Source organism: Arachis hypogaea, chromosome 11 (assembly GCF_003086295.3).
Source record: "Arachis hypogaea cultivar Tifrunner chromosome 11, arahy.Tifrunner.gnm2.J5K5, whole genome shotgun sequence".
In the NCBI taxonomy this organism is placed as follows: domain Eukaryota; kingdom Viridiplantae; phylum Streptophyta; class Magnoliopsida; order Fabales; family Fabaceae; genus Arachis; species Arachis hypogaea.
Genome location: NC_092046.1, coordinates 1243031 through 1304961, shown reverse-complemented (window position 1 = coordinate 1304961; position 61931 = coordinate 1243031). Strand labels below are relative to the sequence as shown.

The 61931-nt window shown below is 31.9% G+C and overlaps 7 protein-coding genes across 9 annotated transcripts; 3 read left to right on the top strand and 4 right to left on the bottom strand.

The window, feature by feature from the left end:
• The first annotated feature begins 6519 nt into the window (after positions 1-6519).
• Positions 6520-6954, top strand: LOC140176442 (uncharacterized). The gene has a single exon (XM_072207811.1). It carries the CDS (start codon positions 6520-6522, stop codon positions 6952-6954), a length of 435 nt encoding a protein of 144 aa, XP_072063912.1.
• A 4610-nt stretch (positions 6955-11564) lies between these two features.
• Positions 11565-19271, top strand: LOC112719740 (DNA-directed RNA polymerase 1B, mitochondrial). Its single transcript, XM_025770412.2, has 20 exons — positions 11565-12376; positions 12839-13135; positions 13381-13635; positions 13717-13850; positions 13954-14014; positions 14163-14221; positions 14573-14690; positions 14808-14921; positions 15216-15347; positions 15450-15866; positions 16104-16154; positions 16508-16578; positions 16813-16897; positions 17107-17259; positions 17345-17419; positions 17543-17632; positions 17728-17775; positions 18045-18159; positions 18233-18336; positions 18416-19271. Exons 1-20 carry the CDS (start codon positions 11852-11854, stop codon positions 18524-18526), a joined length of 3015 nt encoding a protein of 1004 aa, XP_025626197.1. The 5' UTR covers positions 11565-11851; the 3' UTR covers positions 18527-19271.
• A 421-nt stretch (positions 19272-19692) lies between these two features.
• Positions 19693-22998, bottom strand: LOC112719741 (amino acid transporter AVT6A). Its single transcript, XM_025770414.3, has 5 exons — positions 22417-22998; positions 21696-21848; positions 21399-21602; positions 20592-21057; positions 19693-20214 (listed from the first exon to the last, which is right to left on the bottom strand). The coding sequence occupies exons 1-5, from the start codon at positions 22844-22846 to the stop codon at positions 20076-20078; spliced, it is 1392 nt and encodes a 463-aa protein (XP_025626199.1). The 5' UTR covers positions 22847-22998; the 3' UTR covers positions 19693-20075.
• A 2558-nt stretch (positions 22999-25556) lies between these two features.
• On the bottom strand, positions 25557-29252 carry LOC140176475 (uncharacterized). Its single transcript, XM_072208026.1, has 3 exons — positions 28865-29252; positions 26926-28645; positions 25557-26011 (listed from the first exon to the last, which is right to left on the bottom strand). The coding sequence occupies exons 2-3, from the start codon at positions 28165-28167 to the stop codon at positions 25694-25696; spliced, it is 1560 nt and encodes a 519-aa protein (XP_072064127.1). The 5' UTR covers positions 28168-28645; positions 28865-29252; the 3' UTR covers positions 25557-25693.
• Positions 29253-30666: 1414 nt separating this feature from the next.
• Positions 30667-33673, top strand: LOC112719739 (uncharacterized). 2 transcript variants are annotated; one of them, XM_072206271.1, is made up of 5 exons: positions 30667-31391; positions 31500-32074; positions 32618-32726; positions 32801-33121; positions 33217-33673. In XM_072206271.1, the coding sequence occupies exons 1-5, from the start codon at positions 31239-31241 to the stop codon at positions 33232-33234; spliced, it is 1176 nt and encodes a 391-aa protein (XP_072062372.1). In that variant the 5' UTR covers positions 30667-31238; the 3' UTR covers positions 33235-33673. The 2 variants fall into 2 exon arrangements, with proteins under 2 accessions (XP_072062372.1, XP_072062371.1); XM_072206270.1 differs by lacking the exon at positions 33217-33673 and having other exon boundaries at positions 31135-31391; positions 32801-33169.
• On the bottom strand, positions 33075-36903 carry LOC112719737 (putative pentatricopeptide repeat-containing protein At1g68930). The gene is made up of 2 exons (XM_025770409.3): positions 34158-36903; positions 33075-33207 (listed from the first exon to the last, which is right to left on the bottom strand). Exon 1 carries the CDS (start codon positions 36859-36861, stop codon positions 34627-34629), a length of 2235 nt encoding a protein of 744 aa, XP_025626194.1. The 5' UTR covers positions 36862-36903; the 3' UTR covers positions 33075-33207; positions 34158-34626.
• Positions 36904-38101: 1198 nt separating this feature from the next.
• On the bottom strand, positions 38102-42405 carry LOC112719736 (transcription factor bHLH49). Of its 2 annotated transcripts, none has more exons than XM_025770407.3 (10): positions 41928-42405; positions 41779-41818; positions 40256-41111; positions 39949-40179; positions 39778-39843; positions 39610-39678; positions 39317-39388; positions 39012-39212; positions 38788-38875; positions 38102-38681 (listed from the first exon to the last, which is right to left on the bottom strand). In XM_025770407.3, the coding sequence occupies exons 3-10, from the start codon at positions 41051-41053 to the stop codon at positions 38644-38646; spliced, it is 1563 nt and encodes a 520-aa protein (XP_025626192.1). In that variant the 5' UTR covers positions 41054-41111; positions 41779-41818; positions 41928-42405; the 3' UTR covers positions 38102-38643. The 2 variants fall into 2 exon arrangements, with proteins under 2 accessions (XP_025626192.1, XP_025626193.1); XM_025770408.3 differs by having other exon boundaries at positions 40256-41108.
• Positions 42406-61931: the final 19526 nt, after the last annotated feature.

Sequence of the window (61931 nt, the reverse complement as noted above, 5' to 3'; positions counted from 1 at the left end):
AGCAATTGAACAAAACCTACAAGAACGGTAAGAGGGTCATGATTTTTGCATCGAATCAATAAAAATTAAAATTTGCTGAGACTTGAAAACCACTATGCATGGCAAATTCGGTTAATTAGCACTTGGAATGAACTTCAAATAACACTTAAAATCTAATCAATTTGAGTTGGTCGAATGCAGGGACGGATTCACTTATGTGAGTGTGGGAGCAAACACTCCTACTACAATTTGGAATTATATTAAATAGTATATAATAATAATATTTATTTGTCTCCACTAAATTATTAAATTTGACTCCACAATAATTTTTTATTTAACTTTCGACACTTGATAGCCAATTTGAAAACTTCATATTAGATGTCCATTATAAATTTATAATGATTAATTTTTAAATTTAAATAAGAATAATGTTCTTTCTTAGAGATCGACTCGAAAGAATATTATATATCCATTTGTGTTTCTTCTTTTAAAATTAGCTTTAGTTTTTTTCATAATAACTACACTAATTGAATGAACTTTTTCAACTATGAATATCATCAATAGCTAATTTGTATGAAAGTTGAATTTTAAATGATTGTTTAACGACATATACAAAAAAAGACATTTTAATTATATTGTCAAGGTTTCAAAATATGAAATATAAAAAATTAAATTTTAAATTATATGTTATTATTTAAATTACTATTTTAGTATTTTAATTTGTAATTAGATATTTTGAAAGCTAATCATATTTTACAATAACAAAATATAATTATAACAACAATTATGCAATGTATAGATAAAATAATAATCACTTATACAAAATAAATCTTAAAATATAAATTTTGAAATACAAAATATATATTAAAAATAAGTTAAATGATATATGTATTTATACACAAATTTATAATAGATAATTTGATAGCTAATTTTTTATATAAACATAATATTTTTATTATAAAAATTATATATATATTTTGCCCCACTATCAAAATTTTTTGGATTCATCACTGGTCGAATGGTTAGTTTATTTGTTCGTTTAAACAAGTGTTAAAAATTTTTAAATTTTATTTTGTGCATGTAACAACTAATTGGCCAACAATAAACCTTCAAATATACGATAAATTAATTTTTAATCTGTCAAATTAAAAAATATTATGAACAACAAAAAAATAAAAATAACACTTGAAACCAGTGGGTTTTGTCCTTGATGACTGTGAAACTCTACATCTATTTTTCATTAAATATATAAAATTTACATTTATATATATGTACATGCAAAGGGCCCATTATATGTATATAGGTGGGAAATTGTGCAATATTGGACACCAATGTGCCATATAATTCCAAAATCACATGGCCACACAAATCGGGTCACAAGTTTTAAAAAACAAGAAGTTTGGGTAGATATCACAAAAATTGAAGATCATGTTGGTGAAATAAATTAATAAACAAATAAATAAGTTAATTATCAATTTAGTATCCAAACAATTTAGCGACAGACAAAAAAAATTTTAAATGATGCTATCGTTAAAATAATTCTTGAATAATTTAAAAATCCGATAAAAATAACTAATAAATAGTATATTTTTTTAGGTAACAAAAAAATTTTTATATTTAACAAATGACTTATCCTTTTGATTCGAATTTTTGTAACAATATTTAAATAAATATCTAGAAGATGTACAAAAAGAATTTAGAATAAAATTTTATCTATAATTTTTCTTTTTATTTTTTTTAAAATATGATCATTCATAATAAAAAAATTATAAAATGGCCAAATTTTAAAATAAAAAGATCTTTTTTTTTCTAATAATAATTTCAAAACTTTGTATTAAAATTTGATTTCTAACGTTTTTTTTAAATATATATTTATTATTTAATTTTGTTTCGTATTTTTAAATTTTCAGAGACTTATTTATTGTTAATATATTTTAAAAAAAAAAATTATTAGCAATATAAATTTTTAGATACTATTTAGATGGTTTAAATTAAATAAGTATATGGGAGACAATATTGTATTAAAATTGAACAAAGACTTAAACCTAGCTAAGGAATTGGTCTGAATGTCTGATCTACTTATTTTACATTGATTGAATTTCATAAATTTGCTTAGAAATACAAATTAAGAGATGTGATAATAATGATCTCTATGAGGTCAGACACAGATATACACATGACACGATATAATACAAGATACACCTAACACATTGATTTTAAATTTTTGTTAGGCACAAAAATACAACACACATATATAAAATATAAAAGTACAAATCATTTTTTTGTTAATTTAGAATCAATTTTAATCCTATATATAAAGTATTTTAGATAGTTTTTTATATTAATAACTAATAATAAATATTATTTTTAAATTTATTTTAAGAATATAAGCTAACAAAAAGAATTAAACATGCCAGCAACTCGTAATCATATTCAAATTTTTTTATATTTTATTAAGATATAATTAAACATGAATATTAAACTAGTATCGTGTTTAAAATACATGTAACACATATCTAAATATAATAATTTAACAAAATATTCATACTTTTTAAATTTTAATAGTTAGATGAAGATTTCACTTAGTTTATTTATTGAAAGTTTTGTATTAAGTTTTGGAATAATCAGAAGAAGATCACGGATTAAACTTGATTATGCAGAATTAAAATAGAGAGGAATTGAAACCTAGACTTATAAAAGAAGATTGATATTATTATTGATTATTAGTGTGTCATATCCTTTTACAATGAGCAACCTCTAAATATATATATAACACACAGAAAAGAAGAAAAATAGAAAATATCTCTAACCGAAGAGTGCCAATTAGATAACTAATTAACCAACAACTAACTATTCTGAACACCCTTCTCAAACTTAGGTAGAATTTTAAAATCACCCTAAGTTTGTCTTTGAACTTGCTAAATATATAAGTGTAAGGACAGCGATTTGGTTAAAACATTAGCTAATTGGTCTAATGCGAGTATGCGAACAACATAAGTTCTTTGTTGTTGACTATATCTTTGATGCAATGCAAATCGATTTCTAAATGCTTGCATTTATTGTGTAAAACAGAATTGGTAGTAAGGATCAGCAAGCACTCTGAATGTTGCAAAAGATAGTAGGAGCTATGGATTGAGCAATATGTAATTCCTTCGATAATTGTTGGGTTGACACATGCTCATTTTGAGCAGTAGCCATCAAGCGGTATTCTGTTTCTACTAATTTTGGATTGCTTGTTGCTCTTCCAAGAAACAAGATTGTCTCCAAGATAGATGCAGTAACCTGTGATGGATCGCCTATCATCAATATCATTTGCCCAATCTGTATCATAAAAGGCGAATAAACGAACATAAGAGCTCTCACAAAAAATAATTCCATGATCTAAGGTTTTCTTTAAGTATCTGAGGATCCTTTTGACTGCCTTCCAGTGATGCAGTCTCAGATTATGCATGAATTGGGACGCCTTATTCACAGAATACACTAGATCTCAGGTCTAATTATTATAAAATATTGAAGTACACCTACAATAGATCTATATAGTTTTGAATTTTCAAAATGTTCAGAATCATGAACATCCAATTTTAGATTAGCTACCATTGGTGTAGGCATAGTATGACCATCAGACATGTTAGCATGACTTAGAACTTCAGCAGCATATTTATGTTGATTTAGAAATATAATAAGTTTTAAGTCCCAGAAAATAATGAAAACTACCTAAGTCTTTGAGAGAAAAAATATTGTTAAGATTTGTGATTAAATTGTCAATTTCAATACTATTATTACTTGTTATAACAATGTCATCAATATAAACAAAAAAAATAACAAAATTATTATTTTGTTTAACAAATAGTGAGTAATCAGATGTTGTATGCTTGAACCCAAATTGTATTAAGACTTAAGAGGTATGATTTAGAATATTAAACCAGGTTTATAGGACTGTTTGAGGTCATAAATGGCCTTTTTCAGTTTGCACACAAGATTAGAATTTTCATTTGAATATCTTAGAGACTGAGACATATAAACTTGTTCTTCAAATTTTTCATTAAAAAAAGTATTGTCAAAATTAAACTACTTCAGAGACCAACCAAAAAACAAAGCAATACTAATAATAATTCTGATTGTACTAGGACGAATTACAAGATTGAAAATTAATAGTGGTTTCAAACTTATTAGGGTCATCAATAAACATAAGTCAACAACTAATACAATGGTTGACTTATTAGTGCTAAACAAACAGTATTTCAAATAGAAAAGTCTATCAGTCAGTAATTTTATTAAATTTTGACTAGCATGTAACTAGCAAAAGAAGAGTGAGTAATTTCATACCATTGGATGAAATCTCACACTATTAAAAACATTATTAATGGCTACTTGATAGGTACAAATCACAAAAATTGCTGGTCCCCTAACACTCCTCATTTCAAATAGCAACAACTAACTCAATCTGAAAACCGTATTATATCATATTTTTTACTTTTTTGTTGTCCATGGTATTTTCTAGTTCGACAGGTCAAGCATTAATTTATCGCAGATTTAAGTTTTATTTAAGGATTTGTCACTGGCCAATAGGTTGCTGCATGCACAAGACAAGATTCGAATCCCCGATACTTATTTAAAAAAATGAATGAGTTGACTACTCGACCAACCCAAATTGATTTTGAGATATCATATCTTCTGCTCTTGAAGCTAGGAGCAACAACTTAACAGCATCAGCAATAAAATAATGATAATAACCTTAACTATTTGTTCAATAATTTTCCAATTAGTCCAATAACTCCCTCAAATGAAAGGCCTATGCAATGATAGTAGCAGTTCTTCTTCTCCAAATTCACCATGGCTTCTTTCATGCTCAAGCAATAATAGCATACCATCTCCTTCCATTGAGGTTCCACTTCTCACATATACTAATATAGTAATATGGACAATATAATTCAAATGTAGCTATAGCTAGAACACCATTTATTCAAAGAATTTTTTAATGTGTAAAATTACACTTATATTATATATAGCATTTCATTGAGTAGGTGGAATGCTACTATATATTTTTTTTGCATGTCATGAAGAAAGTTAACTACGTGCACCCAATTTAGTTTCTGATTGAAATTTCAGAGACTAAATTGATGTACATCGTGAATTTTAGTTATCATTTTGGAAATTCAGTCATCTGGAACAGACTATTCTAGAGTGTATATTATTGTATTCTAGAGCTTAGTTTAATGTTGCTTTTGAGAAGAAAATATGGAAAGGGATATTGGTAATTCCAGAATCCAGAGCATAAAAAAGTTGACCTTTTTCCCCCCAATTTTTTCGTGTGAGTGTTTTGGTCTGTGAATGAATCAAATTTTTAATCTTTTTCATTTCAATTCATGTGAAAGGGTGAAAGATTGAATTTTGGATTGGTAATGATAACTTGTAATAGTTTAAGAGTTTCAGTTGCTATACGAAGTTGAGTTTTGTGATTTAAATATACCCAAGCTCTACAAATATAGGTACAACTAATTTCAGCTTGAAATCTAGCTCTGCTGTTATTTAGTAATGGCTGCATTCTTTTGATCTTTTCAAATCAGTTAAACCGCTGAAATTCTACTCTCTTTTTTACCACTCCGCTTCTGCTATCAGGGTGAACAGAAGAAGATAAAAAGGACTAAAACTCAGAAATATTGGGATTGGGGGAGTGAGTGTGAACTATACCTACTTTTTAAGGTCTTAAGATTCTTACTTTGTGCATCTTACTTTCATCAGCTATGGTTACCTTCTAATTTGTCCTTTCTATTCCAGAAAATGCGGAATCCAAAAGAAGTTCAAAAGGATGAGTACTAACAACGGTCAACATAAGTTATATATAAAAATGTCAATTAGAAGGTTTGGTTATTTATGTATATAGCAATCTGTGATATATATTTTTGGTAGGAATAAATTAGGATAACAAATCAAGCTGCTATATTAGAAAAGATTTGCTGTGATTTGTTGATTAGAGTGTATATATATGAAAGTTTGTATCAAAGGCAAAAGGGGCCTATTACCATTTCTTATTATGGTATCAGAGCCTAACTTGAGAAACACATAAAATAGAGGACGATCTGAGAAACCATGGCGGCAGAACCAGAGAAGACCATCGAAGACAAACCACACTCCTCAGGAGGAGACGAGAAGAAGACTCACTCGCCGTACGACCTCAACGCGAGTGATAACCCAGGAAACATAATCATGCAGGTGCAATTGCGTGGAAAAAATTATGACGAATGGGCGAGGGCTGTGAAGATTTCTCTTCGAGCTCGGAGAAAGTGGGAATTCATTGACGGGACTCACACAGAACCAGGAAAGGATGCATCTGAACTTGAAGATTGGTGGATAGTCTAATCCATAATTGTTTCATGGATTTTGAATACGATCGAGCCAAGCTTGCGGACCACCGTGGTGTATGCAGAGAATGCGAAGATGTTGTAGGAGGAGATCAAAGAACGCTTTTCTGTTGTGAATGGACCTCGAATACAGCAGTTGAAAGCAGATTTGACAAGGTGTAAGTAAGAAGGTGCGTCCATGGCTGCATACTATGGGAAGTTGAAAATACTTTGGGATGAACTTGCAAACTGTGACCAGATTCCCAAATGCACCTGTGGTGGGTGCAAGTGTTCAATTGGCTCTCAACTTGAGAAGCGAAGGGAAGAAGAAAAGGTTCATCAACTCCTCATGGGTCTTGATGATGTCAGTTATGCCACTGTGAGGTCAAGTATCCTTGCAACCGATCCCTTACCTTCGCTTAATCGTGTGTACCTGATGTTAATTCAAGAGGAAAGGGTGAAGACAATCACCAAGTCGGCGGATGAAAGGGGATTGGTTGTGGGACTTACGGCGCATGTCAGCAACAAGGCTAGAGGGGGAGGTGAACATGGAGAAAAGGCCGTGACGTGTTCCAAGTGTGGCAAAAATGGGCATGATGTGAAAGAGTGTTTTCAAATAGTGGGTTACCCATAATGATGGGGTGACCGGCCAAGGCACGAACGAAAAGGCACTGCCAGAGGATCAGGAAGACAAGGGATACGCAACCGAGGGGCTCAAACACGTGCTAATGTGGCGTGTACTGGAGGAAGTGGAAGTCGTGTGAGCAACCTAGAAGAAAAGAATCTTGACATGATAGGTTTAACTAGTGAGCAATGGAAGGTATTGGTTGATATGATCAGCAAACAAAAACCAGCTAAATCTGAGAAAATGACTGGTAAGAAAATTTGGGATTTGTGGATCATCGATAGTGGTGCTTCTAACCACATGACAGGTACCTTGAAAATTTTGTGTGAAAAAAGGACCATTCCAGGATGCCCAGTGGGGCTGCCTGACGGTGAGCAGATGCTTGCTTGCAAACAAGGAACTGTGGTTCTTGACGGAGGACTTCAGTTGAAAAATGTTCTTTATGTACCAAAATTAAAATGCAACTTACTTTCTGTTCCACAATTAACTGATGAAGAAAACTGTGTTGTACAATTCACTGACAAGCTGTGTATTATGCAGGACCGCACTTCGAAGAAGATGATTGGAGCGGGTGAACGGAAGGATGGGCTCTATTGGTATCGTGGTATGCACAAGGCTCAAGCAAGTCATGTCAAAGCTGAAAATAAATTGACTCTATGGCATAAGAGATTGGGACATCCATCATTTAAAATTGTGCAAATGATCCCCAATGTGAGTGACAAATGTACTAGCGAAGAGGTGAATAAAATTTGTGAAATTTGTGAAAAATCCAAACAAACAAGAGATAAGTTTCCATTAAGTGATAGTCATGCTTCGAGTATTTTTTATTTGATTCATTGTGACTTGTGGGGACCTTATAAAACTCCGTCGTCATGTGGAGCCTCATATTTCTTAACCATTGTGGATGATTGCTCACGGGCTGTTTGGATATATTTGTTAAAAGAAAAGATGGAAGTGTCTGTTACATTGAAAATTTTCTTTGTTTTGGTTGAAAAATAATACAATAAATGTGTCAAAATGGTGCGATCCGATAATGGAATAGAGTTCATGTGTTTAAAGCAGTACTTTATGCAACAAGGAGTGGTTCATCAAACTTCGTGTGTCGGAACTCCACAACAAAATGGAAGAGTAGAGCGCAAGCACAGGCATATACTAAATGTTGCCCGGTCCTTGCGATTCTAAGGTAATCTCCCTATTGAGTTTTGGGGAGAATGCGTTTTAATTACCAGGCACCTAATCAATCTCACACCGTCCTTAGTGTTGAAAGGAAAATCCCCATATGAAATTATTCATGGAAGAGTTCCCAGTTATGAACACCTGCGAGTTTTTGGTTCTTTGTGTTATGCTCATAACCAAAGTAGGAAAAATGACAAATTTGACAGTCGAAGTAGGAAATGTGTGTTTGTCGGGTATCCATTTGGGCAAAAAAGATGGAAGCTGTTTGATTTGGAAAAGAAAGTTTTTCTTGTATCTCGTGATGTCCATTTCATTGAAGGTGTGTTTCCCTTTAGTGAAGCCCAAAGAGCAAACTCACGAGTTGACCAAATTGGGCCCCCAATGCTGGAGCATATTTTTGAAGAGGACACTCCAATTAGGTCAATTTTCACTTCCCCCACAGCTAAGCCCATTCCTCCAAATCAAAATGAGACTCTAGAACATTCACCCACTGCACCTGACATCCAAGACAGGGGGGATATGAGCTCCGAGACGACCCTGACGAGGACGTCGTCATCCCCTCCAAAATCAGCGACGAGGAAATGGTGCCGATCTCCGATTTGCCACCAGCCGCAACCGAAGCCCCCCTTGGTCGTGGACACCGTGTGAAAATGCCCTCCATCAAGCTGCGCGACTTTGTCACCACCGCCACTATCCAAAAGAGCCCCTCCATCCAGAATCCGATTTCGTCAACTTCCTCAGGTGTGTCCTATCCTATACAAAACTTTGTGAATTGTAATAATTTCTCTGACCAACACCGCATTTTTCTTGCTTCATTACAAGCCGAGCAAGAACCTCGGTCCTTCTCCCAAGCTGTCACAGATTCGCGATGGCGAGATGCCATGTCCAAAGCAATTCAAGCACTGGAAGTTAACAACACATGGAAGCTCACACCTATTCCTCCAGAAAAGAAAGCTTATGGTTGTAAGTGGGTTTATCGAATTAAATATAATTCTGATGGGTCAGTCGAGTGATTCAAAGCACGGTTGGTCATCTTAGGAAATCAACAAGTGGAAGGACTAGATTACAATAAAACGTTCTCTCTGGTGGCAAAGATGGTGACCATTCGAACAACTCTTGCCGTTGCAGCAGCCCGGGATTAGGAACTTCACCAAATGGATGTCCATAACGCCTTTCTGCATGGCGACCTTGATGAAGATGTATACATGAAGCTCCCACCCGGGTTCCAAGTGGCTCAACCAAGCTTAGTGTGTAAACTTCAAAAATCCATCTATGGCTTGCGACAAGCTCCGCGTTGTTGGTTTGCAAAATTATCCTCTGCCCTTACTCGATTTGGTTTCCAACAGTCACAAAAAGACCATTCCTTGTTTAGTCTCTGTAAAAATGATGTCCACCTGGTTGTTTTAGTGTATGTTGATGACCTTGTGATTGCAGGAAATAATGGTGATGCAATTAACAAATCCAAACAGTACTTGCACAAGTGCTTTCACATGAAACACTTAGGGCGCCTGAAATATTTTTTGGGGGTTGAAGTTGCCCGATCTTCCAAGAAATTTTTTCTGCGCCAGCGAAAATACGTCTTGGACATCATCACTAAAGCAGGTTTGCTGGCTGCTAAGCCCGCAGCTACTCCGTGTGAGAAAAATCACCGGTTGGCATCCGCTGCTGGCCCTGTTCTCTCTGATCCTAGCATGTATCACCGCCTCGTTGGAAGACTCATATATTTGTGCTTCACCAAACCTGACCTCGCCTATAGTGTTCATGTTTTGTCCCAGTTTATGCAGAACCCACGTACTGAACATTGGCACGCCGCTTTACGGGTTGTTTGGTATCTGAAGGGACATCCGGGGCAGGGCATACTTCTACCTAAAGAAAATGATTTGCAACTCTATGGCTGGTGTGATTCTGATTGGGCTGGCTGTTCGCTAACACACCGGTCTCTTACAGGGTGATTCATTCAATTCGGTACCGCCCCTATCTCGTGGAAAATACAGAAACAACAAACGGTCTCTGCCTCTTCTGCTGGAGCTGAGTACCGCTCAATGGCCAAGACAACCAGGGAATTAATATGGATAAAGGATATACTATCCTCGCTGCACGTATCGTATCCTGCTCCCATTCGCTTGCACTGCGATAGTCAAGCGACGCTTCACATTGCTAAAAATCCAGTCTTCCACGAACGTACCAAGCACATCGAAGTCGACTGTCATTTTGTCCGGGATGAAATCATACACAATCGACTATTACCTTCTTATGTTCCTACTCATCTCCAACTAGCTGATATTTTCACCAAGGCTCTCGGGACGAAACAGTTTGGGAAGCTCTTAGTCAAGTTGGGCATTCAAAATTTACACGCGCCAACTTGAGGGGGTAACAACGGTCAACATAAGTTATATATAAAAATATCAATTAGAAGGCTTGGTTATTTATGTATATAGCAATCTATCATATACATTTTTGGTAGGAATAAATTAGGATAACAAATCAAGCTGCTATATTAAAAAAGATTTGCTGTGATTTGTTGATTAGAATGTATATACATGAAAGTTTGTATCAAAGACAAAAAGGGCCTATTACCATTTCTTATTAAGTACAATGAGTTTTACAACTAGACTTTTAATGAGTTCTTGGAACACTTGCATATACTCACTTCACTACTGAGGTATTTTGATCATTTTATGAAAGAATGTTATCAATTTGTGACAGATTAATGAAAGCACAAGCACTTGGAGATAGTTCTAGTTTAGAATTTATGAGGGGTAGGAGAATTTTGGAGGTTAATCCAGATCATCCTATCATTAAAGACTTAAATGTAAGACCCTAGTTCAATGCTATTGATCAATAATAGTCTTTAGTTTATCAAATTCGGGATTTTTGAATGGGAGAAGTTATTTGACATGTGTTATTTTTTTTTCTTTACACTTTTTGACAATTTTAAAGTGTAAAATTGCATATCTTGAAAATTTAGAATGTAAAGTGCAATAGCATTAACACAAGATTCGAGGAAGGGACACACCGAATTAATTTGATAATTACATTAGATGTTGATTTTACGGCTAAAAAATTACACAAAAACAAATATAGATGTAAGTTTTGTAGTTGTAATTTTGATCGGAGTTTTAAACTTCTTCGCTTTTTTTTTTGTTACAAGCAGCATGTAAATATTTACTGTAAATACAAAACACGCCGAATAAATCAAAATTTTTTAAAATGAAAAAGTTAGTAAAGCGAAAAATTAAATATTTTTAAATTAAGATAATAAAACAGATATTTTATGAGAATTATAAATTCAATATAATTAATCTCTCACTTTACTACTTTAGTAAGTACCTAAATTTCATGTTTGTTGAGGGAAAAGTGTGATTCATGAAAAGGGAAGAGAAGATAGGTAGATCAGCGTTTTTCGTTAGTCTTTCTAAGACAAATAATATACCATTTTATGAGCACTAAAATTTTTCAAAAATACCGATTTAATATTTATCTCTATTAATTATTTATTGAAAAAGGGTTTTACAAGGAAACAACAGCGGAAGAAAGATGAGATAGGTTTTATGAAGGGTTTAGAGAGTTCCTCTTGAAGGCTTTAGAGGCGGCTGCTACTTCTTGCGCCTCTCACTCACCACATTCTAACTTATTTTCTCGGGAAAATCCCCCCGTCACTTTCTCATGACCCAAACACCATCAACCTGCAACTAAGCTCTCTCGATCTCACGCTTCCATCATCGCAAAAATGTGGACCTACTTAGCTAAGCGAGCTTCCTCAACGAAGTTCAAGCTACCCTCCGAATCCTTCTACTTACCTTCATCTTCCAATTCCCGAAGTTTTTCTCGGCATTTGAATTTTCCCGAGAAAATTAAAGCCGCTAGGACCCAGATACTACCAGGGTTCCAGTTTTTGGGTTTCGTTAAAGTTGGAGTCTTTGCACCGAGAAACGAACTTTGTGGATCCAATTTTTCGTTTTCTGAGGAACACTTTGGTTTTTCTAAGTACTTGAAGTTAGCTAGATATTATGGTAGCGCTGCTGAGGCTATTGAATCCACTACTGATACGGAAGATGATTGTCCCACTTCCAATGAGGTTCAGAAATTGTTGGAGCATATGTTGAAGGAAGAAGAGAAGGGAAAAGCAAAAGCCCAAGTGGAAACGAAGAACGGTGGTGTTGAAGGCATGGCTAACTACAAGTTCAAGATGCTTCGGAAGAGGCAGATAAAGGTGGAGACTGAGGCATGGGAAGAGGCAGCTAAAGAGTATCAGGTATAGAAGATGGTGGAGAATTGAAAACTTCAAATTTATATGTATATATGTCAGATACTTTATAGTAGCACTAAATTCAATCAATCCAATTTGATTGAAAGTCTCCACTTAATAGACCAAGTGTACCCAATTGCATATATATCTAGTTATATCCCAATTTTAAAAGGATTTGATACTTAATCTTCTCATTTTGATCATGAGGGTATTGCAGGATTCAACAGTTAGATTGATGAAATTTAGTGCCTCTAAGCATATATAAAGGAAGTTAGCAAGTTAGAAAAGCATAATGTGTTCTTTAATGACAATTTTTTGTTTTCTGAAATTCTGCATGTTTTGATCGCCAGGATAATATTACGGTATTCAACAGTTAGTAACTTAACTAACTAGGGGGTAAGAGAGAGAGGGAGAGGTGTGGTGTGTAACCTAAGTAACTTAACTAACTAAAGTCATATTCGATATCAGGAGCTATTGGATGACATGCGTGAGCAGAAGCTTGCACCCAATCTGCCTTACATGAAATCGTTATTCCTTGGTTGGTTTGAGCCTTTGAGGAATGCAATTGCAGCTGACCAAGAGTATTCCAAACGCAATGTGCATAGGTTGAGCCATGCTCCTTATTTCAATGAGTTGCCCGCGGAGATGATGGCTGTGATCACAATGCACAAGTTGATGGGGTTGTTGATGACCAACAGTAATGGAGTAGGCAGTGCCAGAGTGATCCAAGCTGCTTGTCAAATAGGTGAAGCCGTTGAACATGAGGTATGAAATATTGATCTGATAAGGGAAACAATCTAATATTTGAGCTATAATTTGTATGGTAATTCCAGTAATCTAGTTTGGTTATGTGGTTAATATAGTGCTAATGTCGCTTGGATTTTGTGTTCAGAAATAATGTGGTCAATTCCTGTTTTTTGGTTCAAATTAGATTGTTTCTTCTATGAATTCAAAATAATCAAGTTTTCAATTTTTCATTAACTGAAACTGTAACCTTGTATGTGGATCAGGCAAAGATATACAGATTTATGGAGAAGACAAAAAACACGAAGAGTGCAAATGCTGACAAGCCTGATGGAGGATGTGCTCCTGAATCCATAGAAACGGGCAAACTGAAGGAAGAGAAAGAGAAAATGGCTAAGGACCAGAAGAGACTCAGGAAAAAGGTTTCCATGTTGATGAAAAAACAGAAGCAGAAGCAAGTGTTGGGAATAGTTCGGGGTCTAGATGCTTCAAAGCCTTGGGGACAGGAAGGTCAAGTAAAGGTTTGTGATGTTCTTGTTGTACCGACGAACATCGCATGTTTTCTTATTTTTATTTTATGACATAGTTATTTTGAATTCCAGGTTGGTTCTCGTTTGATGCAATTGTTAATAGAATCAGCTTACATTCAACCGCCTGCTAATGAAATTGGAGATGCTCCACCAGATATATACCCTGCATTTAAGCATACTCTTAGAACTGTGACAAGTGATTCTCAGTGAGATTTGTAGCTTCTCTCTTTAATTTTTTTTGTCACAATCAGTGTCTTTAATGTTCTACTTCTCTTTTGTTTCTCACCTGAATACTTTTTGCTTGATTAGGAGTAGGAGATATGGTGTTATTGAATGTGACCCACTGGTGCTCAAGGGCCTTGAGAAGACTGTAAGTGACATTTTAAGGTCTCATATCCACATTTCTGAGTAGGTTATTTAGACAGATTTTGTGTCTCTGTATGTCCAACATCACATTTTCTTTCATGCATTGAAATTCATGAAGTGATGCTAACTTCAAACTGTATTTACATCAACAGGCTAGGCATATGGTCATGCCCTACATGCCAATGCTGGTTCCACCTATTAACTGGACAGGGTACTTCATATACTTTTTCTTAAATAATTTTATTTGTAATATTCTGCAAAGCTCATTGAACCTTTGGCCTATGTTAGCCTAGTTTATTTTATTTGCATAAAGCCAAGTTGCTCAAAGTTTTTGCAACTAGCAACATTTGAATCATAAGTTCCTTTTTGTTTTCTATTTGGGATAGCAGAAATTCAAAGATATTTGCTGTTCCAATGTCATAGCTTTTTTTTTTTTTTTCTTAATTCAGATCATAATGGCACAAAGCTTGAACTTGTTCAGCCAATTACGTTGAACTGTTTTGATTGCTAATTTATTTATTTATTTATTTACTTTTGGCGGAAATGTTGCAATATTTTGTAGGTATGACAAAGGAGCATACTTGTTTTTGCCATCATATGTTATGAGAATACATGGAGCAAAACAGCAACGCGAAGCAGTTAAACGGGCTCCAAGGTGTCAACTTGAGCCTGTTTTTGAGGTTGGATCCCCCCCACCCCCCTCCAAACCACACACACACCCCACTCATGTGCTTGCATCTGTACACGCTCAACAGTCAATAGATGTTGAAATTAATTCTATTATCATTTATGGTCAGGCCCTTAATACTCTTGGCAGCACCAAATGGAGGATAAACAAAAGGGTGCTCAATGTTATAGATCAAATATGGGCTAACGGGGGATGTCTTGCTGACTTGGTGGATCGGGAAGATGTGAGTACCCGACGAACTTTGTTGCTATGTTATTTGTCTTACCCTTATATACCCTCAAACCTTAGCCCATTCAACTTCATGAAAATGATCATGATTTATAATTGCTTCACAGCAAAGATTTGTATATATACAAATAAAATATTTCCATGTCACCAAATAATTAGATATGGCAATTTTGATACTCCTTTTACCCTTGCAGAAAGAAACTAAAGCTGCTTAAAAGAGAGTAGAAATTAAACTGACTTGGGTGGATGAGTCAATATGTTTTGACACTATTTCATCTTAATCTTAAAGGTTCCCCTTCCAGAAGAACCAGATACAGAGGATGAATCAGAAATCCGAAAATGGAAGTGGAAGGTCAAAGCTGCCAAGAAGGAGAATAATGAGAGACATTCACAACGATGTGACATTGAGCTTAAACTTGCCGTAAGAAGTCTCCTAATATTCTTCAAATAGACTAGTAATATGAAATTATTTCCATGAGAGAGAACATGTCAACACCAACACATTGGCTAATTTTGGCTGTAGGTTGCACGAAAGATGAAGGATGAAGATGGCTTCTATTATCCTCACAATCTTGATTTCCGTGGGCGTGCATATCCCATGCACCCACATTTGAACCATCTCGGTTCTGATCTATGTCGAGGTGTACTCGAGTTTGCAGAGGGGCGACCTCTGGGAAAGTCGGGATTGCACTGGTTGAAAATACATCTGGCAAATTTGTATGCCGGTGGTGTGGACAAGTTATCTTATGAGGGCCGGATAGCATTTACCGAGAACCACGTGAATGATATATTTGATTCTGCAGACAGACCACTAGAAGGAAATCGTTGGTGGTTGCAAGCAGAGGATCCTCTTCAGTGTTTGGCAGCATGTATCAATCTCTCTGAAGCATTGAGAAGCCCCAATCCTGAGGCTACAATTTCTCATATGCCTGTGCACCAGGTATCTTGTGCCGAGATTTCAGAATTTTTATTTGGGAACATATGTAATTGTGTGATTTGGCCTTGTAATTGTAGGAAAGTTCAGTTTAAACCATGTACCAATACAATATTGTTCTGTTGTTTTCTATTCATTTGCCATAAGCATGCAAGTTGTGAAGTTGAGAATTGAGAGGGCAGATAATCATAGTTATGATTCTTAGCATTAAAATTTCTTTTTATATTTCCCCACATTTTGTAGGATGGTTCTTGCAATGGCTTACAACACTATGCAGCACTTGGCAGGGACAAGGTAATACATAACTGAACATTTTGTAGATGTTACATTGTTTCCATTGTACTGAATAATATGGTCTTGGTACTGCTTAACTTTTGCGTATCATGGAAAGATGGGATTGTTAAAACTTAAGATTTGATGCTCTAATTTCGTCAAAATGTTAACCACCGCATTTTATATTTGTCAAGAAGCAGCTGCCCCAGCATTATACCTAACAATATTTGATACATTCTTTTTTAATTTGCCTTTGAAACAAAACCTTTTCTGCTGTATGGTCGATTGAAATTTTTGCAGTTTTATCCTTCTCTTTTTCTTCTTTTTAATTGTGGATCATCTTAGATTTTCTGCATTCCTTTTTCTTTTTGAAGTTGGGAGCTGCTGCGGTTAATCTTGTTTGTGGAGACCAGCCTGCAGATGTGTATTCGGGCATTGCTGCCAGGTAATAAGCACTGTGAATTATACATTATAGACTGCGGAATAAATTATTCTAAACGACGAAGCAATTATCAACTTTTTTTCCTTGATGCCACTCTATCAACTCAAGGAGTTGGTTCCATTTGCCCTTGCATTTGTAGTAACCCATATTCCTTTCTTGAATTCTAATATTATCATTTATTTCTCGTTTTCAATAATCTACCTGTTTGATGTTTTCATATTTGGTATTATGATGCAGAGTTCTAGAAATAATGAAGAGGGATGCAGAGAAAGATCCTAAAACTAATCCCAATGCATTGCATGCTAAGTGTCTGATCAGCCAGGTCTCGGTTAATTTTCAATTTCTAAAAGATAATTTATTTATTAAAAAATGTTTCTGTTTTAATATTCTAAAATGAAAGACATGCATGTTAGACTAAAGATTTTGCCATAAATGGTGGTTTTTGTTTTCCTCCTTCGGAATGTGAAATGACACCTCTATGTCATCCAGTGTTACATTAACTAAACACTTTATCATTATTGACGCCGTTAGGTGGACCGAAAACTGGTGAAACAGACAGTGATGACTTCAGTCTATGGAGTAACTTATATTGGGGCCCGAGACCAGATCAAACGTAGGCTAAAGGAGCGTTGTGCCATTGAGGAGGATTCAGAGCTGTTTGCTGCTGCTTGCTATGCTGCAAAAGTAAGAGAGAATTTCATTCTTTGGTGATGTATATACACATTTCCGAAGCGAGCATTGTTATTTACTTATGATTCTCTTTTCATAGACAACTCTCACTGCCTTAGAGGAGATGTTTGAGGCCGCAAGAAGTATCATGGGCTGGCTAGGTGATTGTGCTAAGGTATGACTAATTTTGCTTTGAATGGCATCACTTAAAAGAGTGAGCGAGTGGTTCGACTATTTATGCTTTTAAAATATATATAGCTAATGCTTCTAAAATTCATATATTTGAACATGGAATTAGGTGATAGCTACCACAAACCAAGCGGTTCGGTGGACTACTCCCCTCGGGCTTCCTGTAGTACAACCGTACCGACAATTAGGAAGACATCTTGTAATATTCTCAACTGTCAGCCTCATCTTTCATTGTATAGTCTCTGAAAATCAATGAAATTAAATCATTAACATGCACAATTGAATTCAATGCAGATCAAGACTTCCCTTCAGATATTGACATTACAACGTGAGACTGACAAGGTAACTATTAACTTGATCATAACTGTCAAAACAGACCACATACTACAGAATTGTGTAGTTACTTTAAAAACTAATTATAGTTCTATTCGAGTCACTGAGTGTCGTGAAATCCTGTATTTGTGAATCAGACTCCTTATTTTGGATGATTAATAATCATGGTTCATCTTGGCATCGTATAATTTAAGACTAATTCATGTTTTTTGTGACTCAATTTCACTATCTGGTCTCTTCAATGAGATAAATATTTAAATATCGCATTTATTTTACAGGTCATGGGTAAAAGGCAGAGAACAGCTTTTCCACCGAATTTCGTTCACTCTCTTGATGGTTCTCACATGATGATGACTGCAGTTGCTTGTAAAAAAGCAGGGTTGAACTTTGCAGGTACTTACTAATTACTTGTATATATCTATATGTACATTAGCGTATTCTTTTTAATCGAATTTCTTAATCGCAGGGGTGCATGATTCGTATTGGACGCATGCATGTGATGTTGATGATATGAACAGGATACTTAGGGAGAAGTTCGTCGAACTCTATGAGGCTCCAGTATTAGAAAATGTAAAGTATCTCTAGTTTAGATTACAAGCTTCTTTATACAGAATTATTTACCTTTTTCTAAAACTTTTTTTATTAACAGTTGCTTGAGAGTTTTGAGAAGAATTTCCCAACCTTGAAGTTTCCTCCCTTACCGGAGCGAGGAGACTTTGATCTCCGAGAGGTTCTGGAGTCTCCTTATTTTTTCAACTAGACTCGAACCTAAACGCGAGTTGCCTATCTAATTATAATTCCCCTTGGCTTCATCCAATTATGATGAAATTGGTATTATACCTAGTTCCTACTAGTCTTGTATGAGATTTCAAAAAGCTCAAGAACAAGACATGAAAGAGGACACAAAAAATGCAAAGCAAACTTTGGGATATGGCAAATTCAGTGTCCAATAGGAACCAAGAACTTCCCAACACAATGCTGAACAGATATGCTTTCATCCATGAAGAGATGTCCAATGCCAAATCCACTCTGTTTATATAACAAGGAATCACATGATCCAACCGGGGAATCCATCTCGGTCCGGCGCCACCACCGAATATTGATTTACAGGTTTAGAACCCTGCTTGAATCAGTTGTAAAAGAAGATTCAGCAATATACAGCAGCCAATCTGTTTTTTGGTTCATAGTTGATAACACTGCTGAATAGTGATCATTCTAAGTACCAAGGAGATTTTCATCAGATGTGCATGCTTCAGAAGAACCAATTTCTTTTCTTTGTTTTTGCTTCTTATATAGGTTTGTATTTTTAGTTTGATTGTTATTCTTTTTGTGGATGATGGGGAGAGGAGAAAAGATGAGAAAGCATATGTACCAGTTTTTTTTTTTTTTTTTTTTTTTTTGAACAAGAGAGCTTAACACAATAAGTAGAACAAGAATAACTAGTTTTTATAACTTGATAGAAATGTAAAGGCAATTTATATCAATAAAAAACATTATTACATGAATTTACATGGTTGTATACTTGTATTCTCTCTGTTTCTTTAAACTTTCTCATTTAATTTTTATTTTCAGGAATAAAAGCCTAACTTATTAAATTATAATAACCAATCTTCTATGGAAAATTAATTATCTTGTTTTTTTTATAGGAGAAATATTTTATTAATTTTAATATTTTTAATATGAAAAGACTTAATTACAAAATTAAAAGTAGTTTAGGGATCAAATTGAAAAGATAAAAGATATAAGAACCTAATTAAAAATTTGGTAAAATTATAAAGACTAATAGAATAATAAAACTATTTTAATTTATGATGTATAATCATATAATGATGTTTTTTTAGCTCTTCTCTCTCTCTCATTTGATACTCTCTTATCATTATCCATTAATCATTATAGTGATTACACTTTTAATTGTAATCAGTAATATTGACACTAAAAGTATTCATTTATTCAAGGGGCAATTAACATTAGAAAGAATGTAGAATCAAGTACCAAACTAAATTGGTAGTTGATTATTAGTTTATTACCATTCTCCCCAAAACTAAATCTGCTAGGCACCACTTAAGTTCTCTGAAAATTATGAACCTTACATGTAAAATATGTTTAAATGTTCACATAGTTTTTCACTTTTACTTTCAGTTCCTCTACCAAAACTCTTTGCAGTGAGTCTTGTACTTCACTTTTTCAAACTCAATCCAAAAACAAGTTCATTCTCTGGTTCCATTAAAGTGTTTGTTTTGCTTAAATTGCTTGGAATGAGAGTATGGAACTTCTATCTATTAATGGTTACTTATAGGCACTTTAATAAGTCAATGAAGATCATCAACTTCCTTCCTGAACATGGAATTGGCGTTACTGTATATCGCTATGATGTTCGAGAATACGGCAAGAGCGATCATTATAACGGATAAAATCTTGTCCTTCTTTGATGCAATGCCATGAGAATCCCTGCAAAACCAGAATTATATGTCAGCTTCGAAAATGCATCTATGACATAGCTTTTTGAAAGTTCATAGCAATTTCAATCCCAATAGCTTTGTTTAACATGGGAAAAAAAAATTCCGGGGAAGCTTTCGTTTACTCTAGCTTCTGCCGTGGATTAGTCTTACTTCTACAGAAAGCAAAAACTTGACACACTCGCATTTCACGCCTGTGAAATCGAGTTCATAATATACAACACTAGCATCCTACTACAAAGGGTCGTAGTAGGATGATGAAAGGGTTCAACAAAAAAGATTCACATAAAGATTCACTACAAAGGGTTCAACAAAAATCAGCATGATGAAATTACCAAAAAGTAATGAACTGTGACTAAGAAATCGCACCTTAGAGCGATCGCAGATGGGAAAATAAACCCAAGGCAAACGGTGGCAGTGGCTCCAGTGAATTGAAAAGCATCCCATATGCTTGGTATAAAGTTTGCAGCTATGTACACTAAAGCAACAAGTCCACTGGTGATCGAGACAAATCTACACTGATCTGAATTCAGTGGCCTAGCTGAAGGAAAGATAAGATCGTCAAAATTGAAGCGCAACGAGAAGAAGATCACCGGGAAAACAAGCATGAGGTGGAGAGCATAGCTAATGCGAACAACGTCGTTAAGGAGACTGCTGTAAGGGATGCCAAGATCAGTATCAAAGTTGGCTAGCACATCATCCAGAGTTGATTCACCAAATAGGAGGAATCCGAATAAGGCTGTAAGAATATAGATGCTGGAACACAGAGAGAGTGATGCGCGCACAACCGGTTGTATCAACGAGGAGTCTCCTAGCTCCTTGTCTATTGTATGAACTGCAGAATACAGAAACTTTGGTGAAAAAATTCTTCTAACACCTAAACTTGCTTAATATTATTGTTAGTTACATCAATTATGCAAGTAAACTAAAAAGCATACATAAAGAAAACTATGTCATATTAGAAATCCTAGGAAGTATTAATATACAATAACCATATTCTCAACAACAGAAGAAAAGAACATGATTTGTAAGTCATAATTCATTTTATTATGCATTGAAACCCATGAAATCCACCCTGCTTTTCTACCGCTCATGAAATAATTCCTACTAGGACATGTATCAGACAGAAAACATTGTTCACTGCTATATTTGCAATAGCGAAAAAGTAGGACTTACCATTGTAATGGCACACAAATGCTGTCACAAGAACTGGAACTGCTGTGAAGAGATTCCATAGAGATGCACTATCAGTAACATTTGGAAGTAACCGCGGACTAGCAATACTGCCGTTAAACAATTTAAACAGTGTGATTCCTGCAGTTATGACTAGAAACACGATCGCCAGAGCCACCGCTAAAGCAGAAGAATACCTCAATGAATCTGCATACCAATACAAGAAGATTACTCAACTTTGCCAAATGCTCCAAAATTATGTAACATTGCTAAAAGATTTGATAGTATTGTTGTTGTTACCTATTCTCTTAACAAATGCCAGTGGAGCAAATATGAAAAGGGTTGTAACAAGAAGAATGAAATAACGGCCAGTCCACCAGCATTCACCAAACCATCCTTCAAGCACACCAAAATGGTGAATTCCACTTGACGATGTTCCAGAAAGCACATCACCTAGAAATCAATCACAAAGCAAAAACAAACTAAACAATTATTGAATAAAAAATAAGGGTAAGTTTGTTTCATACTTTTCTTGCCAACATTCACATATTTGTATGAATTTTATAAAACAAACCAAAATTCAAAAAAGTTGTCTTCAGCTTTTCTAGAAAACCCTAAACAGAGCAATTTCTAAGCAACATCAATTTCCAGTCACTTCAACTATATATTATATATTCATATATAAATCAAGCTATATAATTACTTTTCTGGATATCATAAATAAACTAGGCACTCTAAATTCATCCACTTCAACTAGAGAAAGACAATATTCAATATTCAACACAAAATAGAAACCAAGTCTTGGTCAATTGCAACACAGATATTCATGTTTATTGACAATTCAGAAGTAAGAACAAGGAAAAGTTAGTAAGTAATAACATCAATGGAAAAATCTATTATCAATCATGTTATGCGTACACAAAAAATTGGCTACTCGTATAAAATACATGTTGATATATTAATTTAGTTGAAGCGATATTTATTTTGAAAACAGAACAAATACAAAGTTTGAAATGTATACCAATTATGATCATATAGACAACAAGTATCCCAAGATTATTGATGAAAACAGATATCTGAAGCACCATTGTTCCAAGTCTTCCAAAAGCAGAACCCATGACATGAGCATAGGATGAAGCTTTGGCAACTCTGCTGAACCTTAGGAGTATGTCAAGAGAGGTGTCAGTGAGGAATGCAAGGAAGATGATTGATGAAATGCCAAGGAGAAGACCAAGCACTTTGATTGCTGCTGGTAAGGCCATGATTCCAGCACCAATGATTGTTGTTGATAAATTGAACACTGACCCAACAAAGGATGCACCATCAGCATCACCATCATCATAATCATGATCTCTCTTTGTTGGTAGCAATGGAGAATGTTCATTAGCATCATCATCATCAATGATGAGTTGCTTCTTTGTTCTTGTTGGGGTGTTGTTTTGCAGTGTCATGGTTATTGATGAATGAATAATCAATGAATGATTGAAGAAGCTTCTCTCTTTCTCTCTCTTTCTCTCTCTCTGAGTTGTCACTACTATATTTATGTAATAGCCTCACATGTTATGGTTTTTATGGTTTTAGAACAAACAATCGTGTGTCTCGTGTTCAAATATCTATCAGAAATTTTAAAATATGTTCAATCAATATTAAACCGAAAACCAATCCAATCCAAACCGATTCAAATTAAACCGCTCATCCAATCCAATTCAAACTGAAAACCGATTAAAACCGCACTAATTCGGATTTGATTGGATTATATTTTTTGCAAACCGCTGGATTGGATCGGATTTCGGATCTACTTTTCATAACCGATCCAATCCAATCCAAACAGCACAATGTGCTATAATATTATTATTTTATTATTATATTTACAATTATATTTATAACATGTTCAATTTGTTATACATTTTTCTATTATTCATGTATTATTATTATTTAATAAATATTTTATGTTTAAAATATTATTTATTTATTTATTTATTTTAACTAACCTATAATTTTATTTCTATTGTTATGTTATCGTTGGCTTTTTAAGATATGTTAAGACTTGTTATGTCATTGTTAATTATTTAAAATTTGATGTTAAGACTTGTTATATGTATTTAATTTTTTTTATTTAAAAAACCGCAAATCCAAACCGATCCAAACCGCTTGAAATCGGATCGGATCGGATTTTCAAAAAAAGTTCATCCAATCTAAACCGCACCGCACATAAATTAAACGTTCAGATCGGATGACTTTTTCCCGTACAACCGAATCAAACCGTACTGCGAACACCTCTAATATTGAGTTACCTATTTTTAAATTAAATAATTAGACTAATTAAATTTATTATAATAAAATAATTAATTGCAATAGATAAATAATTAAATTTATTTATAATAATATAATAAATTTTTTTATGAGATGTTAAATATGTATTTTTATACATAGTAACTAATTAGTGGCTAATTTTTTTATTATGTATACGTAGTATTATCGATTTTTTTATTTTGTCTTTAAAATAAAAATATATTAAAAAATAAGGATTTATTTTTGTTTTAAAATAGCAGGATGGTAACAAAGAGGGAACAAAATATGTTTTGTTGTTGAAACGGATATGAACAAACAAAACTTTGCGTTTTCTGATAAAAGTTGAAAGGGACAAGTTTTGTTTTGGGAGAAAAGCTAAACTGATTAATAGAATTATAATCCAACTTGTTCTTTTTCTATATTCTTATTTTGTCTCTTTAAAAGAGAGAGATAGTTAAATGAAGAAAATAAAAAATTTCATATGCTGGAAAATTTTTAAATTTTAATAAATCTTATAACAATAGAAAAATTAAATAAAGATATTAAACTTTTTTTTTTTTCCTTTTTCTTTAAATGGTATATTGTAATGATTAATCTCAATCTGGTTCCTTTTTCTTCTTGAAGCTAAACTTTGCCAGTTTGCCATGCTTGCATTCTTATCCTATACGGTTTTATGAAAGGGTTGTTGAATACTTGAATGGTTGGTAGCTGCCTATTCAGCCATTTTTTTATATTATTATTTTTAAGAGACATTATTTTTTAAGTTTCTTTCAAATAATTTTAAGGGTAAAGTATACTTTTTGTCCCTGAAGTTTACTAAAAGTTTTAAAATTACCCCTAAGTTTCAATTTGTTTCAATTTTATCCCAAAAGTTTTCGATTTGCATCAATTTTATCCCTGAACGTTAACAGCGTTGAAATCACTAACAGACGTTAGTGACGTGGCAATAAAGGAGTTCTATGTGGCAACTATGTGTGTGAGTCATTTCTAAAACGTTTTTTGAAATAATTTTTAATTTTTTGTTTAAAAATTTATATTACAAAAATGATATGGCTAAAAATCACAACCTCAAACCCTAAAATTAACTTCTTCATTTACGTCTTCCTCTTCATCTTCTTCACTGTGTGTAAAAATAAGAAACCCTAACGAATGGCTTCCCAAGGCTCGGTATCATCACAAAAAAGCAGTCGGAGACGACGAACGCTTATATGCAACTGTGGTGAACCCCCTGTACTGAGATGGTCGAAGACACCAGAAAATCCCGGCCGGAGATTTTGGGGCTGTGTATACTTTGATGTTAGTTTTGAGTGCTTTTTATTTTGATGTCTTCATGAGTTTCTTCAAGTTCTTTTTTTTTTGTTTATGTTGCAGATTGGGAAGGAGTGCACATTTTTTTCCTGGGCAGATGGAGTTGCAGAGACAGAAGAGGCTGAGGTTGCAAGGTTGAAGATGAAGATTTCCACCTTGAAGACTAAATTAGTTTATGCTAAATGCAAACTGTTGGTGGCTGTTATTTTTGGTGTGTTGGGTTGGTTTATGGTGATTTTAATGGTTTATTTGTGGGTGAAGAATGGAACCCATTTGAGATTAGGGTATTAATGCGTTTGGGACAGCTGAAATTAGCAGAAGTAAGAATAGATTGACTGGTTGTAATCAGTTACAAAACTGTACTCAACTCGAAAACTTATTAATATAGTTGTCCTTGAAGTTTAATTTATGTTTCAAAAATATCCCTGAAAGGATTAAAATAGTTTGGCACTAAAATTGGCATTAAGAACCTGTTGTGGCAGAGACAAACTCAAGTAATGAGGGATAATTTCAGCAGTGCACTAAAATAAATTTGCATGAAGGAATCCATCACATTAGTCATTATCAAAATAACATAAGTTATTAATCAACATAATCTCTAGTTAACATAAGTCATAACCAAAGTAAAAACTTAATTACATAAGTCCTAAGCAAAATAATTCAGCAATAAAGGAAAAATTGGAGTCATAAGTCATAAGTCATAATACAAAATGCCAACATTTTTCAATCTTCCAAAATAAACACCAAACACAAGATGTGACACAACTAAGACCCTGTGAGAGCACTCTGAGTCTGACTCCCTTGTGATGAGGGTTGTCCCTGTGCAGTTGAAGTAGAGTTGCTCCTAAGAATTCTAGTTGGTCTTGGTGGCTGAAATTTTTTGTGTGCATTTGGTTGGGTATTAGGCCTTGCTGCAACACTGGCCAACCTGGTACTCTTATGCACTGAGCCAGTAGATCCAGCATTTCTTGCAGTGCTATGCTGGACTGGTGATGTTGTAGCAGCTCTCCACATGACTAGCTAATTCACAGCAATTTATAACAGCAACATATAACTAATTATATGTTGAACATTACAAGAACAGCAAGATATAGTGCAGAAGCCACATGACTAACTAATTCACAGCAATTTATAACTAATTATAAAAGAACATTACAAGAACATTAACATATAGGTACAGCAATTTATAACTAATTATAAAAGAACATTACAATTACATTAACATAAAGTGCAGAAGCCACATGACTAGCTAATTCACAGCAATTTATAACTAATTATAAAAGTCAATTACAAGAACATTAACATATAGGTACAGCAATTACTAACTAATTATAAAAGAACATTACAATTACATTAACATATAGTGCAGAAGCCACATGACTAGCTAATTCACAGCAATTTATAACTAATTATAAAAGTCAATTACAAGAACATTAACATATAGGTACAGCAATTACTAACTAATTATAAAAGAACATTACAATTACATTAACATATAGTGCAGAAGCCACATGACTAGCTAATTCACAGCAATTTATAACTAATTATAAAAGTCAATTACAAGAACATTAACATATAGGTACAACAATTACTAACTAATTATAAAAGAACATTACAATTACATTAACATATAGTGCAGAAGCCACATGACTAGCTAATTCACAGCAATTTATAACTAATTATAAAAGTCAATTACAAGAACATTAACATATAGGTACAGCAATTACTAACTAATTATAAAAGAACATTACATATAGTGCATAAGCCACATGACTAGCTAATTATAAGAACAATAACATATAGTGCAGAAGCCATGAACGTGCTAATTATAAAAGAACATTACAAGAACATTAACATTAACTAATTATAACTAGACATAAAAATATAGTGCAAAATCTTAATTACACTAAAATACAGGTTAGTAAATTACCTTTTGTTGGTCAGACATGAACGTGCTACGTAATAATTTATCCGCTCCTATATCATCAATTAGGTTTGAGAGGAACCACGTCCATGAATCTTTTGTCTCAGCCTCCACGACCGCATATGCTATAGGTAGCATCTGGTCATTCGGATCCCACCCCAAAGCAACCAATAGCCATCTTCCATATGGTGTCTTCAAAAAGCAACCATCAAGCCCTATCATAGGCCTACACTTCATGAAACTCTCCTTGCAAGCCTTTAAGCAAATATAAATCCTATGAAATCGTGGACTTAAGTCGACTGTTGTATCGGGGTGCTCAGTTTGGGCTGCTGGAGGTAATTGAACATGCAGCTTCACAGATGAACCAGGATTGGTGCGCAGCAACTCATGGCAATAGTCGTAAAGTCTTCTATACTGCTCCCTAAAAGTTCCATTAATGTCAACCAGTGCAATCTGCTTGGCCCGAAATGCCTTTGCTCTTGAAATCTGCACATTCCACTTCCTAAGAGTCCTACTTTGTATGGTGCCCAGCTTCAACTTCGGATTCTCTTCTACTTTTCTCCTGAAGACCTTCGCCAGCCACTTCGACTTCATCACTTTTATGTCAAATACAGTGTTACAAGAATGATGATCATTAACTGTTCTTAGCTGCCAACTATCTTCATTGGTCATCTTCACCGCATATGCAAACCATTCACAACCATCTCCACACTTAGCCCTCACCCGGACATTGTCCACCACTGGAAATTTTATGTTTCTCCCAGTATGAACAGCATATGATGTCACAGCTTCCTTGAACTCCTCTCTTGTTGCATAGAGAGTTCCAGCCTCCCACTTATACTTACTCATATCCTTCAACTCCTTGTGAACGGGAAATTTCTTCTTGCTGGCTTCATCATCCTCACTCGATACCTCCTCTAATTCATCACTGTTCAATCCTTCATCATCGCTTAAACGAGAGCTCTTTCTCTTCCCAGCAGCCACCTTTTGAGTTTTCTTTAACTTCTCGACAGCACTCTTACTTTTCTTAGACTTTCTTATATCTTGGTGCATCTCCCCAAGAGTTATATCAACATCAAATAAACCATCATCACCACAATAATCATCTTCACTATCACTAAAATGCATATCAGAATCAGCCTCATAATCTGGGTCATCAGTGTCATCCTCTTCTTCACTATTGTCCCCATCACCAATATTCTGTAGCACTTCTTCAGTAGATAAATGGGCATCAACTAATCCCTGCATTTAGGCCTCCATATCCACCCCTCCACCTTGGGCTTCTGCTTGAATATTTTGGGCCTGTCTAATATCACTTGGCCCACTATCAGCATCCACACACTCCTCCTCAACAACTTTGCTGCCACCCCCAACATCTAAATAACCAATGTCGTAACAAAAATCATCAGGGATTGAAGCCTTATGCACCACATACAAATCAACTACCTTTTTTTCAACTCCTATATTTGCCATTTCCATTGCTTCTTCATCACCTTTCAACAACTTCAACCCTTCTAATCCTAATTTAGTATCTTTATACCACAGTACCCCAATGTTTTCAGCAATGTACCCAAGTTTTCCAACCACATCATAAGCTTCTATAACACTCCATCTATCTCTGTCACACCAATCAACCGTTGTCACCTCACCATCAATATACTCATTTTTTCCCTTATCACTACAAAACCTACCCCTGTGATGAACTCTAACACTGAAATCATCCATCCTGCCGTTATAAAAAGATGTTCAGACCAAAGAACAGAGTAACTAATCATTAAAAAATATAGACCACCTCAAAGTTATATTTTTCACTAAAACAGAACAGAAATCCCTCAATCCCTCAATGCAATAGAATCCTAACAGCAATCAACAGTGATTAAAAAAAAACCCTAAATCCTAACTGTTCAGACATGCAGTAGCAAAATTGACTAGAATGGTGGCCTACCTCGTCAGAAACCTTAATCAGAATGGCGCTATCCACGTTTGAATGGTTGATGACTGAATGCTATCCCAGACTCCTCCCTCAGTCTCGACGGCGTCACAACATGCGCTGTCCTGCACGTCGCTGTGGCGGACTGTAGTTGACGGTGCGACGTCTAACCACCCACCAACCTTCCTCCTGTGACTCTGTTTCTCTGGCGATGTTCCTTACTGGCAAAGGGAAGACAAACGGGTTATGTTTGAAAAAGGATGCCAATTGGTTTACTTGGTATAACTCAGCCATGGGTATTTTGGGGGTTTCACATTTCTTGCCACATCACACACTATACTTTGCCATATCACTAATGTTTGTGAGTAATTTAAACGGCGTCAACTTAAAGGATAAAATTGATGCAAATCGAAAACTTTTGGGATAAAATTGAAACAAATTGAAACTTAGGGGTAATTTTGAAACTATTAATAAACTTCAGGGACAAAAAGTATACTTTACCCTAATTTTAAAGTTTTTATTATTTAATATTTAGTGAAAGAAATTACTTATTGTGAATGATCAAAAACAGTGTATTCCAATTCTTTTTTTTATGTATAAGCATGTGACATGTAAGACTTGAATATTCTAGAAAGAAATCATAATCAAAATAATATGAGTTAAAATTTGAGAACTTTGCTTCACACTTCCAAAACTTTTGCAATTTTTTATAGATTGGAGACTAACTGTAATTTGTGAATTACCAAAGAATTAGTATTTTTTGTGTTTTATACAGATATAAATTTTTTTTGCTAAATTGAAAAATACATTTTGTAATTATTTTTTAAAATTTAGAATATAAAAAATAGACAGTACGATTTCAGTTATTTTAATTTTTTTGTTTCTTTCAAAATTAGAAAACAGACATGCAATTTCACCACATAATAATTTTTTCAGTTGTTAGAATATAGAAATCCGACGGTACAATTTTAAAATGTTACAATTTTTTTTAAATGGTAGAAATCGAACCGAAAAAGTTCCACACAAATTAATTATTATATTGTAGCAAGAAGGGTGATTATCACACATATTGGGAGAGGGGGTGAACAACAATAATGTGGTATTAGGTGGGTAAAATCAAACACTTTTTAATTTAAATGTGGAAGGAGGAATGGTGTAGGACACAGATATGGAGTATTCAGACCGTCCGATTTTTGAGTACACAAATCGGACCCTCCGATTTGTGTTTAAAAAATTAAAAGGATTTGGAGTACACAAATCGAAGGCTCCAAATTTTTTTAATTTTGTAAATACAAATCGGAAGTCCGATTACCTTCACCAAAATTTAAATTTCCTCTTCCACACTAATCGGACTGTCCGATTAATAAGTTTAATTTTTTTTTATAAAGAAATCAGATGGTCCGATTTCTTCATCCCTATTTCAGAAAAAGTTATTCCCACATCCATGTCTAGCACTCACATTTTCCACAATAATGCACAACACACACATGCTTCTCATATCAAACAAAAATAACCCAACTATTTCTCTAAAACTGGCACTATTTTTTTGTTTTACAGTATTTACTATGGATAGGGGACAGCGATAGCTAAATTCTTTTACACCAAAGACTTTCCAAAAGAACATTGATGCTGGCCAAATTGCCAAAAACATCTTTCATATACACTACTAGAATTCGAACTCTTGACTAGATCCTTAAACAATCTAATTAAATCTCAACTATCCTAGGTTTTGGAAACATGCCTCTTTTTTTTCGTTATATACTTAAAAATGCAGTTTTGGCCGGCAAAAGAAAGAGAATCTTTTGGCCGGCAAAGGAATCAAGCAACTCACAACTTGGCCTGTTAAACAAAAACTTAAATCTCATTCCCTTTTCCTAAATTAAATTCTTAAAGGAAGTATTTAATTTTGATACAGGTGTAAAATCGTCCACTCACATTTGTTCTTTTGCATGATCATTTATGGAATCAATATAAAAAGGAGTTATTTTAACTGATGTGAAATTACGTAATTACTTGTTCCATGTATGGTTAGAGACTTGTTTTCCTTGTGTAAAGAACAACACAAAGAAAGTTGAGTGATTGAAGAAGCACAACATAGTTCCTCAAACTAGATTAGTTTAATTCCTATAGCTGTTGATCTATATACTGTAGTAAATAACAGACATCTAAAAATAGAAAGCAGTTGATTTGCCGTCTCGACGAATATTTGCTATAATTATTAATTTGTAAATTGGCCTTATATAGAAAGGGATGAGATAGCTTGGTACACCTTAAACATCATTCATGATGTGTATACATGATGTTGTGGACCAAGCAAGGTTAGTGTGCATTTAACTTCTAAGCACATTCACACAAAGAAGACACTCATTCAGATCAGAGTGAATAAAGAATGGCTTCATTTTCAGTAGAGGAATTCATAGGAAATGGAGTTTTGAAGGAACTGCTTCCTAATTTGTTGGAAGAAGGTTGGGAAGATGTGCCAACCCTCAAGGTTATGAATTCAGAGGATATGGATTCAATGAACATGACACAAAAACAAAAGGTATTAGCCATTAAACTCCTCTGAAACCTGCATTAAACTCTGCTACCACTATTTGAACTTCAGTAAATTTAATTTAAACAAACAACTTTTCATTTTCTTATGTTGTAGGAGGCACTTGGAATCAGGACATACCTGCATGATTGCGGATTGATGCAATATGCAGATAAGATAGAGGCCTGCGGGAGAAGTTTGCCGGAGCTTCTCAATTTAAGCACTATAGATCTTTCTGCTCAGTTTGACATGAAGAGGGGTCATATCGCCCGCTTCATCAACAGAACCAGATTCAGTGACCCCCACGGATTACAAGCACTCTCTGCTAGAAGAACCAGCATGAGCTACAAAGAAGATAGGATCCCAAAGCGCCTTTTATCTAATGGCTCCAATAGCATGATGAGATCAAATGAATACTCACTGGCTGAACCTAAGATTAAAGAAGGATATGTCTTCAAAGGGATTGTGGCTAGTGAGCCAGCTGATCCTAGAGCATGTGGCTGCGTGAAACCTCCTCCAGCCGTTGACCAAGTTGCTCCATATTCTGCTATTGAAAATATATCAGTTCAAAAGCTAACACCGGAGTATAAGATTGGCATGGAACCATTGGTGAAAACCAAGACTCCTCCAATGAAGGCTTCAGAACTATGGCGACATAAACCAGCTGTTTTCCTATGTCTACGACGGCCAGGGTAAATTCTCACAGTTTTCCATTCATTGCAAACAACCTATTTGCATAATCATATGCTTGTACAATACATTCACATGAAGGACTTCAGACAAGATGTTTAGGATACACAAACATGAGACATGCAAATAAAGCAAAATTAAAACAACAACAACAAAGCTTTATCTCACTAGGTGAGGTCGGCTACATGGATCAAATGATGCTAGTAATCCCTATTATGTATCATGTCTAAAGTAGGACAAAATATAATTTAAAGCCATGTGAAGAGTTCTAACCTACGCTCAATACTTATAAATATGTTTCTGTTTAGGTCTAAATCCTAATGTGATAAACCATCTCTTTCAAAAAAAAAAAAATCTATAGGGAAATCAATGATTATTATATACAACAAAACCTCTCATGTTCTGTTGTCTTATAAAACTTAAGTTGTTAAGTGAAATCTATGTAGTTTTTCATATCTAACAACCTACACTTGTAAATTGTGCATTTCTATACATCATGTAAAATTGAAATTAGCTTCATAGTGTTCCTTAAACATGGGAAACAGGTGCATCATGTGTAGAGCAGAAGCACACAAACTTTTCTCCCAGAAACCAATATTTGATGCACTTGGGGTTCAACTATTTGCTGTTCTTCATGAGCACATAGAGGCAGAGGTATTAACAGACTTCAACTATCACCATTTCTTCTATCAATCAACTTAAACTCACCTATTACTGCTGTGGTGCAGGTCAAAGATTTCTGGCCTAGATACTGGGGAGGTGTTGTACTTTTCGATCGGGGAAGGGATTTCTTCAAAGCTCTTGGAGGGGGCAATCTGCTCAAGGAAAAGTTCCTAACGGGATTTCTGTTGAATCCTCGAGCAATTTCCAATTACAAGCGAGCCAAGAATATGGGAATTCAGCAGAACTTCAAAGGCGAAGGCGAAATAAAGGGTGGACTATTCATAGTAGGGAGTGGAAAGGGTGGAATCGCTTACCAATTTATTGAGAGGAACTTTGGTGATTGGGCACCCCTGGCTGAAGTCATTGAGATCTGCACTCAGATGCAGGTAATTAATCATTGTTTCCTCCTTTTCAATATGATTGTTGGTCGCTAATAATAGTTTTCTTTCGGATTTTACTATATTTTCTGAACCTGATGCAGAACCAACAGCAAGGTTAGAGGGAGTTTAACCAGCCATGAAACAAATGCATTCACTAGTTCACTAGAATTCAGTTTCTTGCGATAATTCCATCTCGACTACAGCCAGTACAATGATCTTTGCACTCTAGAAGTCTGAAGCAGCTCAAGTAGCCTGAATTGAGCAACTCTACTTTGACTTCCAATATAAATTATGCAAATCAGATACATTACTTTTTTACCTTTCTATCTTCTGCCTGCTGAAAAGTATGTACTTATAGAAATTGATGTGATATCATCTTAGGAACCAGGATGAAGTTGTGGAACTTCGTAGTGTTAGAAAAGGGTTATAAAGAGTGTTAGAGATGTAGAAAGAGGAAGCTGAGAAATTAGTCAATGAAGTCTAGTAGATCAGGAGATCTCTCATGTATCACCCTTTGCAGTTTCATATTCAGCACTAATACACATTTCTTTAGCATCCTGATCCCAGTTCTAACATATATTTCAGACTGTTTGAACAGAGTTGCTCATTTTAAATGAAGGAAAACAGAAAACACTAAGAAAAGAACCAAAATACAACATCTTATCTGATTTGTGTTTATCAACTGTAACAAGAAAAAACTGTTGCGCTTACAGATAATGCAATTTATTTATTTATTTGGTATGCTCGCAAACAAAGAAATTAAGTAAAGTAACATTAGTTAGTCTATAATAATAAAACTTTCTTCCACTAAGTTGGAAAACTGATAAATTAGTATAAAAAAAAATAAAGAACTCATATATTGCCCTATGATCATGGCATCATAAGCTCTTCAAATGGGAGGGAAAAAATCAGATGTGCATTTTGGAGAAGTGAGTGTTTTCTGGCTTAAACACGGGCCTTCCTTGAACAGGCCAGTGCAATCATTAACACTGTCACCTGCCTCAGCAATAACATATCTATAAGATTGAAATGAGAAATTGACCTCTAAGATCAGCAGTATCTATCCAAGTGGCCTCGTTGATGGCGTAGCCTTGCCACTAAAAAGCCGCTCCGCCAACATGCCATTCCATGCCCAGATTGTACCCTAGCTTCTGACTTGATCAGCATCTTTTAATGATATTGTACGGTAATAAGAATGTGCGTAGACTACATAGTTATCCTTCCTTGTGCTGTAACTTCAAATCATGGTCATATCAAGTCTCTTCCGTTCTCCCCCCCCCCCCCCCCCCCCCCTTCAAATTAAGACAACCAACAATGTTGAGTCATATGCCAAGTGAGGACCACAATCTGTCATTTAGTTCAAGTTTTTAAAGAATTATAGGATAGCCAAAACAAATGCATTCACCCATACTCTTTGAAGAAAGTGATCTCATAAGTCTCAGTTATGCCAGATCTCGTGTTTCGTTCATCACATTTTGAAATTCTGATAAATTGCTTTACACAAGTGGACTTCACCAAAAGTCTCCACAAGAACACGTTCCACCTTTAAACAAGTGGAACCGGGCAGCATCTCTCACTAGAATTTCCCTCTGGGTGATCTTAGATATATACTTAGTGGCATTGTGGCAATCCCCACAAACCCTCAGATTTTTAACTACTCTTATGGGGAGACCAGGAGGAATAAATATCAATCCAAAGGCAATAGCAAGCTTTTCACTATGATGATTAAGCATTCTTAATTTCTCTGAATCCCCAACATCATGCAGAACAGAATTCATATCAGGCACATATCCTTCTTGTATCATTTTGTCATGCAGCTTTTCAAGCTCAGAATATATCCGATCCAAAAATGGATTTGACTGATCATCCGCAGAGAAAATGTATACTTGGTTCTTATATTTGATCCAGCTACATCCTGGTTCCTTTCGCAGTCCCTTATCTCTCATCCCTTTTCTTAATTTGGCAACTTCTTCCCATTCCCCTTTGGCTGCATAGATGCTGGAAAGTAAGATGTAGCATGCAGTGTTATGTGGTTCTAATTCCAAGAGAGACTCAGCAGCCCACTTGCCAATTTCCATGTTTCCATGGAATCTACATGAACTTAATAAGGTTGACCAACCAATTCCATCAGGACCGAAAGGCATCCTATTTATAAAATTCCTTGCTTCATCTAATCTACCAGCTCGACTAAAAAGGTCAATCATGCAGGTGTAATGATCTTGAATTGGCGTAATCCCATGTTCCTTAATCATCGATTCAAATATCTGTTTTCCGTTCTCTACTAGTCCTGCCCTACTGCAAGCTGCAAGAACCCCAATGAAAGTAACCTTGTCGGGTTTCAAACCATGTGCTAACATTGTTTCGAATAACCTGATTGTTTCATCGGCTTTACCAAACTGTGCATATCCAGAAACAAGTGCTGTCCAAGAGACTTCATCTCTGAAGGTCATTTCATTAAAAAGTCGATGAGAGTCTTCAAGGCTCCCACACTTCCCATATAATGTAACTAGTGCATTGGAAACAGTAAGAAAAGAAATCAGGCCAGAAACCAGAGCCCTCCCATGAAATTGGGCACCCTCTTCTAAGCTTGCAAGGTTTGCGCATGAGCTAATTACACTCCCAAGGGTAAAATCATCTGGCTCGATCCCAAAGTTTTGCATATCACAAAAGACTTTAACAGCTTCTTCACTATAACCATTCTGTCCATATCCCACCAACATTGCGGTCCAAGAGATAACATTCTTGCAGGACATCCTCTTGAAAACCGTTTCTGCTGATTTTATACTCTTGCATTTGCAATACATGTCAACAAGAGCGCTGCCGACAAATATATTATCCTTATAATCAGTCCTAATTATGTAAGCATGAACCTGCTTGCCTTCTTGCAAAGCCATAAGACCACCACATGCAGTTAACTCACTTCCAAATGTGTACTGATCGATCTCTAGATTTTCCAATCTCATCTCTCTGAAAAAATCAATAGCTTCTTCGTGCAACCCATTCTGAGCAGACCCTGTGATCATTGTTGTCCAAGAAATCGAATCCCTCTCTCGCATATCATAAAACAAACGCCTCGAATCTTCAATCCTACCACATCGCATAAGCCCCGTCAACAAAGTATTATACAAAACCACATTCTTCTCCGACACTTCTTCAAAAGCTTGCCTTGCAGAAGATACCATTCCCATCCTCAAGTACATATTCACTAAAGGACTCCCAACAAAAACATAACACCCAAAACCGAATTTCACCACATGCCCATGAATCTGCTGTCCCAAATAGACACACCCCTGATCAGATGCAAGAATAAGCATCGTCGAGAGCGTGATCCTATTCAGATGGTACAGCCCATCATTCAACATCAAGTTATAGGCCTTCACTGATTGGTCAAGGGAACCACAACCAGCATACCCCGAAATAAGGGAATTCCAAGACACCACATCACGGGTTGGCATGGCAACAAACAAGTTTTCCATCTCAGAAACCTGACCCAGTTTTGAATACGCAGAAAGAATGCTGTTCCACGAGTATACATTCGGTTGGGGCATTTTGTCGAACACCGTACGTGCATATCTGATTCTGCCGAGTTTTGCATAAGAGCTGATGATGTTATTCAATAAGAATGTTTCTGGGTCTATGAAAGCCTTGATTATGAGGCAATGGAGCTTCTTGAGTTGGTTAATATTGCGGATTTCGCAGCAAACTTTGAGCAAAGAACAGTAGTAGTTGGAAGAAGAGGGTGGCATTTTTTTTTTTAAGTGTTTTGTGGCGCGAAAAAATGGTGCGTGCTAAACTGAACCGAGAAAGCAAAGGTTTTATAGAAATTAAATAAAATTAAACTATACTATCTTCATATAATTTTATTTTATTTCAATTTTCAACTAATGTATTTTGTTATAATTCGATATTATTTTATTTTAATACATATTTTGACATTTTTGTCAAACATTTATTAAAATACATTTTTCACTCTCACAAGTTTATTACATTACAATATATATGCATATTAATATTATGAATTTAATTATTCTATTAATCTTTTATAATTTTATCAAATTTTGAATTAGATATTTATAATTAAAAATTTATAAATACATCATTATACTAAACAAAAAATTATAATTAAAACTTTACTAATTAATCTTTAAAAAAAAAGAAAAAAATCACACAATAGTAAAAAATATTTCTTTCCAAAATATTCTATAATTTATCATACATCAACACAAAAAAAAAAAAAAAATACTTCTAAAATATTTTAAATTTCTAACAAAAAGTTAGTTTGAAAAAACTTAATTAAAATTTTGTCTAATCTCAATTACAATTTTAAACTATAAAAATTTAATTAAATATTGATAAATAGAAATGTTAGAGAGCCATCAGAATTTATTATTTTTAGTCGTTACTTTTAGCTATCAACTCAATTCCTTTAGTTTAGTAATCAAACAACGTACTTTACCTCACTTTTAGATATTGATAGTTAATTGATGGTTAAAAACAACAAATTCTAATGACCTTCTAGTATTTCTCTTAAATATAATTATAAAGAATAACAGAATAACTAAACCAATATTACACTATTATATACATTTTATGTGAAAATGATGATAGAATTTTGTCTTATATAATTTAGATATGTGAGAAGAGGATTAGCAGAACACCGGATTAAAAAAAGTGGATAGAATAGATTATAAAACGTAGACAAGTGGCAAGTGATAAATAAAGACCTAAAAAGATCATACATGAAATAATCAAAAGAAATCTACGTTTTGACAGTCTCACTGTAAATATAATACATGATAGTACACAATTCCCTCATTTGATAATTCCATCATTTGATCCATGTAATCGACCATACCTAATGGGATAAAACTTTTTTGTTGTTGCAGTAGTAGTAGTAGTAATAGAAGTACTGTAGTAGTATACATTTTGCCACACCATATGGAATTCAATGATACTACTCACATTGCAACAATGAAACACAGCTGATTTTTGGAGAATGTAGCAAACATTACTTTATAATATGTGCAAGTAGCAAATAAGCATCAACTGAAAAAACCAGGAGCTTGTTACACCAATTAAAAAGGATAAAAAAGGGCTTTTGCTTTTGCTCATTCTGTTGATCAAACTTGGTGCAAAGCCACAAGAAACATTAAGAGTGGTGAGATCCCATCTTTGCATTCTGCTTAAATACATATTATACATTCAATGAACAAACTCTACTTCATCAAGCAGATTCCACTTCCAAACTACATTCAGGATATCTATTTTCATGCTTGAAATGTAAAAAAAGAAACACAAAGGAACATCCTTGAATACTCCTCTAATTTCCTTTTATGTAATAATCTAGAGTCAGTTCCTTCTTGTATGCAACTCTGCCCTTTAAAGCCTTCATCTAGAAGGTGTGTTGCGGGTTAAATTTGATACATATTCGAGTATCCGGCATTCTGTTTCGGTAACTTAGATCCGTCTGCTCCATGGTGCGCCGAATTGGCTAATGTACGAGGATGCATGGCACGAAGACTTGAACATCAAGGTTCGGTTTTTGTTTGACCCGAAGGCGCAGAACCTGAATCAACATGAAACGTCGTGATTTTTCTTAGCTTGTTCTCATTGGCAACAGTTATGTGCAACTTGGAAAGGTTCATTCGTAGGCGAAAAAGCTTATAGCTTACCATCCAGGTCTTGGCAACTCGGAGGGGCAGATGTCGGAAATGTCATCTGTACAACGTTGTGAAGCTCGTCGTCCCAGACTTCAGGAAGCTATTGCAATTCATAGAGAACATAATAGAGATTGCAAAACAATCAGAAAAATCAACAAAATGCAAAGTTATTTCACAATTTGGGTCCTTAAATGATATGTTGTCAAAATAACATTGCCTGTAGTGGACTTGAGTACCTGATTTGGGTCCTTGAATCCTCCGTTCAAGTGCGCCAAATTTGGTTGAAGCGTCCGCCGAAGTATATCCGATGAATTTGCCATGCTAGGAAGAGTCGAATGAACAAGTCCTGGTCGAGATGGATGTAATGGCGGAAAAGCCATGGACAATTCTGGAGGAAACCCATGCGCGGAAGAAGTACCGGCCCGTTGCTGAAGAATCTGATGAAAAGTTCAGGTTGTATTGAGAATTTGAGATCAGTGATGTGTATACTGCCATGTGTATGTTTTAAACTCACCAAAATGCAAATAACTTAGAGACTTACTTCTTTGGCAAGCAATCCCTCAATATTAAAATCCATCCGCGGATTTACCGTGGCAAGTTTCATTGACAAAAACTGCCGAGAGGATGAAAGGGAGTGTCAACTTTAGCTCGAATAAATGCAAAACAGAGAAGGAAGAAAGAATACTTTAATTGTATAAGATGCTAGTAAAAGAATTATATGCCGAAATCAGGCTAACAAAGAGTCCAAAAACAACAGGAATTTCAGTTCCATGGTTCAACAATAACAGTTAAAAATATAGGGAGAGAAGATACGTTTTCAATTTTCATCCATACCTCAACCTGTCTTTGAAGAGACTGTACATAGTTTATAATTTCGTCTAGCATCACTGCCTTTCCCGTGACCTACAAACATATTGAAAATGAAGTTTAAAGAAAGCTACACGCTAAGTCCTAACAAGGCTTTAGCTAGAAAAATCTTCCAGTCTCAAATTTTAGAGCTACCTTGCTGCATCCAGGTACAAGGTCTTGAAGAAACTTCATACGCTCGCTGATCTTTTCCCTCCTTACCTAGAGTTAGAATCATAATCATCGATTCATCGTACTTTAAAATTCTTAATCGAAATAATTATTTTTTCCCACCATAGACATAGATGGTATCTTAATATGTCTTACTCTTTCTGCAAGGCTGTGGCTATTTGTTGCTTGACCCCGGCGAGCCCTAACATGTATGTACTCCTCCTTAGGTGAATCAGATGCTTGAGAACCCTGCTTGGCATTCTTCCCGGACCCCTTGGTTGATGGAGTCGGTTGTTGCTCCCCCTTTTGCTGTCGACTCCCGGAATTCTCCTTCACGGCTGCACCAGGTTGTTCAGGACTTCCATCGACTTTATCTTTATCGGCATCCTGCAACACAAGAAACAACAGAGTCACATACATGAATATGCATGCGAATTTGATAAATAGAGCTCAAAAACCATACCAGTCCAATTCTTTTCCTTTTCTTTGAGCTTAGTCCCTTATTTGAAGGCTCCCCACTTGTACACTCCAACATTGGGGAATCATCTCGGCCACTCGATTCGGCTCTATCTGATTCATTAGGAGAACCACCAAGAGCTTGTTTCCCTTCATCATGAGACACTGGAAGATTTTCACTTCTTTTATCATCCTGGAGAGTCATTTCTTTATCATCTTTCGCATCTTCAACTACATTCGGATCACTTTTATGAGATTGTCCTCCGAGTGCTGCCGATCTTAATCCATGTCCTAAAAGAGCATCCCCTGTTCCCTGCATTGTTCCCCCAATCCTAGCATAAAGGTTCATGGATTGAGGAATCCCAAATGAGTTCACCATGTCCACGGAATTCCCCGCGCCAAAGCACGAGAGTCTCGCAGCCCTCTCGATGAATCCAGAATCACTCGGAAACTGAGATAAACTCTGTGGAAGCATTGCTGGTCCATTTGGCAAGAAAGCATTGTTATCACCCTTCAACACAGAACTAGCATGGCTCCAACCCATTTCTAGTGTCCTATGATCATGACTGCCTCTACCGTAGCCGAATCCATCTTTTCCAATCACGTTCATGTTCGAAGAGCCCCCATTAATGTCACAAAATCCCAGGTTCTGGGAATTGGGGTGGTCCCAAAAATTTGTAACATACGAATCCACCATTGAATTTGCAAAGTTCCCAACACCAAACCTCCAATCCGAAGCCATACTAGTCGAATAATTCACGCGATCCCGGTCTCTATCTACCTCGAAATTCTCCCTGTCTCCCATAATCCTTAACCAAAGCACTACCAACGAAAAACCACTAGCAGATTCTTTTCAATGGCTTCTAGAAGCAATCAAACAAACAGAAAGCAGAAAGAAGAAACAGAAGTTAAAAATTGAATAGTAAGTTAAAAATTCAAGGAAATTAAACTAATTCATGAAATTTCCTCTTCAACCAAAGTTAACAAAACAATGATCACAATGATAAAACTTCAACAGTTCAAAGATGAAACTAACTCTTTTACTCTAGAAATTGAACACCATCCACAATAACAAGAACAAAACAAAGAGATAGAGATATATACATATAAAAAAGATAGCAACTTCACTTAAATCAAACGAGTTCATAAACACCAAAAATTGAAAAGACTTTTAACACCCCAAGTGAAGTTCCCCAAAGATGTACTTTGAACTCACACGAGTTTGGCAGCTACCATTTCCAAAGCCAATCACTGAAACTTTGAAGGTACACCAAATTGTCATAAATGAAGGACCCTTCTACAAGGAGTAGAGAGGGACAAGAGGGCAATAAAGTCTCTTTCAAAAAAAGAAAAAAAAATAAAAAGAAAAACTCAAGTCAAATTAAATTAAACTAGAATCTAAAATGAAATTCAGATTGATAGTAATAATTTCAACAGAAACAAAGAAAGCTGAAAAGAATCTCAACAGATATATATGCAGTCAATCTCAATTATGCAAAGGACATTGATTTCAGTATTAATAATAAGTACCTTCATTCAAACCCTAGTCAGAACCCTGCAGAACCAAAACCTGCAGGGAAAGGGGGAAAGAAAGAGAGAGTAATGAGATAAATGAAGCAAAATTTATAACTCAAAAAAAAAGAACACTCCAAAAACCAAAAGTAGGAAGAGAAAGATACCCCATTTCTGATTCTGTACTACTTTTGGCACCCTGTGCCTTCCATTCATTCAATTCCTTCTTTAATTTCTTTTTCTTTTTTTCCCACTTAAAAAAATTGAAACTTTTATTGAAATTTTGGGACCCTTTTGGATTTCGTTGTGAAAAATCACTTGCTCCTACTTTCTTGTTAACAAACCCCTGCCATTCATTCACTGTCTATGGCAGCAACACATACAATAAAAAAGCTGTGATTTTTAGAGAGAGAGAGAGAGAGAGGAAAAAAGGAGGGTAAGAGAGAGAAAGGGTAAAACCAAACAGAAGTAAATGTTGCAGCTAACAAACCAATGTGTTAATGTGTGAAATTGAATTTTTTTATTTTTTTTCTGAAGGAGAGAAAGAAAGAAAGGAAGAGAAAAAAAAAGGAAAAATAGTGATTGTAATTTGTAAAGACCCTGAAGTTATACCCACTCACTCTTTGTGCATTAAAAAGAGTGCTCATTCATGATTAACCACCGCCATTGCTATTTTATAATACTACTACTAAGTAAACCTTAATCTCCCAAATTAAGTTCTAAGCTTGAAGCTCCTCTTCCTAAGCTATAATATGATAGCAAAATTTTCAAATGAACTCACCCGTGTTTTAGTAATTTTTAACCGTTGATTTTAATTATAAAAAATATATATAATATATATAATTAAGATTAACGATTAAAAATTACTAAAATACCAATATACCGATATACATGAAAACTTTTCAATATGATATGATGTGAGATATGAATTATAAAGTTGTAGTGGTACATATATTTTTACCACCAATTTGCTATCATCTTTTATGACAAAAAAATTGAGTTGAGATAATTTTTTTCGCATGTATCTAGCAAATCGACGAATAATCTGCCGCAAATTTAAATTTTATTTAAAAATTTTTATTAATTAATAGGTTACTGTATGTATAAGATAGGATTTAAATTTTCGACACCTACTTAAACGAACGAATAACTACTCAATTAATTAGGGGTGGAATTAATATAAAATTTGGGAAAGGACCGAAATTTAATTTTTAAATATAACGAGATTAAAATAAAAATTTTAAGAAAAACTAAATCAAAATTTACAGACAGTTTTATAAAAGAAAAATTGAAGTTTAGGGGACCTTAAACCATGAGAGGCTCCACCCCTGCAACCAGCTTAAATTTATTAGAAATAGTTTCAATAAAATAAAGATGTAAACTAATTTCATATTCATTTAAGATTAGATAAGTTTGATATAATTGCTAAGACATTCGAAAAAATTATCTAATAAACTACTTATTTTGTCGAACTAATCTAATTTTTTATGAATAATCAACACTTAAATCTTTTATTATTAGAAATAGTATTTTATTCTATTTTTATCAATAACTTGTTAGAGTAACTTGTCTCACTTTTCATGATTGAAATTTGAATTGTTAGTTATTCTGGGCTAAAATTCAATTGTTTGTAGAAAAAGTTGCTAAAAACTAAATTAAATATTTATTCTAACTTTTAATTAATGATATTTGAACCGATTAATATATTATGAACAATATTACATGATAAATAAATATTATTATATTTTATCAAAATTTGACCAATAATAATTTATATATATTTACAAAAATTTTATATACAAAAATATATAATTTATATCTATATTTAATTATTTATTAGAGAATGCATATATAAATCAATACAATAATTTATACTCATAATTTTTAGAGTTTATATACATAAATTAATAAAATTTATTTATTAAAATTAATTTAATATTTATACTGATTAAATAATGATTAAAAATACAAAAAATTACTGGCCAAAATTTTGTAATATTATATGGTAAAGATTCTTGATTAGATTTTGTTTTTAAACTTACAAAATAAAGGTGTGAATTAGATTGTTGTTTAATATACTATCAAAGGTTTAAAGAGATATTAATAAGTCACTCATCAAAATATATAATAATCAAATTAACACTAGGAATCAAGCATGTGTTTTTCGTAAGATATGCGGACATTTTTTATACCAACTATAATAACTAACCATCTTTTGGAATAAAACTCATTAGTTAACCAATAATAATGTAATTTCTTGATTTATCGTATTCAATTTTAAATTTTTAAACAAAGAGGGTTATATTAGGTTTTTTATGTTTTTAAGATATTAATATGAGAATGTTTAAAGATAATTAAAATTTATTATTTTTAGTCACTAATTTAATTTTTTTAGTCTAATACTTTAATAATATTAATAATTAATTATTAACAATAAATAATAAATAATTCTGTTGAATTATCTGACAATTCTCTATTAATATATGTATGTGAATATTTTATTGTTTTAAAATTACGGTGATATCTAGATCGTTATATCATTTTTAAAGTTTTTTCCATATATTGTATTATATAGTGAAATTATTCAAGTATCAATCTTGTTCATGTGAGTTGAATTTTATTAACACATTAAATGTTTAAGTTAATATATTATAAAAAAAATTATAATCAACAATTATTAATGTATTTTTTATACTAACTAATAGTGACTAGAAATCAAAACTACAAACAACAAAGTTTTGTCCCACTAAGTAGGGTCGGTTATATAGATAAAATGATGCTATTGAACTCTATTATGTATCATATCTACAGAGAAATCATTTATATGTAGATCTTGTTTGACCATTATATAGATGGTCTTCTTAGGTCTTCCTCTGCTTTTTACCCTTGTCTATCTTTCATCTCATCCACCTTTTTGACTGGGTGTTCTATCGGTCTTCTTCTCACATGTCCAAACCACCTGAGGCGCAATTCTACGATCTTTTCCACAACAGGTGCTACTCTAACTCTCTCTCTCTCTCTCTTATATCTCCATTTCTTATTCTATCCATAGCATATGACCACTCATCTATCTCAACATCTTCATTTCTGCCACACTTAACTTATGTTCGTATTTTCCTTTGACCGCCCAACACTCTGTACCATAAAGCATAGTCGGTGTAGTAGCAGTGCCATAGAATTTACTTTTAAGTTTTAAGAGTATTTTTTTGTCACATAAAATTAGATGCACTCCGCCATTTTGACCAACCTACTTAGATCCTATGATTTACATTCTATTCAATCTTTCCATTATTATCATATATGATACACCCAAGATACTTAAAACTTTTAACTTTTCGTAGAATGTTTTTTCTAATCTTCACTTTTGTATTAGAATTTTTCCTTCAACAACCAAACTTACATTCTATATATTCTATCTTACTATGACTTATGCGTAGATCATATACTTCTAGAACTTCTCTCTATAAAAACATACATAAAAATCAAAACTAATTAGTAAAAAACATAATTTCATGTTATAATATATATAAATATATAATAATCTATTTTTAATATAAATGTAAGAAGTGTTTAATATATTTTGCATTGTTTACTAGCTATTCGAATTTCAAGGGAGGTTGCTTTTGGTTTTGTCGAAGTCATTCAATGTTCAATATTTTAAAGAAGAGATAATCATAACAGTTTGGCTTGCAACTGACATTGCCAACTCTTATTCAGGTTTTTTCTTTTTTTTTTCCTTTTTTTTTTCCATATCTTTTTTCCTTTTGATCTTATTACATTGTCCTTTACTATTCCTTGGAAGAAGAGCTTTGCTATGAATATTTTTAATGAGAGTTTTGGTTGGTTTTGGTCAAGGCCCCCAAATCTAGCTGGGGCCATCTACCCCCATTTTTATTTTATTTTATTTTTTTTTAGAAAAAAAATATTTTAATAATATTACTAATAAAATAAAGTATAGGAAGAGTTTTAAGTATATCGAAAACATCGGTATTTCAGTTGTTTTAGCCGTTGATTTTAATTAATATATATTATATATATTTTTTATAATTCAAATCAACGATTAAAACAATTGAAATACCGATATTTTTGGTACACTTGAAATTTTTTCTAAAGTATATTAATTGCTAAAGAACAAAGTGATATGAGTCATGCACTTATATAGGGTTTCAAGAGAGACTAAATGAAATGAAACAACAAAAATAAAGATATGAAGATTCATTGTCTGTGGTTTTTAATTAATTGTGACAACTTAGCCATATCAATGAACATACCCCCTTGTTGGTTTGTATAAATCTATATATGGAGATGAAATAAATCATTAACTAGTTTCGTCAATTCATGTCCAATATATAAATAACTGAAAATATAAATATATTTGGTGGTTCTTTATTTACCGTAGTTCTCTTTGATAATGAACAAATTTATGGAGCCATAAAAGAAAATTTCCAAAGTATTTTACAATCATGAATTATATATGATATATTGTAACTCTCCTATGATTTTAATGTATAGAAGATCTCTCAAAAGAGTTGCTATATAGCTTGATTTGAAAAAAAAAATATTGCACCATCATCATTATTGTCTTCTATCTAATACTACTACTACTATTACTATTATTATTATTATTATTATTATTATTATTATTATTATTATTATTGAAAATATTATTCAAAGGAGATTCTTCAAACTTAAGATGCATTTAATTGTATTTTTATTTTTTGAAATTTATGAAAAAAATAATAATAACAATAGAATTCTAAAAATAAAAATACTAAAAATAAAAATAAAAATAAAAAATAAAAAACCAAATTAAACGCATTCTTAACTTATAATTTTTAAATAATCATATTTAATCATTATGTCTATAGCTACTTGTTCATATTTATAACGGATCTAGTATTACGTAGTTAAAGTTGTGTTTGTTTATAAGGACAGAACACTAAGACAGGAGTATAAAGACGCAAAATTGTGTTTGACAAATGAGATTTAAACAGAGATATTATGTCCAGAAACATTGAATTAGTGTATTTTGTATCTATTTTGACAGGAAGAACATAAAGACACTAACAAATGACACAATTTATTTTTTATTTTTTTTATTTTTTTTGTTAATTTTTTATAATTATATTTTTTATTATTATATTTTTCTTCTCAAATTTTTTGAATGAAAAAATAGAATAAATTAAAATTTTATAATTTATTCTAATTTATCACTATACAAAATATAAAAATATAAAATTTTGTGTCTCTATTTTTTGTATTTTATTTTTAGTATCTTATCTTATCCCGTTTTAAGAAACAAACGCAATCCAAGTGATGAGAGAATAATTAAATCTATCATTTTTCTTTAATTATATCTTAGAAGTTAGAAGTAGTTAGCACTCTTGTTTAACTTTTACGGTTACCACTCATCATGCGTTAACAACACTTAGTAATAGTGTTGCTAATTAAGTAGTAACAGTATGGAGTCTTTCATTATTTATAATATCCTTAGCATTTGTTAGGTATTGTCTTGTAATAAATCATCATTAAAATATCAAGACATACATTATAAAGTGAACAATGTTAACATTTAGTCAAATTAATTACGTTGCAAACATATTGATACACCAAAAAAGGTGGTCAGATTTAAAGCTCTCATATTCTTCAAGCTCATTCTTGTAATGGAGCTTATTATTAATTAATATATACCTTTACTTGCATAGGCTTAACCTAAATTAGGCAAATTGTCCTAGCTACTCCTTGTTGAGCCCACCACTTTTTCTTTTTTTTTTTTTTAAAAAAAAAAATAAATTATCGGTATTTACATTTTATTATTAGGAACTAAACTGACATGATTAGATCTTTTTAAAATCTTAACACAAAAAATAAAAGTTTTTAATAAACAAAAATTTAGTTCAATTCGGTTAGGAAATTAATTTTTTTCAATCAATATATATTAATTTTTTAAATTATTTTTTATTTGAATTTTAAACTCTAAAATTTAAATTATAACTGAACCCAAAATTTTCTAAAAAACTAAGGTTAAAAAATTATTTTACAATAAAAAATAATTAATATTGTCTAATTAAAATTAATTATCCACATATATTTTTTTATTATCCAAAATCAATTTAAAAATTTTTTATTAGAAACTAAACTAACTTAATTCAACCATTTTAAGGGACCACTATTAATTTTGGAAAGATGAACCATAAGATATTAGCAGCATTAATTAACAAACATTAAATTGCAGCTAGCATGCAATGAGTTCTGATTATTTTATGGTGAGATTTCATGATATTTTAACCAAACCTATTGACCTAAAATTAAGGTTCTAATATTGAAGGCTACCTATGTATGCAGATCATCAACCATGCATTGAACAATGAAGAAAGCAAAAAATAAATAGAAAAAATTAGAGTAAAGTATTATTTTTGTTTCTAATATTTAGATTAAATTTTATTTGTATTTTTAATTTTTAAATCGTCTTATTTGTATTTGTAACATCTGTAAAAATAATTTAATATTATTATGCCATCAATTACACGTCATGAGTTTTAGTTGGAGTTTTAAAAATCTCTTCTTGAAGTTAGAAAACAAATGTTTAGGGAACAAAATCGATGATCCACTTCGGATAATAGCTCATCAAAAATTAAAATTAATCCCTGTAATATTTACACAATTTACTTTTTTAGAGATATAATTGAACCTAAATACAAATAGTGGGTACAATAATATTAAAATCGAACATATTTAAATGAGACCAAATTAAGAATAAATACATATAAATGAGAATAATCGAAAAATTTATTCTAATCTGGTAGTATAATTCATGACAAGATAATATTATTAAATCACTTTTATAAATATTAGAGATACAAATAGAACAATTTAAATGTTTATTCCAAATGTTGAGCACAAAAATAATGTATTACTCCAAAAGTTACTAATAATAATAATAATAATAATAATAATAATAATAATAATAATAATAATAATAATAATAATAATAAAAGATCAAAGAGGTGGTAGAGTAAGAAGACAGCACTTGCAAGTAAACATGTCTACAAAGTTCTTATATATTTTAAACCAAAATTTGGACTGTCCCTATTTTTCCTCCCATGTCATTATTAGTAGGATGCATTGGGACTTGCATTCACAAAGATCTATAGTTTACAATAATGGGAAGAGAAAAAAAAAAAAAAAAAACTTAATTTGCCACACCGCTTTATTTGTATGTAAAAAACAATGCAAATAAAAATAAAAAAATCTAACATACATTCAACTCTTGCCTCTTTGCTTTGAGTTGGACATTGCTTATAATGTAAAATGTGTGATGATATATATTACTAGTTATATTATTTTTAAATTTAAATTTCTTTTTTATTTAAATATTCATAGTCTAGATATATTAATTTTTTAAACATATACAAAGAACTTAAAGTATATCACTAATAACATATAAAAAGAAAAAAATATTCTATATAGAATCATTAAATAAGAGCATATTATAAGAAAAATTTTAACTGATAATCTAAAAATTAGTAAATTAATATTTTTTAAGTTGATATTATCTAATATATATTTTTCTGCAGATGCAACATATATACTTATATATATACACATATATATATATAATAAGCAGTGGAAATTGTACTTAATTAAGTTGAATAAATTAGTGGAAAAGCCTGCTTTGGTTTCTTGATTATATATTTAAAATAAAAAAACTTTGTATGATAACACACACACACAAATGAGTGCTTGGTATGAGAAAACAAATAATAGACAAACAAAGGGAGAAATTTAAAATACTACATACAAAAATTCCAGCAGCCTAAGCAAAAGGGAGGAGAATTAGATTCCTTAATTAGTACCAATAAATAACTCATCCAATGAGGTGTTGCCACGTGTATATTAGCTATTGTTTTATATTTTTCCTTTTTGTTTTAGTTCCTATATATTGGAGTGGTTATTAATTAATAGATTGAGAAAATAAAAACTGAAATATTATTAGAAGTTACTAATAACTTTATAAACATAAAAGATTATCAATAGAGTTAACAAAAATAATAATTATGTATATCTTTATTAAAAAATTAAGTTTGATTATAATATTATATGATGTAGGATATATTTATATAATAATCTATAAATTTTTTTATAATTCAATTATAGAGTCATACTTTTTTTAGTTAATATCAGTTAAATTTTTTATTTTAAATTTTAAATTATTCAAAAAATAAAAGCTAATTTTTTTTACAATAAATAAAAATAATAAATATTAACTAATTAAAGGTTAATTTAATTTCTTCTAATTTATTTATTCATATTTTCATAAACTTTTAAAAATATTTAAATGCATAATTTGCTTTAATCTCAGGGGATACTTCCATAAAGACGTGTAAAACGTCTTTTTGTAAAGACACTTCGTGTCGCATTATTATTGAACGTATTATTAAACTGGTTATTTTTTATAACAATAACAATAAATTCAATTTCTTTTTGGTGATTTAATTGTATTTTTAAATTTTTAGGGATTCAAATATCTGCAAAATAAAAAGTCAAAGATATATTTGTCTTTTTATCAAAAAATTTAAAGATATTCGATTTAGATTGTGTAATTCGATCGGATCAAACCGGATCTAATAATTATAATGCAGACAATTAGATTTATTATTATTGCTATAATAAACCGATTTTGTTTTGATTTATTAAAAAATAAATTATTAACTGATTTAATAAAAATGTCCAATAATAAAATGACACGTATAAACATCTTTAAAAAAAAAATTTTTAGTATCTTTATTAAAGTAGTCTCCTTAATCTTAATACAATGATTAGTATTTGAATTTGTCTAAACCCTAAATCCGAAATCCTAATCTTAATATATAAATACTATAGTAAGAGTTGGTTCATGGTTGGCAATTGGCATGGCTCTTCTTTTGGGAAAATTATTAAATATAGAGCAAGCAACCAAATCCAATTCAAATCAACATGGGATTCGAGATCTCTTAGCAGAGGCCTCCAATAATCCTTTAACCTAATTAATCTATCAAAACATTGAGACATTGCTGATGATTACTCTTCCTCTTCCCTATTGTACAATAATTAATATTTAATATTAATTAAATTAAATCAAATATGGTAATGTTAGTAACAACTTACTAATTAATTAATTAACTAACATGTGGTTCATGACATAGAGTGAGATGATATATATTATTGTGTGTCCTGAAAATACCATCCAATGTTTTTGCTTTAATCATTTAAAGGGTAGCATGTTTATTTGGACTTTTAATAATTATGATATTTTTTATTTGCATACTTTTTGCTATAAAATGCATGTAAACATGCTTCTGATGTGGTCATATCTTTCATCTCTTCTCCCAAAAAAAACCAAATTATTGATGTGATTAAAATAGCCAACATTTGCTTATTATTTAGAAGGTTAAATTACATGGTTGGTCTCTACACTTTTAGTGAAATTACAAATTGGTTCTTACACTTTAAAAGTTTGTAATTGAATTCCTAAAGAGAATTAAAATTTGCAATTTAGTCCCTGCCGGTCAAAAAGTGTTGATTTAACAGAATATTCTTAGAATATGTTAAGAATATTATGTTAAAATAGAGAATATACTGAGAATATTCTGTTAAATCAAACACTTTTTGAATAATGGAGACTAAATTATAAATTTTAATTATCTTTAAGGACCCAATTACAAACTTTTAAAGTATAGGGACCAATTTGCAATTTTACTGAAAGTGTAGGGACCAACTGTGTAATTTAACCTATTTAGAATACAAAAAATTAAAGGTGCATTCAGCTTTTTTATTTTATTTACTTTTTTCATGAAATAATCTCTTATTTTTAGTAAAGATATGATTCATTATTATGAATGCTTTAATAGTGGGTGGCAGGAAGGTTTTCCTGTTATTCCAGATATGACACTTTCTTTTTGTGGATTAATTAAGCTAAGATTATATATATAAACCTTATTAGGGCATGTGCCAAATTAAAATTATTCAATTCATTTGTTTATTTTGATGTTATTAGACTAAAAATTGGATGTTTAATTTCCATATTATTTTTATATTTGAATTGAAGTTATGATTATGCTAAACTGAAAACTATTTAGTACTTATGTGAATATTAATATAAGTATAGTATAATGTTAATCTGTCTCATATATAATAATCCAAAAGATTCTAGTAGTGATAGTTTGAAAGTTGTGTTTGAGATAGATATAACTACATATTTACATTATGTTGATTAAATTCAATAATGTTCATTAGTGTACTTGGAGATGATAATCAATTAATTAATTAAGTGAACAAAGTTTAATTACTTGCTATATTAACATTTTTTAATTGAACATACCTGACACTTTGGGGCCATAAATTGGTAGCAAGCAAAGCAAAGATATATGCATGCATGCATGTGTTAGGGTTTTTATGAATTTCATGTAGACTACATGATGAGACTTGAATAATTATTACTTCCAAAACTTTTTTCAATAACCCTTTTCATTAGGTATTTATTTTTAGAAAAATAAAAAACCCTAATGTTAAATTCTACCGGAAAAATCCATTTTTTTTTAATTTATAAAATGGACTTAAAAACTACAAATATATATATATGAAAATTTTTTAAGTAAACTACCATACTGATATTTCATTGATTTTTATCTATTGTCTTAATTATATGTATTATATATATTTTTTATAATTAAAATTAATAATTAAAAATTACTGATATATCAATGTATCGATACATTTAAAAATTTTTATATATATATTTTTTATAATTAAAATCAATAATTAAAAATTACTAAAATACCGTTCTACCAGTACACTTGAAAGTTTTCATATATATATATATATATATATATATATATATATATATATATATATATATATATATATAATGTGCGTTCTCTCTTATCCATTTTCATTCTCTCATCATGTGAAAGTGAAAGTGATTTTTTAGATATGGATTGGGGGTCCCTCTATCCTTCTCCTAGCTCTGAACAATTTCCTCATGATCAAAATCACAAGAACCTGCTATTCCAAATTCTTTTGTCCATAGACTCAGATATTAATGTTAAATATATCAAAATACATTAGTGTCACAAAATATATATGAAAATAAAATTCAAAATATAGTTGACAATAATAAGTCATACATATAGCTAAGGGTACACTTAGAACAAAAGTAGTATAGCTAAAACAAATAAAGAAATTTAGGTTGGTATGTGTCAATTCTTACTTAATCTTTTGCATAAATTATTGCACATCATATGATTAATTGATGATTGCTGAAATTTGTGGGTGGATAGAAGATATATAGAAGAATATAGACTAGGGGAAAAATCTAGTTTTTTTTTTTTTTTTTTTTTTTTTTTTTTTTTTAATCCCAAAATTTTGGTGCCTACTATGACCAACCCACCTACAAGGTAGAGCTTAAATAGTGAAAGTTATGTGATATTGGACATAAATTACTATTATCTTCTTCTTCAATATGGCTCACACTTGTAACCCCTATGTTTGTCTTTTTGTAGAAAATGGAGAAAGATGGCATGAGAAAGTACACCTTAGTGTCAATGTCATATTAATGATGAATTGTCAATGATGTATTTTATATGAAACATCTTTCTTTTTACATTATTTTTAGGTTAATACATCATATATAATAATATGAATTGAATTTAGATACATATATTATAAAAAATATATTAAATTATAGTAATAAATAAAACATAATATTAAGAAATAGTGTTTATTCTTTTTCGTGTGAGAGAGAAATCTGTATCACAGAATGATGTGAGAAGAGAAGTGTTTTACGTTGCTATGGGTTATATAAATTAGTGTCTTCGATTTTTTTATATTGTTTTATTTTTTAAACAAACAATCACAAATCAGACAGTCTGATTTATGTTTTTGAAAATTAAAAAAATTTTAATGTTAAAATCAGACCATCCGATTTGTATTTTATTTTTTTCTTTAAACAAACTGGGCCGTTCGATTTAAATAATATAAATTAAAAAAAACACTATATCAAAGAAAAACACATAATCTTCTAATAACAACGTATTAACTTAAGAAATACGAGTAGTCAAATACACAAATATTTCATATTAAAAATTCGAGACAGAGTTATATCTAAACGATATAATATAAATAAACGATATATAGCTTAACCTAATAAATATATTATAACTAATTTTACAATTTAAACATGTAATCTTAAAGTTGAACAAATACCACTAATTATGATAATCATAATATAGATAGACAAATTTATAAGAGCAGTGAAATCAATATTTCATGAATTTTTAGTCACAAATGACCTTTTTTATTTGGTTGTCTACAGTATCTCCTAATTCGATAGGTCAAAAATTAATATATCGCAGATTTGAATTTTATTTAAGAGTCTGTCACTAATTAAGGGTTGTTGCATAGACAAGGTGAAATTCAAATCTCCAACTCTAAATTAAATAGACGAGTGAACTGACCAGCTAATCAACTAAGTTGGCTCAAGTGACCTCTCATGTTATTGATAATTATTAGAAGGAATAATTTTTTTTGGTCATCTAAACCTAAGACAAATACTATCACTAACTATACCATCATAATTAAGTCCTAGAATTAAGGATCACTACCAAAATGTCACCAACCATATATAGCCTTTTCTAGCTCATGATGAGGCCATGTAATCATGTATGTTGACCATTGCATGTGCATCACCGATTAAAGCTGAGTCAAACAGTAATAACAATAACACACTTGACCTAAAATTGGACAAAATTAATAACTAATGAACTCTAGAATTTTATATATCTTAAATTCTATATATAATTATCTAATTCATCATGTAGTTGATCTTATCTAGTTAGTAGAAGAATATTCAGTACTTTATTTTTAAAAAATAACTATCTTCATATTTAAATATCAATATGTCAAGAACTCAAGATGATTCTCCACCTTTCTTTGGCATTATCAATTAGCTAATTAATCTTTTCTTTCTAAAGTTATTAATAACTTTTCTTTCTTTTATTTGATCAAAATGCTGTTATCAAATATGTTATAGTAAAAATAAATTAAATGATTGATTCTATTAATTATTGCTATTGTTTTTGGTAAAAGCTTCTATGACTTTTGACCAAAACCTAGTTCAGAGTTCCAAATTAAACAAGAGTACGTCAAACACATTACTTGGATTTATTAATTTTGGTAGCAACTAGAATCCAAAAGGATTCAGAACTGAAAAGTTAGTGAAGGGGAGGTGGTGGAGAACTTTTAATTTGGTGGGTTTCCTTAAATGTTCTTATATTAACATAGTGACATCCTTTTCAGCATTTGGAATCACTCTTCTATTTTCTTTTGATGGTATTTTTTAACTCAATAATAGAAAAATTAATTTATAATAGATCTAAATTTTATTTAAAAATTTATTATTGACTAATAAATTATTATATATATAAAATAAAATTTAAATTTTTAACACTTATTTAAATAGGTCAACTAACTCAAATTTATTAATTACTCTTCTAATCTTCTATGACAAAATTCTTGTATATTTTTAAAGAGACTTTTTTATAATTCCATATATGTAATATTTAATTTGAGTATGTATTATATTGAACCGACTCATTGTATTGAATTAAGTTGTAGCTTCTCTATGTTTATAACTTTATAAAAATCTCAATAAAAATTCAAATATGAGTATATCCTACTTTATCCATTTTGTATTATATATCTGATCGATTATCATTTGGATTGAATTGAAAAATTATTCTCATCACTTAAATTAATCAAAGTTTCACACTCAATTCGATAGTAATGAATAGGTTCGCTTGTTATACAATAGAAAGTAAATATAATATAATTATTATTTGTGTGTATATATATATATAAGAAATTTATCTTGAACTTCTTTCGATGCGTCACACAAATCTCAACTTAAATACGAAAGTGTTACAAACTCAAATTTATATGACAAAATCCTTGTATCTTTTCAAAAAGACTTTTTTACAATTCCATACATATATAAATATTTAATTTGAGTATGTATTATATTGAACCGACTGATTGTATTGAATTAAGTTGTAGCTTCTTTATGTTTATAACTTTATAAAAATCTCAATAAAAATTCAATTATGAGTATATCCTACTTTATCCATTCTGTATCATATATCTGATCGATTATCACTTGGATTGAATTGAAATGATGTTGTCATCACTTAAATTAATCAAAGTTTTACACTCAATCCGATAGTAATAAATAGATTCGCTTGTTATACAATAGAAAGTAAAAATAATATAATTATTATTTGTGTATATATATGTCTGTATATATAAGAAATTTATCTTAAACTTCTTTCCACGCGTCACAAAAATCTCAACTTATACGAAAGAGTGTTACAAACTCAAATTTATTAATTACTCTTCCAGTCTTCTATGACAAAATCCTTGTATCTTTTCAAAAAGACTTTTTTACAATTTCTTATATATATAAATATTTAATTTGAGTATGTATTATATTGAACCGACTGATTGTATTGAATTAAGTTGTAGCTTCTTTATGTTTATAACTTTATAAAAATCTCAATAAAAATTTAATTATGAGTATATCCTACTTTATCCCTTCTGTATCATATATCTGATCGATTATCACTTGGATTGAATTGAAATGATATTTTCATCACTTAAATTAATCAAAATTTTACACCCAATCCGATAGTAATAAATGGATTCGCTTGTTATACAATAGAAAGTAAAAATAATATAATTATTATTTGTGTATATATATGTCTGTATATATAAGAAATTTATCTTAAACTTCTTTCCACGCGTCACAAAAATCTCAACTTATACAAAATAGTGTTACAAACTCAAATTTATTAATTACTCTTCTAGTTTTCTGTGACAAAATTCTTGTATCTTTTCAAAAAGACTTTTTTACAATTTCATATATGTAATATTTAATTTGAGTATGTATTATATTGAACCGACTCATTATATTAAATTAAGTTGTAACTTCTTTATGTTTATAACTTTATAAAAATTTCAATAAAAATTTAAATATTAGTATATCTTATTTTATCCATTTTATGTCATGTATCTGATCAATTATCACTTGGATTGAATTGAGATATTGTTCTCATCACTTAAATTAATTAAAGCTTCACACTCAATCTGATAGTAATGGATGAATTTGCTTGTTATACAATAAAGAGTGAATATAATATAATTATTATTTGTGTATATATATCTATATATATAAGAAATTTATCTTGAACTTCTTTCCATGCGTCACAAAAATCTCAAGTTAAATACGAAAGAGTGTTACATGTATGTTATTTTAGGTGTATATCTATATCTTATAGGTATCAGTATTATTTTTATTTTGGATATTAAAATAATAGTTTAATTAGTTATTATAATTTTATCAAATTTTAAATTTAAGATATTATAATTTAAAAATTTATAATTAAATTTTTATATATTAAATAAAAACTTTTAATTAAGTCTTCTCAATTTTTTTTAAATACAAAATATTTTTAAAATATTTATTTTTATATTTAATGTGAAATAAATTATACAATATTCTAAAACAAATTTTTAGAATTATTAATTTTATGTTAAAAAATAATAATTTATTAATGAATAATTTAAATATACTTATAATTAAATATAGATATAGTACTCAAAGAATACTTTCGTATATATTTATTACTATAAATATATAATATTTTTAAATGTATCTAAATTATTCATTAATATAACTAGTGAAGATTTAATTATAATTTTTTATCTAATATAAATTTTTAAAATAAAAAAATTTAATTAAAAATGTAATAAAAATTACAAAAATTAATGGAATAAAATAAAAACTAAAAAAAGTATTTTTTTAAATCATACAAAAAATATACACTGAATAATATATATTAAAAATAATATAAAATATGATTTATTTTAAATACGTGTTGATCACAAGAGGCTATCGTTGTAGTATTATAGAGGGGGCCTCACATGACAAAGCTCCCAGCTTTTATAGCGACCAAGCTGACATGAGGCACATATTGAAGATTGCTAACTTTGGCATAATATGTTCCACTTTTGTTTGTTATTTTTTCATGTAACTTTGTACTTGATCGATAACTTTTGTATTTTAGATGAAATACAAAAACTCACATTGAAATTTCTTGTAAATCAATTTTAATATAAAAGTTTGAGATGGTATAATACTAATATATTATAATAGAATGGTATAATATGCTGTTATGATGTTAGAATTTATCACAATAAAAAAACCCGACTAATAAGAGTTTGAACCACTTCAAGAAATTGTTATTGACAATTTTTATAGGATTGAATATGTGATTAAGATTAAGAGAAATTGAAAAAAAAGGCTATGATTGAAATATTTTTTAAATAATTTAAACTTCTTTTGGTAACAAATTGTGAATAATAATTTATTTTTTAATTATAAAATATGGACATTTTACTGAATACTGTGTTTACGTATCAGACACATTTTAAAGAAGATCTTCATCGATACTTGTATGACATATGTGTTTGTCATATCTTAATAATTTTTTTCGCACACACTTGGACACATTTAAATACTCTCACGTGTTAGCGTGTCCAATTTTATTTTTAATATGTATTTTTGAAATGAGTTTAGAAATAATATATATTATTATTTATTAAAATAAAAAATATTTAAATATTTTTAATAATTAAAAAAATTATTAAAATGATTAAAAAATCTTTTATTTTTTAATATCAATAAAATAGCATTATAATTTATTTAAAAAAAATACAAAAAATTATTTTTAATATGAAAGTAAAAATAATATATCCGTATCAGCGTTCGTACATCATCGTTTTTCAAAAATTATTCCTGTAAGAATCATTACTACTTACTAACTATTTCTTTAAAGAGAATTTTATGTTTTGGGAATTATTTAACTATCCCTCATGCATATTCATGTAGTACAATAAAACATGATAATATTAACACAAATCACACCTCATTTTCCAATATAAAAAAGAATTAGCCGAAATTTCTTATGGGATATAGCACTTTTATCTTCCTTTCATTTTTCATTTTCTTCTATAATTAAGATAATAATGCTTCTTTATATTTTTGTACTATTTATTTAAGAAGGGGTTAAAGACATAAAATGTATAAGCCAAGTAAAAAAGACAAGTGACCTCAGACATAATTAGGGTTCATTAATTATGACATCTTATACATTGTGATGATGAAATTAAAGAGCTTAAGTACGTGTGACTTGATACCCTAATAAACATCCCTTTTTGGACGTGTGTAATTTTCTTTATCAATTAATTGATAAAAAAAAATAGTAGAAGAGTCTATTTTGAGCATTTAGAAAAGTTCAAATTTTATTTGCACCTTTTAATATATATATATATATATATATATATATCAAGAGAATGAAATCCTATTTTCCTTTACCGTATCTTATTTCTTAATTTAAACGTTTACAAAAACACTACAACATCAAAATTAGTTTATCATATTTTTTGAGTAATCTATCATGAAAATATAAACTAACTTAATAATCATCAAAGGTTGGATAGTCACTAAAAAAAATTAATTTCTCAAAATCAATAGTTCGTTAGGTAATTTTATCATATACATCCAACTTTTGATGGTATCAAGTTAATTTAATTTTTTTATGATTAAAATTATTTGTTCTCAAATCTTTCATGATCAAAAGTAATTTTACTAGTTTTTTTTTTTTTTTTTTGTCAAATGAATTCAATACTTAGCACATTTGTCAAAATTCAAACTGGGATGAGTATATTAAGAAGCATATAGGTTACCACATGGGTTAAGGTCTCAGCTTTTAATTACCAATTTTTTTAAAGAGTAAATTAGTATTTCTATTCACGAAAATTAAAAATACTAATATATTTTTCCATAAAAAAGAAATGATTATTTGTATCTATGAAATATAAATTTTTGTTGATAAAATTATCCAAACTCAAAAAAATTATTTAAAATTTTTGAATTATCTTTTAATATAATCTATCTCTAACTTCTCTTACTCCACACCACCATTTTTCCAATCCTAAATCCTACCACCACCAAAACTCTTCCTTACCACCACCCTAAACCCTAACTACCACCATAACTCAAGTACGAACACAAGACAAGTACAAACTTCAACCATATCTTGTTGTAACTTCATTGAAGGGATAGCAGATGTGACACTCATAAGATACAGGTCTCAATCCGTTTCCAACCAACCAAACCTTCGCTCGGCAGTGATAGTGACGGACTCCTGCTCTCCTTCCTTGTTACAGTTCTTCCTTTTTCACTGAACAGCGTCGACGACGATGGTGGCAGTGACACCCATCGGCGCCGTCGCCCTCTCTTCCTTCTCCGATCTCTTGCGCTCTCTCTTCCTTCCAAACTAGCGACAACGACAGCGACAGACTCAATCAATGGAGGCGACATTCGCGATGGAGCCGGCAATAGCAAGGCGCCCTGGCGGCAACAGCTCCCCCTTCCTTGGTTCTGGCTCGCATCTCCTCTTCGGACTCCCTCAACAACAACGACGATGATGCAATAGCGACGACGAGTCCCACGTTGCCAGTGCGGTCTCCCTCCCCCTCCTCTTCTCTTCTTCTTCCTCGGGTGGGGGTGTGTGTATAATGTCTCCGTGTGTGAGTTTTAGAGGGACACGGGGTGGTGGCTAGGTGAAGAGGGTTACGGTTAGAAACTCTTCCATTTAGGGTGGTTGGGTGAAGAGGTTGGTAGTGGAATTTGAGATTAGAAGGGACAGGGGGTAGTGGTGAAGAGGGTTAGAGTTAGAAACTCTTCCATTTGGGTGGCTGGGTGAAAGAGATTAGGGTTAGAAACTCTTCCATTTGGGTGGCTGGGTGAAGGGGGGCGGTGGTGAGATTTGATATTAGAAAAATGGTAGTAAAGATAAGGGTAATTTACGGATTTTAGGTAATTTTTTAGTGTTTGGATAATTTTGTTATGCGAAACCTATATTTCATTGGTACAAATGATAATTTTCTTTTTCTATGCGTAAATATGTCAGCGTTTTTAACTTTTGTGGGTAGAAATGATAGTTTATTTTTTTTTTAAAATATATAGCATTGAAAATAAATGGGCCTCAAGAAGATGGAACTAATTGATAAGCCCAATAATATATCCAATAAGATCATTATAATAAGCCCAATACATAGTGGGTTGATCCAAAATGCTGAAACAGTGTACACCGAAAAAAAAAAGCTGAAACAGCTGAATATGCTGTATATTTTATTGGAGGGTCAAAAATATATGATCGAATTTTATTTGAGATCCTTCAAGCAAATCCATGCACAATTATTGATCTCTGCCCTTGTTTCCAGTGACTTATCTCCAAAGTTTCAAACTTTATCAGTAAAATCATGTCACTGAGGTTCATTACCGCTGCAATTACTTGAAGCAATTTGATTGGAGCTTGAAGCAAATTGAAACAAGTACAGTGCTTGCAAGGTGTTTGATGAAATGCCTATGAGAGATGTGGTGTCTTAGACACTTAGACTGGTTTGATATCTGGGTATGTGAAGGCTGGGTTGTTTGAAGAAGCCATTGCATTGTTTTTGAGAATGAATGTTGAGCCTAATGTGGCAACTATTGTTAGCATACGCTTGTGCGAAACTGAGTCGGTTAGAGGTAGGCAATGCTGTGATGGATATGTATATGAAGTGTGAGTCTGTTGATGATGCAAGGCAAGTGTTTGATGAAATGTCTAAGAAGGACATTGTTTCTTAGACTAGTATGATAGGTGGATTGGTGCAATGCCAATTTCCAAAATCTGAACGAATCACTTGACATGTTCTATGAAATGCAGGCATCAGTTTTTCAACCTGATGGGGTTACATTGACCAGTGTTCTTTCTGCTTCTGCCGGTCTTGTGCTTCTTGATTATCGCAGATGGGTCCATGAATACATTGATGGAAGCCAAATCAAACAGGATGTATAGAGATGGCAAAAATGCAATAAATGGACATGGACAAGAAGTCAAGAAGCATTGAAACAATTTGCAGAGTTGATTGAATCCGGCACGAGGTCTAATGAGGTCATATTTTTGGCCATTTTCACAGCTTGCTGCCATTCTGGCTTGATCGACGAAGGCTGTAGGCTTTTCAATCAGATG

Coding starts and splice junctions, on each gene's coding strand:
- LOC140176442 (XM_072207811.1), top strand. CDS start 6,520: ATGGCTGCATACTATGGGAAGTTGAAAATACTTTGGGATGAACTTGCA.
- LOC112719740 (XM_025770412.2), top strand. CDS start 11,852: ATGTGGACCTACTTAGCTAAGCGAGCTTCCTCAACGAAGTTCAAGCTA. Junction 14,691..14,807: donor AACTTGAGCCTGTTTTTGAG/GTTGGATCCCCC, acceptor ATTTATGGTCAG/GCCCTTAATACTCTTGGCAG. Junction 17,260..17,344: donor CTGCTTGCTATGCTGCAAAA/GTAAGAGAGAAT, acceptor CTCTTTTCATAG/ACAACTCTCACTGCCTTAGA.
- LOC112719741 (XM_025770414.3), bottom strand. CDS start 22,846: ATGACACTGCAAAACAACACCCCAACAAGAACAAAGAAGCAACTCATC. Junction 21,849..22,416: donor TGTCTATATGATCATAATTG/GTATACATTTCA, acceptor ATTGATTTCTAG/GTGATGTGCTTTCTGGAACA. Junction 20,215..20,591: donor CCATCTGCGATCGCTCTAAG/GTGCGATTTCTT, acceptor CTGGTTTTGCAG/GGATTCTCATGGCATTGCAT.
- LOC140176475 (XM_072208026.1), bottom strand. CDS start 28,167: ATGCAGGGATTAGTTGATGCCCATTTATCTACTGAAGAAGTGCTACAG. Junction 26,012..26,925: donor TCATGTCTGACCAACAAAAG/GTAATTTACTAA, acceptor TGAATTAGCTAG/TCATGTGGAGAGCTGCTACA.
- LOC112719739 (XM_072206270.1), top strand. CDS start 31,239: ATGGCTTCATTTTCAGTAGAGGAATTCATAGGAAATGGAGTTTTGAAG. Junction 31,392..31,499: donor ACATGACACAAAAACAAAAG/GTATTAGCCATT, acceptor CTTATGTTGTAG/GAGGCACTTGGAATCAGGAC. Junction 32,075..32,617: donor CTATGTCTACGACGGCCAGG/GTAAATTCTCAC, acceptor CATGGGAAACAG/GTGCATCATGTGTAGAGCAG.
- LOC112719737 (XM_025770409.3), bottom strand. CDS start 36,861: ATGCCACCCTCTTCTTCCAACTACTACTGTTCTTTGCTCAAAGTTTGC.
- LOC112719736 (XM_025770407.3), bottom strand. CDS start 41,053: ATGGGAGACAGGGAGAATTTCGAGGTAGATAGAGACCGGGATCGCGTG. Junction 39,389..39,609: donor CTCTTCAAAGACAGGTTGAG/GTATGGATGAAA, acceptor TCCTCTCGGCAG/TTTTTGTCAATGAAACTTGC. Junction 38,876..39,011: donor GATTCAAGGACCCAAATCAG/GTACTCAAGTCC, acceptor GAATTGCAATAG/CTTCCTGAAGTCTGGGACGA.